The sequence below is a fragment of the Rhineura floridana genome, chromosome 1 (assembly GCF_030035675.1).
Source record: "Rhineura floridana isolate rRhiFlo1 chromosome 1, rRhiFlo1.hap2, whole genome shotgun sequence".
NCBI lineage: Eukaryota > Metazoa > Chordata > Lepidosauria > Squamata > Rhineuridae > Rhineura > Rhineura floridana.
In genome coordinates, this window is record NC_084480.1 from 298,965,401 (window position 1) to 299,037,489 (window position 72,089).

Below are 72,089 nucleotides of genomic sequence, written 5' to 3' on the forward strand. Positions count from 1 at the left end.
AATGATTTTTCTACCTGTTGTAGCCATTCTAATGCACTAGATGTGCTAGATGCTGTATGATTTTTAATTGTATTTGTATTACTTCTTTTATTTCTTATATTGTATTTTATTGTATTACAATTTGCATTTCACAGAATTCAAAAGAAGCAATAAAATACAAATAAAATCAGTATGAATATTTAATACAGACATGCTGTGGACCTCCTGAATGAATCTCGAGGACTACTAGTGGTCCACAGCAGAGGTGTAGTTATTCAGGATCTCGGGGGATCTTAGACCCTTTACTTTTTTGGGAGCCAGGTCCCAGCAGGATCCCTATGTCTCCAGCATCCTGTGAGCCAATCAGCATGAAAGAATGTGTTAGCCACTGAGAAGAGTCTTCTAGCATGCTTCCTTGTCCATCCTGATGATTGAAGCTAATCAGAGTGAAAGGAAGTGAGTCAGCCACTGAGAAGACTCTTCTTAATAGTTAACACACTCCCCTTTCATGCCTATTGGCTCCTAGAGACGTCTGTTGTGAGAGAAGGCATTAATGAGGATAGAGGAGCAGAAAGCAGTATTCAAACCTGGCATTAGGTTGCATAATCTTAGAAGGGGTGTGAATGTGATGGGTGTAGCTGTGTTTATCATGAAGGGACCTTGTACTTCTGAATTTGCCACTACACTACTGGTCCACACACCATAGTTTGGGAACCCCTGATGTTGGACCATCAGCATGCATGGTGCTTTAGAGTGCAATAACGAGAAGACAGGCCCTCGTCCTGAAGATCTTACAATATAAAATTCAGCACAAGCGAGACAGTCGGAAGGAAAGAGGAAGATGGGCAGCGACGGCAAGCAGGGGATTTGATTACACCGACAGTTTCTTAAGAACCTGTGGTGTTGCACAAAGAAAAAGGAATGTATATTCTATGTCTTTGTAAAGCGCTTGGAGGCTTTATTTACAGTTAAGTGGCATTCAGATCTTATTAAATCTAAATTAAAGTTAAGGAAGCCCCTGCCTGCAGAGCCAATATCTAGGACATCTAATAACAAACATGCGTCTGAGCACGTCCAGAATAAATCTCCCTTCCCTTATTCGCTGAAATTAAACGAAAGGCTTTCAACCATAGCTTTCAATAAAGCAGGAAGCCTAGACATATTAATATTCACATTTCTTATCACTCCCCCCACACTTCAAACACCAAATAACCCTGAGGGAAACTACCGTTGTTTCCGTTTCCGGGAGGGACAGCCTATAGGGGGAGAAAAAACAATGTCCCTCCCGGAAACGGAAACAACGTCACGTCAACGGGAGCCTTTGTTTCCTTTCAGTTGCAGCGGGCGGGAGCAGAGAGAGTCGATTATTTAAAGTAACGGAGGAGAAGACTGAGACTCCCCCCACCCCTTAATATTGGGTAAAGCAGGGAAGAGGATACTAGTCTGGAAAGCGCTGGGCTGGCTGGAGGTACTGGGCGGGCTGGTATGAAAGCGGACAGCTGGCCGGGGGTGGAAAGGGTGCCTGGGTGCATCAGTCTGGGTGCATGGCTTGTATACTTATGAATATGGATTGGCTGTTTTTGCTTAATGCCAGAAGTCCAAAAGCTACAGTCGGGCAATGCCTTTATTAGGACTAATCAAAAAGTCACAAAATTGTGGCAGACTTGCATGGGGGACATGAGTTTAGTTAAACATAACGTTGGTGCCTGTACCTAACACGTGCATGCAAGAGTTGAGGCTCTCCTTCTCTATCCAGCTTGATTCCAGGTGACAGCAAAATGTCCACCCCTCCTCTGGCTGGAGCAGGAATGGCCCCTGGTCCATTTTCAGGACCCCAAGCTCAAGCTGCACGGGAAGTCAACACGGCTTCTCTGTGTCGCATTGGTCAAGAGACAGTGCAGGATATTGTGTTCCGTACCATGGAAATCTTCCAGCTACTGAGAAATATGCAGGTGAGCGCAGTAGCAATGTTACCTTTTCCTTTAATACTGTTCTTTTTTGTCTCTTGTGCAATTCTTCAATTGGCTAAAAAAAAAATACAGTAGGAAACACAGAATAGATTAAAGCAGTGGTGGTTAGTGGCGCTGTGTCAGTGGGGCAGTGGAATCCACTCCAGGTTTTAGTCTGAACTTTCAAGGAGATGGCTGAAGTGTTTCAGCACCTTGGACAGCTTCTTGAAAGTTTGTACTAAAACCCAGAGTGGATTCTACTGACGTGGAGCCACCAACTGCCCCTGGAGTCAAGCTGACATGGAAAGAGTTTGACATGTGAAAGGAAGAATTCAACTTTATTGACCAAGATCTTTTTTCATAAAAATTAAAATAGTTTACCATAATTTGTTTTAAAATATATATTAAAATGGTTCAGATGTGTACAAATGAAAACTAAACAAGATAGGCAGATATAAAATTAGTTCACACTAACTGACCAATGACATTGATGGTAGCTCTCTCAAGTTCTGCCTAGGAATTTTTATGTCCCCAGTGCTCCCTAAATAAGGTAATTGTTCCTTCTTAGCTTTCTGTGCCTTGCGGATAGCAGGTATTGTTCATAATTAATTTATATTAATCCACAGTGGATGGTGTCATTTGACTTTTCTATAATCGCTTCTGTTCCCACCAGCAGATTCTCCAGCAACACTTTATTTTGTATTTTTTAAAATAATGGTCTGCACTTTTATTGGTTGATCGTAGACTTGAGTTTTTGTTCCACTTTGGCCTCTGTGAACTTTTTAAACAATCCAGTCTTTACACTAAATGTGCTGATTTCTAATAAATTGGGGGGAGGGTGATTACCTAATTTTTTTACTTATTCTTTTAGAAATGCAAAGCATTTCCCCTTGAATGTATCGCTGCCTTAAGACATTGCTTGTACACCATCATTGGAAACATTTTGTCAGAAGATTATATACTTGCAAAATATTACTCTTTCCTTATAAATAATTTAAAAACCCCCAAAGGAAATGGTCTTTTAAAGGCCTCAGTCCTTGGCATACTAAGATGGAGGTAAGTTCCATTCATCTCAGTGTGATGTAGTGATTAGAGTGTTGGGAGACCAGGGTTCAAATCCCGTCTTGGCCATGAAGCTCACTGGGTGATCATGGGCCAGTCACTGTGTCTCAGCCTAATCTGTCTCGCAGGGTTGTGAGGATAAAATCGGGAGGGGAGAATCTTGTTTGTATACCAGCTTGAGCTCCTTGGAGGAAATGTGGGATATACATGTAATAATAAAATAAATAAATGTAATAAGCTTAGGAACATAACTCATACACTTTTTTGTTGACTGAAAATATGAGATAGAATGAATTATCTGTTTTGTTTTGTTTTTTCTAGAAATCTCATGAAATTCATGTAGACAGTAGATGATTCCAAAACATGGGTGCTTGGAAATAGGAACTCACTGAGTTCAGTGGGGCTTACTTTACAAATAGGTTTTCTAGTCCGTTTTCAGTAAAGATCCAAGCACAAGCAATCCTGAAATGTTCTGGCTGAGCACAAGAGTAGCTGGGAGTGCATATTGCAACTGTAATCACATTGGGCCTAGCATGTGTCAGAGGGTTCCTCTCTCTACAAGCCTGGCTTGGCCTCTTCAGTGTTTTACATGGACCCTGCTCCAGGCTTCTATTACCTGCTGAATAATACCTCCAGGGTGGTAGGATCATGGCTTTCTCAGGGGCAACTCTGACTTTGTACCAAAAGAAGCCTATCAATGTGTTCACCCCTTTTAGGTTTCTGGAAGCAAAGCAAAAACTATTTTATATGTAAACAAGCTTTCTGGATAAATTTGTATCCTTTTAAAAAGTTCTGTCCTTACGGAGCAATCCAAATGTTGGAGGGCTGGCAGAGAAGGAGCTGGAAGAAAGCCCTGCAGGATCCTCCTCCCACTCGGGAGCCACTGGCTTGGCTGAATGCCGCCTCCATTGGGAGCCAGCCAGGAAGCACCAGCTCCCACGAACAGGCCTACCGGGGAGTAAGCCCTCCCCTTAGGCCACCATGAAAATGTTTTTACTGCGCTGGCCTTTTGGCCAGCAGAGTTTCCAGGTGGATTGGGATCAGGGGGAGGGCTCCAAACATGAGGAGGACCTCGCACAAGTCCCCAACCTGCACCTCTGCCTCTGCCACGTTCCTGGAATGCCCCATTTTTGGGGCTTCCACTGGCCCTCTATTCGCCAGGCTGGCCGTCCCTGGCGGACTCCCCGGCGGTACCGGCAGGCTCCTGGCAGCAGTGCAGCTCAGCTGCGGCAGAGGGCTGCCGCTAGTGGAAGCTATCAGAGCCCAGCAGTGCCAGCAGAGCCGGGAGTCAGTGGCATCCAACTCCCCCCCCAGTCTGGTGGAAAGGTGAGTTTGATTGCGCCCTTAGTCTTTCTAAGGGTAACATTTTTATTTAGCTTTTACCTTTGATGCATTTTTAGTTCACAGAGAAGATAAAATTGAATAAACAAGAACAGTATTGAATGTCAGCAGCTCTGCAGTTAGCATTAATGGCTGTGTTTATTTGCCATAAATCTGTGTCTATAATTAATATGGATGAATTGTGACCATGGATTTTATTCATTTCTTTTTCAGCTTCCAAATGGTGTCACTTATCATACCGGCACACATCAAGACAGATTAGGAAAGCTGCAAGAACATCTGCGCCAACTTGCAATACTTTTTAGGAAACTGAGATTAGTATATGACAAATGCAATGAAAACTGTACAGGACTTGATCCTATTCCAATAGAGGTAAGTGGAGGGGAAGTGGGGGCAGACACAAATATCTGAATTGGGCTGATATTTCAGTAATTCTAAAACCTAGTGTGAGATTCAGTTGTTGCAGACTGCTTGCCAGTTGTGTAACGGCAATTCCAGTTCCTCTTCTTCCCTCTCCAGTCCCCCTCCCCTGCATTTCCGCAGTCTGTTCCAGAGGGTCCTCCAACCCTCCAGAGCAGATTTTTGGAGGAGTAGGGGGAATGAGAGGAAGCCCTATAGCGCAAACAGATGCCTGCTGATATGACATTGGATTGTGCCCATTCTGTAAACTACTTTCTCTGGTTACTTGCTCTAACCAGGGCATTTAAAAATCCAACATCTTTTTCGTTTATGCCCCGTGACTGTCGTCACAATGGCTTAAGGAACATATTAAGTATTGGTGCAAGAGTAACCATCTTAACATTTCTATCGTATTTGTCTTGTCTTTGAACATCTTTTGTTGAAAAGCTACTGTTCTTGTAAATTCTTACCTCACTGTTGTGTTTAAGGCGTAGTTTTTCATTCTTAATCCTACAAGAAGCTCTTGGTATGTTTCATACAGCAACTTTATTAATGTTTGCAGCAACTGATTCCTTATGTTGAAGAGGATGGTTCTAAGCATGATGATCGAGGAGCAGCCAGCCAGCTTCTCTTTGCTAGTGAAGAGAGAAGGGAAATAATGGAAGTGAACAAGGTAACAGTTTATATGATTTGCATGCAGCAGTTTTGCTATCAAAACATTTCTGTACTAGTTCATTCGTACAGCCTAGAATATACTTCTATATTTTTCTTTGCAGCGAATCAGAACAATTATAGAATCCAATCTTCAGTTTACACTATTTGCTGTTCATTATTATTTCTTTGCTCCAGATTTTTTACTTGTTTAGAGAAATTGCATTGACCCTGATTTTCTGGCAATATAGCCTGGTTCGATAGGAACTTTGAAGCTGAATGTTTGCCTGTGGGACAGCAGCTGAGCTGTCATCAGCAGCTCTAATTGTGTCCCTTGCCTAACCTGCATTGCTACTTTCTGAAGGAGAGATTCCCATTCCTATATATAGTTCTTCCATTTAGTGTCTAGACGCTAAAAAACAGCTACAGCAGAAAGGACTCATGCGCCGCTTAAAATGGTGAATAACAGTATTTACAGCTGGGACTTATGGAAAGTCTAGAATTGATGGTTGCTGAGTTTGTTCCTGGAACACTGAGCCCCTTCGTGCAACCCAAAGGCTGTGTCCAGGCTGCAGGCAGCCATACACAGATTTTGTATGATCTTTATCCCAGGTTTCCTGAGGTCTGCTACTGAACCTGGAAGCAAGAGCCTCACATGCAGCAGGGAGATGGTACTGCTCTGTTGACCGTGCGAAGGCCAGGTTTCTTGAATGTGTAGCGGGCCTGGCCAATCCACAGGCTTCACAGTGCTTGCCTTTCACAGGGGCTATTGATCCATAGAAGGCTCTGGAAATTAATGACACTGAGTTACTGAACTGTGAGAACAAACTTTTATTTATTTAATTTATTTATTTATAGGCCACCCTTCCTCCCTGAAGGAGCCCAGGGCGCCAAACAGAAACACTAAAAGCACTTTAAAACATCTTATGCATGAGGAGAATGGGAATTCAGAGCTGGCTGCTTGCAGCACGCTCTACTGCAGGGATGGGGAACCTCAGGCCAGATGCGGTCCTCCAGGCCTCTCTGTGCGGCCCTCAGGACCTTCTCAAGAACAAACCTCTGGCAATGCCCCTTCACACACCTTAGGAATGTATTGAACTCTGATAATGCCTCTTCCTTGCCTGGATGAAGGACAGAGTGGGGTGTGTGGGTCTTTGTAGAAATTGGTCTACTGGGTGAAGGTAACATTTCCACCTGCTTCTCTGTCCACCTTTGCCTCTGGCCCTGCCTGCCACTAGTGTGTGGCCCCTGGATGGTTGCTCTGAAGGGATTGTGGCCCTCAGGCTGGAAAAGGGTCCTCACACCTTTTAGTGTTTTGCACAGTGCGATCTGGTTCTAATTTATCTGCCTGTCTGTTTGAGGCCTGAGCATATACAGTCCCACATAGCCCATTCAGCTGGGTTCCGGGCATAGGCCATAATGTCCCTCTAGCTAGGTGGAGTCTAGGGAGGCTGCGAGCCTGTGTTTCATGAGCAGTCTTGGGGTGGAACAGGCTGTCGCTTTCAAAGGTGGTCCCCTCTCCAGGCCAGCAACAGTGCTGTGTGGTAGGCTGTGGGTTAACTGAAAGACTGCGTAAAATGGCAATAAACCCAACACCTTCCTTGAACATTAATTTTTTCTTGCAGAATGAAGTTAAGTGTGCAGTTAGGATGACTGTGTAAGCCACGGGTGGGGAACCTGTGGCTCTCCCAGTCTGTTGGTCTACAGCTCCAATCATCCCTGACCATTGGCCATTCTGGCTGGAGCTGATTGGAGTTGAAGTCCAGCAACATCTGGATGGCCACTGGCTCCATATCCCTCGTGTGAGCCTTTGACATAATTTCTGGGAGTATAGTGGGGATGTGCTTTTAAGGCTAAAAGCTGGAGTTTGGGAAAAATCCACTTCAGTGTAAATGTACAGCTGCAAACTAATACCCAAGTTAATTCAGCAGTCAAATGAGCAATTATTACTTGAGAAGTGCAGCATCTTTTGAGTTCTTTGTGTTGACAACTTAACCTTCAGCCTACAAAGGTAAATGCAAAAATAAGATGGGGCAAAATATCCTTATGATAAGAAAGCTGCTGATGAAGTTGAAGAAATGTGACATAAAAGGGCTACAGACACAATCAATTAAGGGTGCCCATTCTACAAGCACAGCTTATATGAAGGAGTTGCAACACAAAAGAATTTCATTAAGGCTGTGCCAGAGACATTCCAAAGAGATTTTGCCCTACATCTATTAAAGAAGACATTTGCTTGTCATTTTTTAACAGCACAAACAAAAGTGATGTGCCACCTTAGAAACTAACATTTATTATTCTTGCCATTGGATACATGAATTGTTCTTTTCATTTGGAAGGCACGAGCACATTTGTGTGCATACATACAAGTATTGAGAAAATGAAGCTCTTGGGCTAAAAGGCCATGTTCTTCAAGAGGTGCATGCTGTGATATTCCTATGAAAGATAACACAAACATATGTGTGTGCTCAAATTATCTGTCCACTGAGGATAGCAGGTCATGCCTCACAACAGGTGAGGGGAACTCCAGATGATGTTGAACTACAGTTCCCATCATCCCTTGCCATTGGCCATGCTTGCTAGGGCTGATGGGAGTTGTAGTTCAGCAACATCTGGAGGGCCAAAGGTTCCCCACCCCTGCACTAGATAAAGAGGGCATTAGCCCATGAATTTTTTGGCCACAATAAACCTGTTAGTTTTTCAAGGTACCGCAAGACCTTCTGTTTTTAATATCTGTTCAGGCGGTCAAGAGCAGCTTGGAAAAGTGAAGATTCACTGGCTTTGATCCAGAGAAACGCTGGTGGGATGGTGTGGGTGGAAGGTGTCCTCTGCCCGTATTTTGGTGATTCCCCTTAACCTTCTGAACTATAGCCCACCTCATGCAGAAAAGTTCCCCAACTCTCAAGAGAAGTTTTGTTGTTGTTGTTTTTTGAGGGACTGCCAGAGGTTGGAAGTGATGGGGAAGCCAACTTCTGCCAATTCTTTTCACTCGGCATTTATCTGGATCTGAGTACTAAAAAAACCAACAGTTTGACATTTCAGCTTCTGCGTTAACAATTAGTAAGGAAATCGAAGTTTACGAAGCCAGGTATTTCTGCAAAGGAAATGCCTACTCACACACAAACTGAAAGGACCCACTATATGAGTTTAAAGAAAAGCAGTTGTCATTTGATTTAATATAACATGCACAGTTATTAAAAGTTAAACAGTGCATATATATATACACACTTCACTGTCTTCCATGGCGTGTATTGATTAATTTTATGGCATGTTTATGCCCTTGTTGTACTCCAATGCTAATGTGTTTATCATCCTCCTTGGTGTGATCTTGTACAAGGAATTTCATAAATGTTTATGGTGGAGCCTAACCTCTCCCTTAAGAAGATGGAGTATACCAGTAACGGTGCATTGAGATTTATGCCCTGAAGCCTTACTACAAACTATTTCATCCCACTTCTAAAGACTGAGTTACACGCCCCAGATTTTAAAAACAATTTTTAAAGACAGCTTGAATTTTCAAAACAAAAAACCTAAAAAAAAAAAAGAACAATAGCTGGGGATAAATATTTATGAACTTTTGCAGTGGAAGCCTTTTAACGGTTCTCACTTGCAGGAATTTACCCTGGCTTATGTAAGAAGCATAAGTGGAAATTCTTACTGAAGACTCCGAAGCTAATAAATATGTATTCTCTTCTTATGACTTAGACATAGAATAGTTTTATGCTTTATCTATGAGATAACTTCCTGCTTTTGCAATATTTTCGTGCTAGAAAAGATAATTTAGCTAGTGTAAATGCAGCTGCTATAAGGCATTCTAGGGGATGCAAATTGTAACACAGCAAAACACAATATAAGAAATAAAAGCAGCAGTAAGAATGCAATGAAAAATCATACAGCACCTAGCACAGTGCATTATATTTGCTACAAGAGGCAGAAAAATCATTAAGGGGTTCACCAAGACCATCAGCAGTTTTCAAGTGGTCCGTGGGTAAACAAAAGTTTGGGAACCACTGCATTATAGGCATTTGTATTTACCATTTCTGAGTCAATATTTAATTTTACTCTTTTCTGTCAATGAAGGGGCCCAATCCAGTGACACACTGAAGTGCACTAACTTAGCTGGGAGTCATAACTGCCTTTTGCCAGAGCCCCATCAGTGTCTTCCCAGCAGTTTAGTGCTTGTGCTATATTTTAAAGCCAGAACAGCTAGACAGTAGATGGCATGGAAGCAACGGATGGGTTTTCCTCCCAAGGCCCAGACTTTAGTGCAGGGGTAGAGAACCTTTTCCGCCTCAGGGCTGTGTTTCCTTCTTGGCAACCTTCCAAGGGCCACATGGTGATGGTGGGGCAAGGCCAGAGGCAAAAGTGGCTGAAGCAACACATGAAAATATTACCTTTGCACCACAGGCTAATTTCTACATGCACACACAACCCCCCTACCTCTCTCTATCCTCCAACCAGAGATAAGCAAGAGGCATTATCAGTTGAGGGACGCACTCCAGTCAGGCAAAACACTCTGGTGCGAAGCAGGGTCAGTGTGCAGGGCGGCTCGGGGAAAGTTCCAACAGCCAGATAGAGAAGCCTGGAGGGTCACATTTGGCCCCTAGGCCTGAGGTTCCTAACCTTTGCCTTAGGATATGCATTTTCCATCACCTTTTCTTTTTTTAAAACACTGGCCTAAGACAGGTGGCATCATATCTAAGAGCATAATGAATCTGTTTTGGTTCATTCGCCCAGCCTTGCGTTTGACACGAACAGAAATATTTCTGGCTTTTTTTACCACCCCCACCCCCAGACAGCAGGCTTGGTTTGCAGTGCATGTAGCTGCAAGCACATCTCCTCTCTCTCTCTCCCTCTCTTGTAATCTGAAAATAAATCTGGAAACCCACTGAGACATTCCCACCATCTTCTAAATAATTTAAAATGTGTCAGTTTCTTTTGCTAAAAGATGCTTTCTTTTTAAATTTAGAGGAGTGCGCGGGGTAGGAGGGAGGGCTCCAGCTTGCATGAGCTATGCTCTGGAAACTTCTATCCCTTCATTAGTCATCTGGGAGGCAACTCCCCAAGTGGCAGTTGGTGGTTTTATTATTTAATAAAAGCATATCCCCCCTCTGCACGGAGGGTTGGCTGTTAATATCTCATGCCGCTTCTCTTCCACCGGCTGGTATACAAATCCTCAGGGAATTCAAGGTGAATAAGGTTATCGGTGGCGACTAGCCACAACGGCTGTGTTCTGCCTCCACTGCCAGAGGCAGCATGCCTTTGAATACCAGTTGCTGGGAATCACAGGTGAGGAGAGGGCTGCTGCACTCGGGTCCTGCTTGCGGGCTTCCCGTAGGCCCCAGGCTGGCCACTGTGGGAACAGGATGCCGGACCAGATGGGCCTTTGGGCCGTTCTGATGTTCTGTATCTGTCATTCCCATGGTACACGTTCGAGAAAGAGCCTTTAAAGACCCTGTTTGAGGGGGTTCTAAGAACTTAGAAGTCGACTGGAACGTTCTTAACAGCCCGCTTCTACTGTTGGGTGGTGACTGGTGAAATTGAGTTCCTTCCAGGTGCTTGCTCAGGACTGTCCTGTTAGCTGTAAATGCTCTGAGGTGCAGCAGGTGGATCTTGTCTGTTCCTTGCTTGTCATCCTCCTTCCCTGCCTGCCTGGGTCAAAAAATAAATGGTTTTTCAGGCCAGAGCAGGAGAGAAAGAAGGTTGGACAAGGAGGGAGTGGGAAGGGAATTGGAGCAGCACTCTCCACACTCTCAATGGTGTGCAGGTTTTAAAATTATAAGCACAGTCTCTGGGTGGGTAAATGGGATCCCTGTAGGTGGCCATTCTTCCTCCCATAGATGGAATACAAGACCAGTGGTATCTGTTCATATGGTGCTGATTGCTTGCCACCAGTGACAACTGTTCAGTGTGTTACAGGTTAGACCAGTGGTTCTCAAACTTTTTTCGTTCGCGGCGCACTGTAAAACATATAAAAATTTTCTGGCGCACTTCGTGTACAAAATTTAAAATATTTTAATATATTTTAAACTATGAATAAAAATAAACTATAGAAAACTACTACTTACCCTATACAAATGGGTTTCTTTTCATTTTTAAAATATACTTTCATAATATTTGAGGCACACCTAGCCACCTCTTAGTGCCTGGGCACACCGTTTGAGAATCACTGGGTTAGACCATTTAAGCCATAATTCTTATGTCCTTTCTTCCCAATTCCAATGCCCTGCCCCCCCTTCAGACTCTCTCTGTTATCAAAACTGTTATCTTCTCAAGGCCACACTGGGGCCAATGTAAAGTAGGTGTCTAAACATCCGTTGGCTTCCACAGCTCATGCAAGCTGATCGGTTGCAATACAATTTCCACATAATGTTAATTCCAGGCGATATAGCTGTATTCGACCTGCTTCTGCATAGTATGAGCAAATAAAAGCTATCCCATCTTGAGCCATTTCATCTCAGGCCTGCAATGCAGGCACCACTACGGTGGTAGTAGTCGCTGTTGTTAACATTTTATGTGTTGCCTAATGCAATATGCTTGTAGGTGACTCTCAGTCAAAATAAAAATTTGCAATGCCACAAATACCATTTCAAAAATACAGTAAAGCATCATGACACACATTCCCGTGATCTATCGACTCGAGGCTCCTTTTCTGAATACCAAGTTTTAATGTGATTGTTTTATAGCATATTTTAATTATGGATGATTATGTTTTAATGCTTGTGTCATTTGTTTTTATGTTTGTAAACTACTTAGAAGCATATTTTGACATTAAGTGATACATAAATTAGTAAGTAAATAATAAAACAAGCATCAATAACAAAACCTCAGTTTAAATGAAGTCTAAAATAAGACACAAAGTCTTCCTTCAGGAAATAACAACCCCAATAAATCATAGTAACTGGCTGAGAAAGATGTTAAACTCTAAAAGCACTACAACTGTTAACTACTGTGGATACAAAACTATTAAACTGCTGAAAAAACCTGGGGGGAAAGAGAAGCATTTGTATGGTGTCGAAAAGATTGTGTTGTGGGTGCCAGGAGAGTTTCTCCAGAGCAAACATTCCAAAGGTGAGGGGTGTCACCACTGAGAAGACCCCCTCTCAATTTGCTGCTCCCTTGAGTATCAGCAGTAGGAGGCCTGTCTAGATGGCCTTACGGTCCAGGTTGGCTTGCATGGGAAAAGGCATTTTTTCCTTCAGGTTCTGGATTCCCAAGCTCTGTAAGGCTTTATAGGTTGAAACCAGCACCGTGAATTGGAACCAGAAAATGCACTGTTATAAGTGCACTTCAACACCCAATAATAATTGCAGTGGTTGCTTGTGCATGCACACTTGCTGGCCATTAACAAGGCTGGTATTAACAACAACAATAATAAAACAATTTGTTTTATTTATTGTTACATTTATATCCTGCCCTTCTTCCCAAAGGGAGCCCAGGGTGGCAAACAAGAAGTGATAAAACTCCAAAAATGTCTTTTAAAAAATTCTTAAACGAAGCACCTTAAAGACAAATGTCATGGGACATGAAGGCAAGTGGTTGCATAAAAGCCTTCAGTTTTGATGTGCTCTAAGACCAAAAAAAAAGGGGGGGAAGAATGGAAAACCGCAAGGGCAAAAACGTTTGCTTGCCCTCTATGAGGAGAGAAAATGTATATATACAGTATACACACACACACATCAAAATTATAAAATTGGTTTACTTAGAACCATACTCCTTTTCTCCAGTTGGAGTCCTGAAATCATACAATATTGGGTAGCCCTATTATGTAACTGGGCTCCTAATTGGTATGGGACTTTTAGATTGCCTCCATAAGTCATTACGTTCTTCAAAAGCTTTTTGCCATTAGCTGATGCTCTTCTGTATCTTTGAAAGGCGCTTCTCCAGCATGTTCTGTGTATAGCAAAATGCTGGCAGAAGAAAAGGTGGAAACCTTTATAGGGTTCCAACTCTCAATGGCACCTTAAAAAAAGAAAGTAATATTGACCAGACAACTCTCATTTATTGCCTCCCGTAGCGCACATTATCTCCCCTCCCAACATGCGTTTGCTCTAAAATTGGAAAAAATAAGTATTTCATTGCAACTGTGCTGCATGGGCTTTATTCCAAGGTGCAATAGCTGAAATGTAACTAAGCTTAGTGGTTAGAAAAACCATTTCTAACGGTTATCAAGGCACCTAACTAAGTTGAACATTTGGCGCCAAGTAAGGACAAACTGGGTGTGGCAGCCTCTGCGAGTAGCTATTCTGTGCAGCATCTTGCCTGTTTACTCAACTTATACAGCTGCATTTTAAGGTATGAAAAACTGATATGGTGGAGCGAGAGAGAGAAATTTGTAGAAGAGTGGATGTAAGCTTGCAGCGTTCCAGTGAGATGGAGAGCTAGTACTTAAATGCACCATTGGAAATTGGAAATAGGAGTAAGTAAGTAAAATTTATTGCAGACTTAGCCATAGGCCATGTGCAAACACAGTGAATACAAACATCCATAGCGTATAACATTAAAATTCATTTAAAAACCATAACTCAAATTTAAGGCTCTACTAAGATATTTCAATGGAAAATTTCGCTCTCAGTTTTTGTGCCGCTAAGGCAAAGTTAGCCACCGCTAGGGTTACCTCTTTATAATTATCGGCCAGGAGTACGAGAACCAATTCCTCTGTGGAGTAAGATACAAAAGGGGCAAGGACAGGAAGTAAAAATTTGCGTCTTGGATCCTCATATAATTGGAAATAGGAACCACAAAGATTAAAAGCTCAATTAAAAACATCTGACAACTTCTATTTACCAAATGCTGTCATTGTTGCGCAGAGGGATGAGGGATAACTTTCTTGCAGCAACAACACTGGAAAAAGATTTAAGGGTGATGGTGAGTAACAAACTGCACACAAGTCAACAGAATGACACTGGCTCGAAAGGTCAGTGCCAACAAACAGAAAAAGGATACAAAGCAGAGCTGCACAAACAGCAAAGGGACTTGAATGCAAACTAGTTAAGGACAGGCTGAAGGAAGTGAGGCACGATGCACCCATCCTGCTGGTGCTAAGCAAGTCTGGATGTTGCCAGTGCCTTGGAACTCCACATGTGCAGCCTTCAGGTTTGTGATGGAAGAAAGGCAGACTATTATAACTGTGCTATATTCAGCCCATTAAAAACCAGCTTGGGTGCTAGTCATGATGGCTGTATTCTACCTCCACAGTCAGAGGGAGTGTGCCTCCAAATACCAGTTGCTGGGAATCATACTGTGAGAGAGAGTGCTGCTGAGCTCAGGTTCTGCTTGTCAGTTTCCCATAAGCATCTGGTTGGCCTTTGGTCAAATCCAGCAGGCTCTTCTTAGGTTCATAAATTAAAAGTGATACGTCAAAGACTTACAGTTACAGGAAAGGGGAAACATTTGTTCATCTTTTTGGAGAGAAGTTTTGAAATGAAGCTTGCCAGGGATTCTTTGGAAGTGTGTAATTGCTTGGATCCATTGGGTTCTTTCCAGCCTTCCAAATCTACAATTTCCTAGTGGTAGGTTTCCTGTTTTCTTTGTGAAGACCCCTACATAGATCAGCATGAAGGGTGGCAGCCTCCCAGGCAGCTTGCCTCTTGGCGTGCTAATTTTGTATTCCTTTGCCCTTGATGCCCACTTCCCAAACATCTCCTGAGGCTCCATGGAGACAGCCACCTACTACCTGATTCTTCCCTTCTAGCTGCTCCCTCCTTCTAGAACCCAGTGCCAAGCATAAGCTGGACTCCAAGCCATATACTCCTTAAAAGGGTGAATCAGCCTTGAAACGCCACTAAAGTTTGAGTTATTTGTGCAACTCACTTGAACAGTTGGTCCTCATTGTAGCATCTGTTTCATTTAATTACAGCTAGGGTTGGACAAATTAGCCCATTTCTGTCCCATGAATGGTTTCACATACATGCAGTGATGGGTCTGTGTCATTCCATTTGTGTGTGGATTTTTAAAAAAGAAGTCCTAAAAAATATATACATATCTGCAAAATTAAAAATAATGTTATTGTAAGGTAATCCAAGGGATGGGGAACTGTGTTCACTTAAATATCTCCTCAGTCATTTATTTATTATTACACAGCGACGAGATTGGCTATATACTATAGCCAGCATAGATTTTTCACATTCTGCAATGTTAAATTGAAAATACCCCCATGCTATTCTGATGCTTCCCATAAGATCATTTCAAAACAAAACCTTACAAAACTTATAGTCCTGAACTCAGAAACACTTGCTTAACAACCCTTTAAGTTTCCATGGCGATACACAAAACAGTCAGAGAGAATTGAGAGTTCAAAGTCTAGAGAGAGAGAGAAAAAAAACAGACCCTTTTGGACTTTTCTGTCAGAGTTCTCATAATTTGTTGAAGTTAATTAAAAATCAGCCATGGTCACAGAGTGCCTGTAATCCATTTACTGACCTTGCCCCATATTCATTCATCTTCTGCAGTTTAAAAGTTAAAAAAAATGCCTACCTGATTTTTAATTAATTTAAGAAATTTAGCATTGAAGTCTATGATAAGCTGGGGCATGCTCAGTAAGAACCAACTGTCAGTGTTCTAAAAGCCAGACCCACAGCTGCTTGGCTTGGCTAGGCTAATCAGGGGACCACACCCACGCCAGACCTTTATTTCACTTTAGACAGTCATGGCTTCCCTCAAAGAATCCTGGGCAGTGTAGTTCGTGAAGGATGCTGAGAGGAGACTCCTATTCCACTGACAGAGCTCCAGTGGCCAGAGTGGTTTAACAGGCAGCCACTCTGATTGAAATTCTGTGAGGGGAACAGGGCATCTCCTAGCAACGCTCAGCACCCTTTACTAACTACACTTCCCAGGATTCTTTGGGGGAAGCCATGACTGTCTAAAGTGGAATAAAGGTCTGGTGTGGATGTGGCCAGGGACAGCTTTGGTTTAAATTTGAGTGGGAGACCACATGTGCCTACTGTAGAATAAAAAGGTGAAGGAAATGCTGAAAAAGAATGATATTGTTCATAACGCTTTCCTTTTCGAAAGGAAAGGGGTTTCCCCTCTGCCCAGTGCCCACCCACTCAATGTCTTGTTTCTGTTATTTGGGCTGATTGCACGTGTTGCCAACACTCACCATAAGCTCAGAGGCACGTTACCAAATTCTTCCAAGCTACACAGCAAGTGGATTGGACTGTGAAAGACCAATCCAAATTGTGTTTGCATTTTTACAAATTTGTAGGGCAGTACAGTATCTCAGAGAGGAGGTCAGGTCTCTTGCTCCCTTGGTGCATTCACTATAGCTGCCCAATTTCCCTGCTTTTTAAAGTTTGATAGAAATCCTGTTGGCTACAGGTATGTTCTTAAACCTCAAGGTATTTTGCCTATTAGTGAATTATTAATTAAATTTATATCCCACCCTTCCTTCCAGAAGGTGCCCAGGGCAGCAAGCAAATACACTAAAACCATGTTAAAATATCTTAAAAACAAAGGACTTTAAAACATATTAAAACGAAACATCTTTACAAATATCTTAAAAAGCAATTCCAGCACAGGCTCAGAGTGGGATAAGGTAAAAGGCGAAGGTGGAAGATCTTCAGTAGGCACTGGAAAGATAACAGGTAATATTTAAGTGGAGGGAATTCCAAAGTGTCAGTGCCGCAACACTAAAGGTCTGCTTCCTATGTTGTGCGGAATGGACCCCCTGACAAGATGGTATCTGTAGGAGGCCCTCACCTGCAGAGCACAGTGGGTATATAAGGGGTAAGACAATCCTTTAGGTATCCTGGTCCCAAGCTGCATAAGCTTTGTACATGGAAACCAGAACCCTAAACATGGCCCAGTAGCTAATGGGCAGCCAGTTGCTCCTCTCATTGCTCCTCTCATGTTTTTGACCATTATAATCCAGGTAGTGCTCACCTCCTGAATGGAAAGAGGAACTGCTACACACCTACCAATCCTTGGCAGCTGCAGCACCACCTTGCCCTTGAATGGAAAGATTGCTTAATCTAGTAATGGCTCTTCTTCCTCTGAGCTTATCAGGGCAAGGCAAGGTAGTAGTTCCTCTGTGGTTCTCCTGCCGCTGCCCCCCGTATTGGCCACAAAAGTGCACCTTTTTCAAGTACTGTAAAACTGGAGTTCTGATTATTTTAACTAATCATCAGACTACCCAGCAAAATAGTTTAGTTAGCTCAGGAAGCTGGATGAGGAGCTGGAAACATTGTGCCCTGTGAATGTTCACTTGCAATTTATGAAGCTAAGCCTGTTTACTTGACCCTAGTGCTGCCTGTTGAGGATTTGTCAAACTGAAATTCTAGTTACTTTAACTAATAGTCAGGATATCCAGCAAAATAGTTTAGTTAGACTCGATGGGTATAGTCAATGCCTTGATAGACTGGAGTAACTTCAGTGTGAGCCTTAAGAGCTCCCCTCAAACCCAGCAAATGTGCCAAACTTGTAGTGGTTCTCCAGGTTGTTGAACAGGGGACATTCCAAGCCCTACCTGAAGATGTTGCAGATTGACCCTGGGACCTCTTGCGTGCAAGGCAGATGCTCTACCTCTGAGCTATGGCCCTTTAACACTGATTGGACCAATAACCAAAATGCAGTCCTCCTGGTGGAGGATGAAGGCATTCAACTCTTTCCTGGTAGGCTGAGAATCTCAGTCCCTGGATGCTTAAGTAGTAGAAAGGCTTTTACGCTACCCCACTGATGTTCTATTTGAGTGGTCACATAGGTGGCATTTTCCTTTGTGTGCCTTCTGTATATTGTTTGGCAAAGCAGAGGCAGCTGTGGGATTTCTTTTAATTTTTATTTGGCGGGTGCAGCCAATTCTGTACCAAGAGTTTGACGCTTCTGTTCCCTTTTTTTCTTTTTTTAAGCATGTGGCATTGGGTGTAACCTATAATATGGACTATGATTGAAATACATCCAGTGTAGTTTTGCCAGCGTCGGTAGTAGCTGTGGAGTATACTGCAGTGCTCAGAAGTATTTTCATCAGTGTTCCAAAAAGTAAAAAGTGCTGGAAGTTTAAAAGTCACAGCAGGGTGCAGAATTCTTTTCAGAGATAATCCCAAAGGGGCATTTCAGAGGCAAAGCCACACAGTGTGTAGCACTCAGATTGGAAGAGTTGCACCCCAGGAAGTACATTCACCATGCCTAATGCGCCTGAATTGGCATGGCTCCTATCTTCTACAGCAAATCCACATTGAGCTTGCTAACCTAGGAGGCAAAATGCTATCCAGCCAAAACTAGTTGAACATGATTAGATTTTGGCTGAATGTAAAATGGCTTGGGGGGAAAAAAGGGAGGATTAAATTCTTTCTGTCGAAAGACCTAAGTGACATCACACTGTGAAACAGAAATTGCAAACGCCTCTGTACATACACGGCATTCAATCACAATGAATGTATGGACTAGGCAATAATTCCTGGTCTTGGCAAAACTGAAAGCTCTTTGATAACCATTTCACAGTCCTGTAAACTACAGCTTTGTGGAACCATTTTCATTCATGGCAGCATCAATTACTGATGTGCTAGGTTTGCACATGATGGTGGTCATCGGCTGAGACAATGGGCAAATGCAGATACAAGTTGCTTGCATGATCCGTGGGAAGAATCTGGGTGCGTTAACTTTCTAGTACTATCCCAGTTCCAAAGATTTATTTGTGGACCTCTTAAAGCTTAATGGAATTCAGCTCAATTAGAAATTTTCGCTCAAGGGGATTAATTTCAGATGTAAATACAGCTCGAGGTGTATTGGCAAAGCTATTTGGGAAGCTGGCATTGCTCTTTTTCCATGGCTTCACCTACTGCTAGTAATCTTTCTAATTCCTAAGCATCATCCTTACCCAAAGTACATCAGCTTCCTAGCAGTATCCCTATTCCTTTAGAATGCATGTTAACATGGAAATACAATACAGGAATGAGATTTGTTGTCCTATTCCAGTGACTATCCATGGAAATTACATAGTCTGCAGTTGGAAAAATGTGCCAAGAATTTTCTTACAGTAAAATCTTCTCCAACTTAGTGTCCTCTAGGCCGTCGTTTCCCAGCCTGCGGGTTGTGACCTGTAAGTGGGTCGTGAAGTCCATGCAAGTGGCTTGCAGACTTTAGAAGTAAACCCAAAATAAAGACTGCTTTTAATCAACTGGTATGGTAAATAACTCTTACACTTGTGTCTTGTTGCCATATTATACTAGGAGTTGTTTTGAGTGACTGTTACAACTCACTTCTTACATGCAACAAATCCCATGTTAATAGGGGCATTAAGTACATTTTTGCTGAATGTCTCAAATAACATTATAAAATAGGCAAACTTGCAATTAAAATGCATGAAAACAATGGCTATCAAAGACCTAAGGTTTCAAATTCATGTGACAATAAACCAGTGGGTCACCATACCAACTAAATATGGGTTTGTGAGCCACAGTAGCAAAAAGGTAGGGAACCACTGCTCTAGATCTTCTGGCCTGGAACACCTGTTAGCACCAGCTAGTACAGGCGATGGTCAGGGATGATGGATGCTGTAGTTTAAAACATCTGGATGGCATCAGGTTGGGGAAGACTGCTATAGGATTTCTTAACATTGCTAACATCCACCATTAATCTGGGGTCTTCTACCTTGATGGGCTTCTTAGGCACAAAATACTAGACCTTTGTGCTGCCCTGTGTGTTGCCATTTTCTTTCTGAATTAAAAATCAAAATACGCAGCCTGAACAAATGCCAGTGTTGACAAACTTTTTCTTTCCACAGAAACTGAAACAGAAGAATCAACAGCTGAAGCAAATTATGGATCAATTACGGAATCTCATTTGGGACATAAATGCCATGTTGGCAATGAGAAACTGAAATATGTTTTCTCTCTTCCTCATTATGGCAGCTGATATTATTTGTTTGTGCGGGGAGGGGGAATCAGTATTTTCTACAAACATGATCCTTTTTTCCCTCTGCTCTCTTTTTCCCTGTTGTATGCAGTTTCTTTAAAATATCCAAACGTATGTACAGTCAATATGTACAAAAAAGAATGTTGTATACAATGTTTGCAGCTCGTTTGTTACATTTTTATTGTGAACGTTGAAGGGGTTCCCAAACTGTAGTCTGTGGACCGCCAGTGGTCTGCAAGCTTCATTCACGTGGTCCATGGCGTGTTCATATTAAATATTCATAGTGACTTTTAATTGTATTTTTATTGCTTCTTTTTATTTCTTACATTGTATTTTAGCAGGGAAGGACCATAGCCCAGTGGTAGGGCATCTGCCTTGCACACAGAAGGTCTCAAGTTCAACCCCCAGCATGTTCAGGTAGAGCTGGGAGAGATTCCTGTCTGAAGCCCTGGAGGGGTGCTGCCAGTCAGTGTGGACAGTACTGAGCTGGATGGACCAGCGGTCTGGCTCAGTTTAAGGCAGCTTCCTCTGTTTGTATTGTCTTACAGTTTGAATTCTATGGAATGCAAGTTGTAATAAATCAAAATGCAATATAAGAAGTAAAGGAAGCAATGCAAACACAATTAAAAATGATACAGCATCTAGCACAGTGCATTACAATTGCTACAACAGGCAGAAAAATCATTAAGTGGGTCGCCAAGACCATCAGCAAGTTTCAAGTGGTCTGTGGGGGAACAGGTTTGGGAAGCACTTAGACAGTTTTGTTTGATGAATTAATGAATTTAAGCTTTATTTTTCAGACTGGGATGGACAGTTTGTACTGATTCTTTGGCGGCATGCTCTTTTACATTAACTGGTTGTGGCTATATTTCAAGGTAAAAACCAAAGAACAGCTGCGTAGGAAGAATATATCCTTTGTTCTCAACTAGAGTTGAGCTGAAACCACCCATGCAATTTTAGTTTTGTTGTCAAGCAAATACCATCACCGCATCTTTATTAATTGCACTCTTTTCTTAGAAATTAAAACAAGGCAGCTGGTATCTGTTCATCTGCAATACTAACTCAGTGCTGATGGCTGAAAAGGCCTAAGACTAACGGACATGAGAGGAAAATACCAAAAGGTGATTTAGGAAACTGCTTTTATTTTCAGAAATGGCTCAGTAGGTTTTGAACTCTACCATTCTTCCCCCCCCCCTCTTCAAAGGGGCTTTCCTTTTTCCAGTTTCTGAAAGTACCAAATTCCACCTGGGTGGCCAGGTCGGTCTTTTGCAACAAAAACACTAGGGACCTGTCGCATGTTAAGTCTGAACAATATTTATTGCTGCTTAAACGTTTTGTAGGCCAGACTCCACTTTTATTAGATGACATACGCAAAATCATGAGCCGCAGTAGATCTGTACGTTTTGAGGTAGTATCGTGCTCTTGGTGGTTTCTGACTTACTTTCTGAAAAATACCTTTGAGGAAACAGCTCTAATATTTATAATGCATTGTGGCTTTTTTTCCCTCTCTCAAGAAAATATGCCACCAGCAAATCTTCTACACTCCTCTTGCTGTATTTGTTCTTGCTTCTCTTGTAAATTGATGCAGCTGTCTTGTCTTTGGATTAGCAACATAAAGCTTCCTTTTTCAGTATAGTTAAATCAATACCGCCCTGGGCTCCTGCTGGGAGGAAGGGCGGGATATAAATCAAATAATACATACATACATACAGTTGGAATCTGTTCAAAGCTGCTTCAAAGTGATGATATGTAGGGCTCAGGACCCATTTGGCCAGTGCAAGCATGGAATAAGGGCTCTCACCTTCCTCACTCTTGTTTCTCCACTTCCAGTAATGAGTACTTACAGTAGCCTTCTCCACTCTTGCATGCCCAGATGCTGTTGGACTGTAACCCTTCCTCTGTGACCATTGGCCATGCTGACTGAGGGTGACAGAGTTCTGGTTCAACGAGGCTGAGGGAGGCTGGCTTAGTGGCACACATGCTTTGACCGTGGAGATCACATGAAGGTGTCATGTCTTTGAGAGACCAGGTCAGGTCATGGATTAGGCATGTTTATTTCTTGATTTATTTAGTAAATATTTATGAAAAACTACAAGGTAGTGTATGACACAGAAAAAATGCAACAATAACATACCAGAAAAAAAGTCCACAAAATTCTAGTTGATGAAACTCACATTGCAAAGGCCTGTCTAAATAACACTATTTTTAGGCAATGTCTAAGACAGCCTTTCCCAACTAGTGGGCCACCAGATGTTGTTGGACCACAATTCCCATCTTTCCTGACCATTGGCAATGCTGGCTGAGGCTGATGGGAGTTGTGGTCCAACAACATCTGGTGGCCCACTAGTTGGGAAAGGCTGGTCTAAGAGAAAGCAGGGATTGAATCCTTTCAAACCTCTAGTGGCAGAGAGTTCCACCCTAAAGACTTGGTCCCTAGTGGAGGCTGAGTGAACCTCGGGCATAGGGAACCAGAAGAGGTGCCCCATCAGAGAATCTTAAGGTGGAGCATAAGGAATCAGATGGTCCTTACGGTGCTTTGGGCCCAAGTTGCTGAAGGCTCTGTGAATTAACACCAGAACTTTGAACTTGGCCAGGTAGTAAATTGGCAACCAAGCAGAGGTGGAATATGTTGCCAGTGGCCTGCTCCTGTCATGAGTCTGGCTGCTGCTTTCTGCATCTTCCAGACCAGATACAAGGGTAGCCCAACATGAAGTGTGTGACAGTAGTCAAGTCTTGAGGTTGCCAATGCATGAACGACTGTGGTCAGGTTGTTGCAGTCCAGGAACGATCACAGCTGGTGTTAATAGCCAGAGTTGGTAGAAAACACTCCCAGCCACAAAGGCTACTTGGGCTCCTAGTGACAAAGATGGATCAAGGGCTACACCTTGAGCGAAAAATCATGAAGTGGCTCACCAAGACCCTCAGCCATTTTCAAATGCTCTCTCTCTCTCTCTCTCTCTCTCTCTCTCTCTCTCTCTCTCTCTCTCTCTCTCTCTCTGTGTGTGTGTGTGAGTGAGTGAGTGAGTGAGTGAGTGAGTGGAAACCCCTATTGTAGAGGATCGGTCTATCTATGTACATAAGAAGCCCGTGGATTTTTGCTGGTACAATCACAATCTAATAAATAAAACAGTTAATGGATTGAGGCAAACTTTTCTTGTGGCTGGGGAGAACGAGCAGCTCAAGGTATTTCTTGCAGCATTAAAAAAAGAAAAGAAAATGTGTTAGAAAATTTCCCCTCTTCTGTTTGCAACTAAAGTATATACAAATCAAACTGTCTGTCTGGTATGCCTCAGGAGTGTTGTGGGAATTTGTAAACCAACCCACTGATAGCTAATTTTATGCAATCCCAAACGATGAGGGGAGTCATGGAATCACAGGGGGAAATGAATGCCTCATTTTAAAATTACCATTAGATAACTTACTTACAGCTTGATCCTGTGCATGCCGATTTAGAAATAAGTCCCACTGAGTTCAGTGGGATTTACTCCCAAGTAAGCCTGCATAGGACGGATGTGTCTTTAATATAAAACAAAAAATGGGATGTAAAAAAGAGAATCTCATAAGGCATATTTCTGGACTTAGTTCCACTGCAGTCAACTGCGATTTTTTTAATTTATAGTGACAACTGGGCACAGAATTTGATTTTTATTTGTTTATTCATAAGGAACAGATCTTACCAAACAAAGGGAAATGACCAGTGAATTTCCTCAAAGTCATTTTGTATTTTAAATGTTAACACAATAACTGCACCAAGGGCCCTTTGTATGTACCTCTTTGACCTGTAGAAGAAATAACTGCTATATAATAATAAAAAATGTAAATGTACTGCCTTCAAGTCGATTCCGACTTATGGTGACCCTACGAATAGGGTTTTCAAGATAAGCGATATTCAGAGGGGGTTTACCATTGCCTCCCTCTGAGGCTGAGAGGCAGTGACTGGCCCATGGTCACATGGCTGTGTGGGGATTCAAACCCTGGTCTCCCAGGTCGTAGTCCAACACCTTAACCACTACACCACACTGGCTCTCATATAATAATAATAAACATATACTCACACACTGATCTAGAGCTCTACTTATTTTATTTATTTATTTATTTTATTTAATTTAATTTATATACCGCCCTAAGCCCGGAGGCTCTCTGGGCGGTGTACAAAAAGATAAAAACCAGCACAATATATAAATACAATAAATACAATAAATCAAGAAACAAAACAAACAAGCAACAAAAGAACCAAACAACGTCCAAAATACAGAAATGCTGTTAAAATACACTTTAAAATGCCTGGGAGTATAAAAAGGTTTTCACCGGGCGCCGGAAAGATAGTAGCGTCGGCGCCAGGCGCACCTCATCAGGAAAGCTGTTCCACAGTTCGGGGGCCACCACTGAAAAGGCCCTAGCTCTAGTCACCACCCTCCGAGCTTCTCGATGGGATGGTACTTATATGCTGATGTGTAGTATTCATAAGTTTAGCACTGGATTCTAGGCCTCATGAACAATGTCAATATATTGCCATCTTTAGCATGGTTTATTGACATTGATTTTTCACAGAAGAAATGAGTATCTTCATGTGGTATAAACTGAGGATTTTTTAAAGCTACTTTAAGAAAGACGGGGGGATGTGCTGCTATATTGCTTTAGCTATGCCCTCTGAGAAGATGTGTTTTTAAATTTGTATATTTGTTTTAACGTTTTTAGTTACTGTAAACTGCCCAGAGAGCTTTGGCTATGGGGCAGTATATAAGTACAATAAATAAATAATAAGGGTCTCGGTAGTATACCCTGAATCAATACAGTATCTGTCAATCTCTGTATGTATTTCTTATGTGCCTTCAAGTTGATTATCACTTATGGCGACCTTATGAATCAGTGACCTGCAAGAGCATCTAACAGCTGTTAAAAAGTGTCTTTTTGTGGAAAGAATTTCAAACCCTTAAATTGTGAAGGTTGCAACTTTATTATAAAGCAACAGAAGAAAAGAAATGCAAAGTTGTGCAAGATAATCTTCAGAGCACCCTCCTGTCCTGAATTTGCAATGTATGCAAGCTTCCTTAATCTCCCATTCTGATTTTAGGCTAAATGTGATCTTGTGAACTGAGCACTCAAACTGGGGGTGGGGACTGCCTTTAAATGTTCCTTGAGCCTTAAAGTTGACTGGTTGAGTGTCAGTGGTGAACATGCCAGTGCCAAACTGAAGTGGATGGACAGCTACACTTGCAAGCCCCGCCCCCATTGTCATAATGCATACCCCCCCCCTAGTATGGATATCACCACCATTATCTTTTGTCATTTGGAAACATAGGAAGCTGCCTTATGCTTAGTCAGACAATTGGGCCATCTAGCTCAGTACTGTCTACACTGACTGGCAGCAGCTCACCAGGTTTTCAGACAGGGAGCCTTTCCTAGCCCTACATGGAGATGCCAGGGATTGAACCTGGCACCCTCTGCATGCAAAGCAGATATTCTGCCACTGAGCTACAGGCCTTCCCAATACAGAAACAGGGAGAGGTTGTTTGCAGTGTTGCAATGTTCAGTGTTCTTTTTAGAGTGAAGGGGAAAGGGTGGGCATGAAGCAGAAAGATTGGACAGAGTCACATCATTGGCCCATCTCCTTCCAACTGCCATTGGCTCTACAGGGTTTTGGGCAGAGGTCTTTCTTCTCATTGACTACACGATTCCTTTAGCTGGCGATGCCAGGGCTTAGACCTGGCACCTGCTGTATGCAAAGCATGCTGTCTACCATTGGGCTGTGATGGTTTCCCCTAAAGAGAGAATGAGAAGTAAAAAGACAGGACATATATAATAAATAGATAAGAAGTGAGTTCCATGTAGCAGGCACCGGTTCAAAGGTAGCCGAGAGCTGACAAGGTCAAAGACTACTGTCTTAAATTGTTGGCTTTGAGGAGAAATGAATAACAAATCAAAGTAATTAACAGCATTTCCAGAGTGTTTTGTAATGTGCATCATTGTCTGGTCAGATCTACAAAGTCATTACAAGATAAAAAAATAGCTGCAGTAATGGCCACTAGGATGCTGTCAATGTTGCGCAGTTTCCTTTTGAAATCTAAAATGGATTTTTCTGCTTGTCTCTTGTGTTATTAACTTCACTGTCTTCACAACAAAGCCATCAGTCTCAATATGCCCCAATTCATTTCTTCTTTACAGCCAGCCTTTAGCATTTAGTGCATCCAGATTTTGAAATTACTTTCTTTTTAGACTAAATAATAATACAGTGGGAGACTTGACAGACAGTAATTTCCCAGACATCCAAGCTAACATTCATACAGTGGCTTGTTGCCACTTTTTTGATTTGCATCGTGCAAACCTGCGTATTATTAGCCTAACAATGCACTAGGTGCTTTGTAATGTTACAAATTATTCCATTTTAAGTAGTCATGGCTTACCCCAAAGAATCTTGGGAAGTGTTGCTTGTGAAGGTTGCTGAGAGTTGTTAGGAGATTCCTATTCTCTGGCATATGCTGGGGGGTAAAGAAAGGCCGGGGAAGGAACTGGCAATCCCACCCCATATAAACGGTCTGCCTAGTAAACGTCACAAGATGTCACACTACAGTCGGAAACGACTCGCGCTATTAGTGCGGGGACACCTTTACCTTTACCTTTATTTTCTTCACAGAGCTCCAATTCCCAGAGTTCTCTAGGAAGAGGGATTGACAAAACTACTCTGTGAATTGTAGGTCTGTGAGGAGAATAGGTGTCTCTTAACAATTCTCACCACCTTTCACTAACTACCCTTCCCAGAATTTTTGGGGGAAGTCGCAACTGTTTAAAGTGGAGCAAAAGTGGAATAACTATGGCGTGAATATGGGCTATATCTAACTGCAGGAGAAGACATTCTCCCTGGGCCTTGGCTTCCTGTCATTTCTGTCATTATTTCCATATTGCCCAAGTTCTGGTACCAGCCTTGTATTCATCTTTTAGTAGCTACGCTTGCAGAGCCATGCATTTTATTAGCACACCTGGGATGTTCTGAGCTTTTGCTCTGAAAATCAGGAATGTATATAGCTGAGTCAAGTGTGTTGACAAATTCCTCACTCAGTCAATGGATCTCTATCAACTTCTGCCCAGACATAGGCCTGAAAGGCTGTACCAGAATTGAACAGGAGCATGACCTGGGACCAACAGGGGGCTCAGCTGTTCTCCTCAGTGTGGAGTTTCCAAGGCCATGCTACGTTGAGATATTACAAGCAAGCATCTCACAAGAACTAGAAAGTTACACTGAAGAAGGGCTGGCTACCCCAGAGCCTCTGAGACATGTGCATGCTAAACAAGGGAGCGAGGTAGCCAAAAACAGCCCAGTTCACTAAAAGCAAATAAGGTCTCTGATTTAGCAACAGCAGCAAAAGAGAACAGAACACCTTTTTGTATTGATATATGCGCATGGGTATTAAAGAATTGGCTAACCTTGCTAATGCTGGCAGGCATAGGGCACACCCCTGACACTGAACCCATTGACTTTGTGACATTGAAGGCTGTGTCCAGCAGCAAAATGAAGTAAGTTTCAACTAATTAAGGCACAAGGGCCTGAAGTTAAAGGAGTGGTGTTAGTTGAGAACTGCTAGAGATTTGGCCTCGAAACTTCATTTTAATAATGCCTTGCAGCATTCTTGCAGTAGAAAACAGATCTTTCCCTCTCTGTGTGTCAGTGCAGACTCATTCTCAAATGTACATGGCTATAAGCAATTGCTGTCTCACACACACGTTCATGAGTGGGAAGGCAAAGGCGCATTATGAATTTCAAAAATAATAAATGTACATAAAGGTGCTCACTTATGTAGCTAACCACAGTATGCCTCTATCACATTCCAGCACCATGCTTATGTTTGGTTTGGGGTTTGGGATGGCTGAAGTTGCCCCAAAATTCTGCACATCCTTCCATAAGTATTGCCTTGTGATGAGTTCCTTATTTATTTCTACATGAAACCACTGAGTAGGCTCATCCAGAGTTTTGGAGTATGTAGTCAGCAATATGCTGATGACATACAACTCTGCTTCTTTACATCTGCAAGTGTGGCAGTGGATGTGCTAGATCAGTGTCTTGCCTCAGTAATGGACTGGATGAGAGCCAGTGAACTGAAGCTTAACCCAGAGAAGTCTGAAGCATTGTTAGTGGATGATTTCCTAGACTGGATGGATGGGATGTGGCTGTCTCTACCCTCCCTCTGAAGGAGCAGGTACGTAGCTTAGGGGTATTACTGGGTCCATTACTTGAGGCTCAAGTGGCCTCTGTGATGTGGAGTGCCATCAGCTTCAACTGGTGGCCCAGGTGCGCCTCAATCTGGACAGGAACAGCCTAACATCTCTACTCGTCGGTGACCTCTAGGGTAGACTACTGCAATGTGTTATACTTGGGGTTGCCTTTGAAAATAGTTCAGAAACTGCAGCTGGTGCAGAATTCAGGATCCAGATTGTTGACCAGGGCAAGTTGACCTGAGCATACAACACCAATTCTGGCCTGATTGCACTGGCTACCGATTAGTTTCTGGGCTCAATTCAAAGTGCTGTTTTTGACCTATAATGCCTTATGTGGCTCAAGATCCCAGTACCTCAAGACTGCCTCTTCCTGCATGAACCGACCTGGACCCCGCAACTGCAATCTGAGGCCCCTGTTTGTATGCTTCCTCCATAGGAGGTCCGGAAGGTGGCAACACAAGAACAAACCTTTTCAGTGATGGCCCCCTGCTTGTGAAATGTGCTCCCCAGGAAGGCACACCTGGTGCCATCTCTATTTTTAACTTCCTCTGTACACAGGCTTTTTGACCCTTAATGGGTTTCAGGTATTAGTGGCCTCTTTTAGTGGGCAGGATCTGTAGATCAATCCCTTATCTATATAGATGTGCTTTTAGATTTTTATTGGTTGTGTTTGTTTTAACTGGTTTTAACGTAAGTCGCTTTGGGCCACTTTAGTGTGGAAAAGCAAATAAATATAAAAAATAAAATGCAGTTGGCTGGTTGATCGGCAGTAGTCAATCTGATGCTAAATGCCCCAAACCAAGAGCAGAACTTCACACACAGGTGCTGATTAGATTTAGAAAAGAGCTGTAGCTTGGGGAAGGACTGTGGCTCAGTGGTAGAGCATCTGCTTTGCATGTAAAAGGACTCAGATTCAATCCAGGAAGGGCTGGGGGAAAGACTCCTGTCTGAAATGCTGGAGAGCCTCTGCCAGTCAGTGTTGATAATACTGAGCTAGATGGACCCGTGGACACCCCATTTCCTTTAATAGAATATATAAAGGACAATCATGGAGGAAGAGACTGTGCTGGTGGGTGATGAACGTGAATAATCTGAACCTATCTGTGCATTGTGATGGTGTATGTCATATATATGCACCATGGTGTATGTCATATCTATCTATCTATCTATCTATCTATCTATCTATCTATCTATCTATCTATCTATCTATCTATCTATCTATCTATCTATCTATCTATCTATCTATCTATCTATCTATCTATCTATCTATTGCCAACCTGGGCTGCTGCTGGGAGGAAGGGTGGGATATAAATCAAATAATATCTATCTATCTATCTATCTATCTATCTATCTATCTATCTATCTATCTATCTATGCCATGGAGTATGTCTTTTTTATTTGGCAGACACTGCACAGATAGGTTGAAATTATTCATGTTCAGCACCCACCAGCACAGTCTCTTCCTCCATGATTGTCCTTTATATATTCTATTAAAGGAAATGGGGTGTTTTCTCCTCCCCCCCCTTCTCAGATGTCAAGGCAATGTGGGATTGTCAGGGCTGTCAGTCACAGGTGGAGATAGTTTGGCATTCTGCATTGTGCTATTTGCATAAAATCAAAAAAATAGCACCGCAGCTTTTCAATCTGTGTCAGCCTGCCAAACCCCTCCAACAGAAGAAAAGCCATGTTTTGTTACTTCTTTTTGCTTAACATACTGTGGGAGTAATGTTTGGCAGCCTGGTGGCATTGTAGGTGCGGAACTGGGATTTCCATTTCAGACTATCATGTTCTTTTCAAGCACACAACGGCACACAGGTTTGTATGTTCACCTCAGCCACAAAATCGGGGGCGGGGGAGAGAGTGATGTACTTTGGTGTTTAAGCTGTTACAGATAATCAGACTGTAGTGGAGTTTGAAAAAAATCCATTGAACTTTGTCATTAAATAAAAAGTGGGCCGCAGCATTTTAGTTGAACTAATCAGTTGATTGGTTGCAACATTTTGGTTGACAGATGTTCTGAATTTATTTATGTCTCAAATTTATATGCCAACCTTCCTCCCAGAAGGAGCCCAGGGTGGCAAACAAATGCCAAACACTAAAAAAATCTTAAAAACAAAACAACTTTAAAATGAAACATATTTTAAAAAATCTATTTTTTTAAAAAAATCTTTAAACACATCTTAAAAAATAATTCCAGCACAGATACAGACTGGGATAAGGTTTCTACTGAAACGGTTTACTGAAAGAGGAAGGTCTTAAATCGGCACTGAAAAGACAACAGAGATGGAGCCTGTCTAATATTTAAGGGGAGGAAATTCCAAAGGGTAGATACCATGACACTAAAGATCTGCTTCCCGTGTTGTGCGGAATGGACCTCCTCATGAGATGTTATCTACAGGAGGCTCTCACCTGCAGAGCGCAGTGATTGACTGGGTATATAAGAGATAAGATGGTCTTTCAGGTATCCTGGTCCCACTGTATAGGACTTTGTACACCAAAACCAGAAACTTGAACTTAGTCCAGTAGCTAATAGGCAGCCAGTGCAATTCTTTCAGCAGCAGAGTAACATGTTGGTGATGTCCTGCCCCAGTGAACAGTCGCACTACTGCATTTTACACCAGCTACAGCAGCCTTTCCCAACCAGTGTGCCTCCAGGTGTTGTTGGACCACAACTCGCATCAGCCTCAGCCAGCATTGCCAATGGTCAGGAAGATGGGAGTTGTGGTCCAACAACATCTGGAGGCACACTGGTTGGGAAAGGCTGAGCTACAGCCTCTAGACCAGTGATTCTCAAATGGTGCGCTGGGGCACACTGGTGCGCCGCAAGAGGTGGCTAGGTGTGCCGCGAATATTATGAAAGTATATTATTAAGTTATTTTTATTCATAGTTTAAAATATATTAATATATTTTTAATTTTGTACACCAAGTGCGCCAGAAAATGTTTATATGTTTTACAGTGCACCGCGAACCAAAAAAGTTTGAGAACCACTGCTCTAGACCAACCTCCAAGGCAGCCCCATGTAGAACACACTACAGTAATCCAACCTGGAGGTTACCAGTGCATGGACAACAGTGGTCAGGCTAACCCAGTCCAGAAAGCAATGCAGCTGTCTTACCAGCTGGTAAAAGCCACTCCTAGCCACTGAGGTTATCTGGTCCTCTAGGGACAAAGACGGATCCAGGATCACAAGACTATGAACCTGCTCTTTCAGAGGGAATACCGCCCATCCAAAACAGGCATTTGACCAACTATCCAAACTCGGGAACCACCTACCCACAGCGCCTCCATCTTGCTAGGATTCAGAGTCAGTTTATTGGCCCTCATCTAGCCCACCACCAAGTCCAGGCACTGGTTCAGGGCTTGCACAGCCTCTCCCAGTTCAGATGTTACCAAAAAATAGAGGTAGATATCATCAGTGTATTGCTGACACCTCGCCCCAAATCTCCTGATGACTGTGCCCAACAGCTTCATATAAATGCTATTCCCTGGATATAGGATTGGAGCCACTGTAAAACAGTGGCTCTGATATTCATCTCACCAAGTTGGCTCAGAAGGATACCATGGTTAGTGGTATCAAAAGCTTCTGAGAGATCAAGTAAGGATAAAATAGTTGCATTCCCCTGTCCTCCCAATAAAGATTGTCCATCAGGCCAACCAAGGCTGATTCAGCCCCATAATCAGACCTGAAGCTAGAATGGGTCAAGATAATCTGTTTCATCCAAGAGTACTTGCAATTGCTGCACCACAACCCTCTCAATCACCTTCCCTAAAAAGGGGGTATTTACAACTGAATGGCAGTTGTCACAAACCTATGGGTCCAGGGGTGGGCTTTTTCAGTAGTGGTTGGATCATCACCTTTTTTAAAAAAAATGTTTTAATTTCATGCAGGTGCTTCTGAAAACTGCAGATGTCAAGTGCTATCTTAGAAGAGGCATTCCGTCTTGTCGTGCCCAAACAATCACAGCATTGTGCAGGAGAGACTGTCCTGCAGATATCACCCTAACAGGCCTTTAGTGTCTAGCTGCATATCTGACAGGCACCTTCTCCATTTTCTTTTCAGCACCTGCTAAAGATGTTCCTCTTTCAACAAGCCTTCTAAATTCTAAAATCTTCATCCCAGTTGGTATCCGTCTTGGTTTTTAATTGATTTCATGTATGTGCTGCTTGTTTGCTGGCTTTTCAAAAAAATTTATTTAATAAAGAATAAACAAATAAAACAAAGTACATGTGTGGTTTAACACACCAATGCATTTCTCGGTACATGCAGTAAGGAATAATTGTAACAATCCACCTATGACAGCATAACCCAATATGTTTCTACTCTCCCTGCCCCACTCCAAGTCATATCTCCCAAGTTTCAAAGGAAATGATATCCCTCCCTCCGGATCTCATACAGCGGTCTCATAACATCAGTCAAGTAGTCAGCCAGAATCACCTCTGTACCACTGAAGGAGCATGATTTTGTTCCAGGTAGTCAAAGGACTCCATAAATCTGTGCCATATTGCATCAAATTTGTCTGGTTCTTTACCTCTCTGGGCCCTTAGGTCAACCTTTCAGCCACTGCTATAGTCCATGCATTGTGGTATCACAGATCTAGTTCCAGTCCCTCAAGTGTCTTCTGCGCAAATGGGCAGAAGTTCTGTCGTTGTTTTCAACTGTTTTTATAACTTTTTAAAAAATTGTTTTTATATACACAATTATTTTAACTTTTTTATATATTTAACGTATATATCTCCCTCTAGGATGCACAACGTGGTGAGGGGGTTTGAGAGCGTTGAAGAAGCTGAGAGCAATGCCGTCAGGAGTCTAGACGAAAAGGCTAGACTTTTAGCAGGGTCACCCAAGGCGGAATGGTCAAAGCTGAGACACCAGACTAAGATGCATCCAAACTCAGAGGAAGACAATAGTAAACCACCTCTGAATATCTCTTACCATGAAAACCCTGTGAACAGGGTATCCAAAATGCAACCCAAGATAGTGCTGGAAGATGAGACCCCCAGGTCAGAAGGCACTCACCAAGCTACTGGGGAAGAACAAAGGACAAGGACAAGTAGTGCTGTGACTAATGACGCAGCTGGGTCAAAGCCGAAAGGAAGCCCAGAGGCTGATGCACACAGATGCGAAAGGAGAGTCGGAGTTGTACGACTCACACAATAGTTGTACGACTCACACAATAGGAACATGGAATGTGAGATGGATGATTCCATAAAGGAAGCCACAGACCTGAACTTAGAAGATTTGGGTGGTTCATGACAGATGCTATTGGAGGTCACTGATTCATAGGGTCGCCATAAGTCATAATCAACTTATGAACTTGAAGGCACATAATAACAACAACAAACGTATATATGCTATTATATTGTAAATTGCTTCAGGATGCCTAATAGGATTCATAAATGAACTAATAATACTAATAGAATAGCCCTAATAAGGGCCAAATGAAACATCACATTAAATCTGCTTTTGCGTTTAACATGCATATTTTTAAAATATAAAAAGCAGCTGCTGGAAGGGGGAAGTTAGGGTAGCCAAGTGTCCAGTTTTCACCTGGAGACTAGTCCTCTCCAGGTTTCCGGGTGAGTCACCTTAATCTCCAGACTCTTAGCTTTCATTTTTTTAAAAATTAAGTTTGTAGGTGCTTTGGTTCAAAAGATATAAACCAAAATGTAAGCTGCCCAATATGAAGCTTTTCTGGGAGTAAAGCTGCAGTGCTAATTCCACATACCTGGGACTTAACTCCATTGAATTCAGTAGGACTTACTTTTGAGTAGGCATGGTTACGTTTGTGCTGAAAATCAGTGGGACTTCTGGGTGAACATAGAAAAGGATTGTGTTGTAAATCTTTCCCTCCCCCTCAGATCCTTAAAAAAAAACACTTGGGCAGGGCTTTGTTAGGTGCCACTGCTTTTATTTGGCAGGAAACTAATGCTTTTAAAAAAAAAGTTCTGCAATGGCCAACTGGTTTTGACAATTACTTATTATTATATGGGGTGTATGTATGTTTACATAGAATCATAGAGTTGGAAGGGGCCTTGTAGGCCATCGAGTCCAACCCCCTGCTCACAGCAGGAAATCCACAGCTAGAGCATCTCCCACAGATAGCTGTCCAGCCTCTGCTTGAAGACATCCAGTGAAGGGGATCCTACCACCTCCCTAGGCAGTCGGTTCCATTGCCGAACCGCCCTTACTGTCAAGAAGTTCCTTCTAATTTCCAATCTGAATCTACGCTCCTGCAACTTAAAACCATTAGACCTAGTCCTACCCTCTGGGGCAGCAGAGAACAAATCTGTACCCTCCTCTATGTGACAGCCCTTCAGGTACTTAAAGAGTGCAATCATGTCACCCCTCAGCCTTCTCTTCACCAGACTGAACATGCCAAGTTCCTTCAACTTTTCCTCATAAGACTTGTTCTCCATACCGGCTATCATCCTCGTCGCCCTCTCCTGAACCTGCTCCAACTTGTCTATATCTTTCTTAAAATGAGGCGCCCAGAACTGAACATAAGAACATAAGAAGAGCCTGCTGGATCAGGCCAGTGGCCCATCCAGTCCAGCATCCTGTTCTCACAGTGGCCAACCAGGTGCCTGGGGGAAGCCCGCAAGCAGGACCCGAGTGCAAGAACACTCTCCCCTCCTGAGGCTTCTGGCAACTGGTTTTCAGAAGCATGCTGCCTCTGACTAGGGTGGCAGAGCACAGCCATCATGGCTAGTAGCCATTGATAGCCCCATCCTCCATGAATTTGTCTAATCTTCTTTTAAAGCCATCCAAGCTGGCGGCTATTACTGCATCTTGTGGGAGCAAATTCCATAGTTTAACTATGCATTGAGTAAAGAAGTACTTCCTTTTTTCTGTCCTGAATCTTCCAACATTCAGCTTCTTTGAATGTCCCCGAGTTCTTGTATTATGAGAGAGGGAGAAGAACTTTTCTCTATCCACTTTCTCAATGCCATGCATAATTTTATACACTTCTATCATGTCTCCTCTGACCCGCCTTTTCTCTAAACTAAAAAGCCCCAAATTCTGCAACCTTTCCTCGTAAGGGAGTCGCTCCATCCCCTTGATCATTCTGGTTGCCCTCTTCTGAACCTTTTCCAACTCTATAATATCCTTTTTGAGATGAGGCGACCAGAACTGTACACAGTATTCCAAATGTGGCCGCACCATAGATTTATACAATGGCATTATGATATCGGCTGTTTTATTTTCAATACCTTTCCTAATTATCGCTAGCATGGAATTTGCCTTTTTCACAGCTGCCGCACACTGGGTTGACATTTTCATCGTGCTGTCCACTACAACCCCGAGGTCTCTCTCCTGGTCGGTCACTGCCAGTTCAGACCCCATGAGCGTATATGTGAAATTCAGATTTTTTGCTCCAATATGCATAATTTTACACTTGTTTATATTGAATTGCATTTGCCATTTTTCCACCCATTCACTCAGTTTGGAGAGGTCTTTTTGGAGCTCTTCGCAATCCCTTTTTGTTTTAACAACCCTGAACAATTTAGTGTCGTCAGCAAACTTGGCCACTTCACTGCTCACTCCTAATTCTAGGTCATTAATGAACAAGTTGAAAAGTACAGGTCCCAATACCGATCCTTGAGGGACTCCACTTTCTACAGTCCTCCATTGGGAGAACTGTCCATTTATTCCTACTCTCTGCTTTCTGCTTCTTAACCAATCCTTATCCACAAGAGGACCTCTCCTCTTATTCCATGACTGCTAAGCTTCCTCAGAAGTCTTTGGTGAGGTACCTTGTCAAACACTTTTTGAAAGTCTAAGTACACTATGTCCACTGGATCACCTCTATCTATATGCTTGTTGACACTCTCAAAGAATTCTAGTAGGTTACTGAGACAGGACTTTCCCTTGCAGAAGCCATGCTGGCTCTGCTTCAGCAAGGCTTGTTCTTCTATGTGCTTAGTTAATCTAGCTTTAATAATACTTTCTACCAGTTTCCCAGGGACAGAAGTTAAGCTAACTGGCCTGTAATTTCCGGGATCCCCTCTGGATCCCTTTTTGAAGATTGGCGTTACATTTGCCACTTTCCAGTCCTCAGGCATAGAGGAGGACCCGAGGGACAAGTTACATATTTTAGTTAGCAGATCAGCAATTTCACATTTGAGTTCTTTGAGAACTCTTGGGTGGATGCCATCCGGGCCTGGTGATTTGTCAGTTTTTATATTGTCCATTAAGCCTAGAACTTCCTCTCTCGTTACCACTATTTGTCTCAGTTCCTCAGAATCCCTTCCTGCAAAGGTTAGTTCAGGTTCAGGGATCTGCCCTATATCTTCCACTGTGAAGACAGATGCAAAGAATTCATTTAGCTTCTCTGCAATCTCCTTATTGTTCTTTAGTACGCCTTTGACTCCCTTATCATCCAAGGGTCCAATCGCCTCCCTAGATGGTCTCCTGCTTTGAATGTATTTATAGAATTTTTTGTTGTTGGTTTTTATGCTGTTAGCAATGTGCTTCTCAAATTCTTTTTTAGCATCCCTTATTGTCTTCTTGCATTTCTTTTGCCAGAGTTTGTGTCCTTTTTTATTTTCAGTATTCCAGATGAGGCCTGACTAATGCAGAATATAGTGGGACTATTACTTCCCTCGACCTGGAAACTATAGCTCTGTTTATGCAGCCCAAAACCGTGTTTGCCTTTTTTGCCACAGCATCACACTGCTGGGTCATGTTCAACTTGCGATCCACTACAATTCCAAGGTCCTTCTCACACGCACTACTGCTAAGCCGGGTATTTCCCATCCTGTACCCATGCATTTTGTTTTTGTGGCCTAAATGCAGAATCCTGCATTTGTCTTTATTGAATGTCATTTTATTAATTTCAGCCCAATTTTCTAGTCTATACAGGTCCCTTTGGATTTTATTCCTGTCTTCCATTGTGTTAGCTATCCCTTCCAGTTTCGTATCATCCGCAAACTTCATAAGGCTTCCCTCCACCCCATCATCTAAGTCATTGATAAAAATGTTGAAGAGTATTGGCCCCAGGACAGAACCCTGTGGCACTCCACTCGAAACCTCCTTCCAGTCCGAAGCAGAGCCACTGATGACCGCTGTTTTCCAACCAGTTGTGAATCCACCTGACAGTATTTCCATCTAGTCCGCATTTGACCAGTTTGCTAATCAAAAGGTCGTGGGGGACTTTGTCAAACACTTTGCTGAAATCTAGATAGATGACATCTACAGCATTTCCACCATCTATTAAGCTAGTGACCCAATCAAAAAAAGAGATGAGATTAGTTTGACAGGATTTTTTCTTGACAAACCCATGCTGGCTCCTACTAATCACAGCATTGTCATCTAGATAGTTGCCAATGGACTCTTTTATTATCCGTTCTATTATCTTTCCCGGTATTGAAGTCAGACTGACTGGCCTGTAATTCCCTGGATCTTCTTTTTTACCCTTTTTAAAGAGCGGGACGACGTTTGCCCATCTCCAATCCTCCGGCACCTCTCCCGTTCTCCAGGATTTCTCAAAGATGATGGCAAGAGGTTCCGAGAGTACATCTGCAAGTTCCTTCAATACTCGGGGATGCAGTTCATCAGGCCCTGGAGATTTGAACTCATTTAGGTTAACTAGGTATTTCCTGACTATCTCCTTATCAATCTTGAACTGCAATCCTGACCCCTTACTGAGATTGCTACCGATGCAAGGTTGTACACTGTTCCCTTTTTGGGAGAAAACGGAGGCAAAATATGCGTTGAGCAGTTCTGCCTTTTCCTTGTTGTCTGTCAACATTTTGCCATCCTCATTGAGCAGCAGTCCCACCATTTTCTTGGTCTTTCTCTTGCTTCGAACATATCTGAAAAACCCCTTTTTGTTGTTCCTCGCTTCCCTCGCCAGCCTCAGCTCATTCTGGGTTTTAGCTTTCCTTACGCTATTCCTGCAAGCCTGAGCCACTCGTCAGTACTCTTCCTTGGTGATGCGTCCTTCCTTCCATTCTTTATACATGCTCTTTTTTACTTTTACCTCCTAGTCTATCTAGCCACGGGATCCTATCCATCCTTTCCCTGAGCTTGCTAAAATCGGCTTTCCTGAAATCCAAGGTCCATGTTTGACTATATTCTTCTTTGGCTTTCCAAAGTGTGTGTATATGGAATATTTCCAACAACCCTATAAGGTAGGGTTGGAAACCAAGGCAGCTCACAACAAGAAATAAAGCCATTTAAAATCCAATAACCATAAAACAAGTATAAAACAGTTGCAAAACAGATTATCATTGAATTGCAGTCCTGTGCATGCTTCAGTAAGCCCCATTGAATACATTGGGACTTGCTTCTGAGTAAACATGCATAGGATTGCACTATAAATATCTTTACAGGTTGTGTAAATAATAAACATCTTTGATGTTCATGCTTATATAAATATTTCTTCATACTATGTCTTGATATGTATCTGATTTCACACTATGGTTGTGAATTATTATTTACACATTATTATTTCCTCCACATTTTGAGTGTGCCCTTCTTCCTTGGGGTGGTCATGGTCCCCTCTGTTGTTTTCACCCTCAGGAGCAGATTAGGCTGAGAGATGGTGCGTAGCCCATGGTCACCCAGTAAACATCGTAGCTTATTTCCATTTTAAAATTTAAGTAAAATTATTTATGGGCAGGCAAAGTTTCTGAAGTAATACAGATCCACATAATACATTTAAAGCACATTCAACTCACATTTAAAGCGCATGACTTCCCCCAAAGAATCCTAGGAAGTGTAGTTTTCCCCTCACAGTTATAGTTCCCACCTCCCTTAACAAACTACAGTTCCCATGATTCTGTGGTGGGATTCATATGCTTCAAATGTATGTTGCATGTGCTTTAAATGCATGGTGTGGATCTCCCCTAGTATGCTGTGCATTCATTAGTGAATTGAAAAGAACAGTTTTAAAAGATACATTTTTAAAGAGGACTGTAGCTCAGTGGTAGGGTACATGCTTTGCATGCAAAGGTCCAAAATTCAATCTCTGGAAAAGACTGTTGCCTGGAATCCTGGAGAACCAATGCTAGTCCATGTCATCAGTATTGAGCTAGATGGTATCAAATGGCATGACTTGATATAAGGCAGATTCCTTTCTGCCTAGAAGTGGAAAGAGACCCAAGGGCCACAGTGACTCTGAAATTTAATTATGTATTTCATTTACAACATTTATATACTGCTTTATTGTAAAAAAAACTCAAAGAGGTTTATAGAAGGAATTAAAACAAGAAAATTATTGGCAAAAACAGTTAAAGACAGGTATTTAAAAACATCCAAAATAATAAAACCAACGAGTTAAAAACAGACGAAAAAACAATAGTTTCTATATGCCTGAGTAGGCTTGCCTAAACAAAAATGTTTTTAGCAGGTGCCAAAATGAGTACAATGAAGCACCTACCTAATGTAAATAGGCAGGGAGTTCCAAAGCGTAGGTACTGCCACACTGCCCATAACACAGAAAGCACACCTTTAACTTGGCCTGGTGGCAAATTGGCAACCAGTGCCCCATGACATCACTATGGCCTGCCCCTGAAATCTTAGGGTTTGGGATGCTTCTGACCTGGCAACCCTAGAAAGGATGGAGTTTAATGTTTAGACTAAGGACTACATGTGATTGCAGCAGGCAGGGGATGGGTGAAGCCTTTGCTGCAGTCCTGCCTAAAATCAATCCTCTGAAGCTGCTATGCATTGGAAGAATGTTCCCACTATGGCCAATGGATCTTGGATTCAGGATAATGTTGCTTTAGATCAGGGGTGGGGACATTTTTTCAGCCTGAGAGCCACGTTCTTTTCTGGGAAGCCTTCTGAGGACCACATACCAGTGGTTGGGCAGAGCCAGAGAAAAAAGCAGGCTGACCAGTGACTGCAAATTTTACCTTGATACCTTGATGTACATGCTCACATGTCCCATCTCTGTCCTCCATCCATGCAAGCAAGAGGCATGATTAGAGTTCAAGGGCACATTCCAGCCACGAAAAAGCATTCCAAGGCGCGAAGCAGCATCAATGAGAGGTGTGGCCTGAGGAGAGTTCTAAAGGCCAAATTGAGAAGACTGGAGGGCCACATTTGGCCCCAAGGCCTGAGGTTCCCCACCTGTGCTTTAGATAGTGGGTGGCAACGTGTGGCCCTCAGCCTAATTTCATGTGGCCCTCAGCCGAATTCAGGTGGCTGGCAAGGAGGCAAAAAGGAGGGTAGCTGAGAGAGAGAGAAGGGATGGCCTTACCCATCTTTGACTCTGACATCATCCGCTATCACCTCTGGCCCCCAACAGAGGGAATGTGGCCGTTGATGGGAAAAGGCTGCTCATTCCTGCTTTAGATGAGTAGCCTCTGGATATTGTGTTGCAACTGAGAAGTTACTGCTCGCAGCCTGCCTGAAACCACAGACAGACAAAAGCAGATTCAAGTTGTCAGAACGGTTTGGTCTCAACACCCAGACTATTAGGGATGTATTTTGACACACAGATAGAAAATTCAGCTTATTGTTACCTACTAATAGTTCCTCATCCACAGGCTGAATGGTATTAGCTTATTCCTGTGAAAAGCTCATGCATTCTAAAAACAAAACATGGTTTTGGATTTCTGTGGAAAGCAAAACTGTGATACCCTCTATTAGTCAGTAGATGTCGTATAAGACCAATTTTCCATGTTCTCTGTTGGAATGGAAAATACCCTTCAAATAGCAACATTGATCTCTTAACGATTTTTCTTAGGGGCACAAATGTGTTGGGGGAAAGGAAGGGGGTGTAAAGGGTCCATCTGTCAATGTATAATGCAAGAGTTATATTAACTCTAATGTATACTCAAATGGCTTCTAATAATGTTTCAAAACGTTTCTGATTCTATCTGCCTTTCAGTCCTGCTTTGCCAGAGTGAGTGGGAGAGGTACTCTTGGAAACCTGGGAGGAAAATGAAAGTAACAGACTCTGTTTTGGGGAGCTGTCAACCTTTCACTTAGGTGAGAGCCCTCAAATGCCCAATCCCTCAGAAACAGCAGAGGAGACTATCACAGCTTTCCTCTGCTTTGGTGAGCCAAAACGGTCTTTGTGATATCAGCAGCGGCTGCACTTATCCCCACCCTCCTCTCAGGCCTATTTGCATGCTTAGCAACCATTACATCTTGCACTAAGGAAAATGGTATGTAATCCTCTGATCCAGGAAGAAATTGCAATGAGGTTTTGAGCGATACAGCAAAACATGTGTCTGACTGACTAAGGAAAGACTTAATAGGCCTGGAGACACAGGGACAAAAATGAATGTAGGGATACAGAAATGTGCAACAATCAGTAGAATATCAGACATTTGAAATCCACAACACAGAATAAAAGTGTTCAGCCATCAACAAGTATAATAATCAAAAGGTGAACACCAAACCCAGGCTAGAATCACACCACATTATAATTAAATTAAGACCCAACAGCCTGGGTAAACAGGAATGTTTTTGCCTGGCGCCTAAAAGCTAGCAATGTTGGTCCCAGGCGAGTTTCCCTGGGGGAATTGTTCCACTGTCAGGGAGCCACCACTGAAAAAGCCCATTCTCTCACTGGCATTGTTTGCACATCCTTCAGAGGCACACGAAGAGAGGCCTCTGACAGATGAACATAGAATTTTGGATAGGTTATGCGTGGAGGTATTTGTCGGTGCCATCCTGATGGTGCTTGGAACCAGGCACAGTATTCCTCCACTAGTAGGAACTAGATTGCTTCATGAGGGGTTCTGATACCAGCAAAGCCCACGAAACATTATCGTCCTTCCATGCAGTGGATGCCTCTTCTTTCTTTTTCACAGTGCAAGCAGCTCCAAGCTGTTTCCTGGCAATCAAGCAGGTCATCTGAGTCATTCCCTATGGACAGAATGTGGAATTTTGCACATCATTACGCAAACTTCATTGGTTCATGACATGCAAAATTTCAGATAATGCTCCTGTGTACTGAGCCTGCCAATAGGCACGGAGCTGCAAAAAAAAAGAAAAGAAAACACTCCCTCCAAATTAAATGGGATTAAATAGCCTACCAGAGGCAGGAAGTAAAAGTAACCATCACACATCAGGGCTTATGCCATTGGGGAAGGGCCATAGCTTAGCGGTAGAGCATCTCCTTTGCATGCAGAAGGTCCCAGGTTCAATCCCCGGTATCTCCAGGTACAGCTGGGAGAGATTCCTACCTGAAACCCTGGACAGCTGCTGCCAGTCAGAGCAGACAATACTCATCTAGACGGACCAATGATCTGGCTCCGTATAAGGCAGCTTCCTATATTCCTAGTGCGGTGTATTGGTTAGAGTGTCAACAGGATGATGATGAATGACAATTTTTAGTTGCTTTATATAAAAAAAGTGATTTTAACAGGATAAAATACAAACAGGTAAAAACAAATATAAACCGCAAATAATTAGAACAATGTTTTAATGTTTCCTCCCAAAGTTGTCCAGGGCGACTAGGAGTGGGAAGACCCCACTCATGTCCCCACTCAGCCAAGAAGCTCACTCGGTGATCTTGGGCCAGTAACTCGGTCTCAACCTAACCTACCTCATAGGATTGTTGTGAGAATAAAAGGGAAAAGGGAAGGAGACCGTGTATAGTACAGCATCCCGAACTACTCAGAGAAAAAGTGGAATATAAATGTGCTCGCATATTGCTACCTTTTCTCCTGTATGAGACAACCCACTTACTGAAATTACCATCTGAAGCCCTGCTTTGGATGCCCTTGCTGTCAGAGGTGTGGCTAGCAGCAATGGGGCCTGCTCAGTGGTGGCACCTAGGCTGTGGAATGGCCTCCCTTGAGCCATTCCTGTGGCAAGCATGTTCATTTTGGTGCCATTTGTTCAAAACCTCATTTCATTATGGGTCCTTCTGCTGCTGTTGAGGTTTGTTAGCAGTTGCTGCTGTTTTTATTTGAATTTAATGGTTTTAATGTGTGCTCTGTGCTGTTGTTTTTAACACACACCTTCCCTAACAACACTAACAGTTGGGTCATTTGTTCCTCAGGCTGCCAATTCCAAACCCAGACTCCAAGATGCGCAGTTCACCTCTCTTTTACCTTCTCCCCCAATAATCCAATAGAAAAAAAAGTGTATTTGGCTCTTGTCAAAGGTACAAACACAACTCAATAATGCCCTTGTACGAATCAGCCCACTCATTTCCCCCTCTAATCCAATCAATAAAATGGCCACGCTGAGCCCCATGCGCCAATTTCAAAACCAGAGCAGCGCCTGCAAGAAGTAAATCTGCCACTGATCAGACCTTGGGGGTTCATTTTAGTTTAGCTGCTGTTTTTTGCAGTCTGTTTATGTGCACACCAAGCCAACAGATGTACGAGCATTGTTTAGGAGCCGAAGAAGAGAGGCAGAGAACTCTATATTTTTGCTCGTGAAAGAAACCGATCATGAACTGCCATAAAAACCCAACGATTTCAGTCAAGGTATTTCTAAAAGTGAGAGCCAGTGTGGTGTAGTGGTTAGAGTGTTGGACTACGACCTGGGAGACCAGGGTTCAAATCCCCACATAGCCATGAAGCTCAGTGGGTGACCTTGGGCCAGTCACTGCCTCTCAGCCTCAGAGAAAGGTGATGATAAACTCCCTCTGAATACTGCTTACCATGAAAACCCTATTCATAGGGTCACCATAAGTCGGAATCGACTTGGAGGCAGTACATATTTCTAAAAGTAAGCCAGATTGAGGGATTTCCCTAATGTTATGGGATTGGCTTCTACTTCAAACATTATCATTCTCTAAACATAATGGAGAGCCTTTATTTCAGACATAACAGCTCTGGGATTTCTGTGTGTGTGTGTTTTCCTTTTCATTTGAAGCTGGCACCCCTAACTGTTTGGTATTTTCATCCAGAAGAGTCTACCTTGTTCCTTTTATGGACCTATATGAAAATGATAAATGAGTCATGTGTCAATTGCAGTCTGCAAATGAATTAGATATAGCCAGACCACGGTGTGCTTTTTAAAAAAGATTTAATTACAATTCTGCAATAATAAAGGCTGAATTCGGCATGTGCACACATGTACAACAAATTTGCATCATTTACTCTCCTTTTTTTATTATCAGGGGAGATGCAAGAGCACAGGAAATTTGTCCTCGGCCACTTAAACTCCCATTCCGCCACTTCTCTGGTTTCTGGGATTTCAGTAGGCATTGCACATATTTTTACAACATATCTTCCCGACTATAAGGCCTAGAAACTTGGTGGTGGTTCTTTAAAGAAATAAAAAGAAAGCTGAGATTCTCAGAAACCTGCACCCACTGCTCCATTCCAGACTTCTTGAATTCTTGTGGAATTGTGACATGCATACCACTCTAGATATGTCACTGGGTGTAACATTAAGCTAAATGATAATTTGGGAAAGTCATGACTCCACATCATGTCTAATTTAACATGTTTTCCCTCCCTCTAAACCATTTCTTCCTTAGCCATGGGAACAAGCCACACAGCTCATATATATGTATAACTGATCCATCCCCCTCCCCCATACGCCAGGGGAGTAGGGAGAAAAATTAAGTTTGACACAGAGTGAGAGAGATAATGCCTTGCAAAAGCTAAGAGTGTTTGGGGTGCTCTGGGTAAAATTGGTTTTCATTTGCCAGTGCTATGAGTTGTTGCAGGAATTTTTTTAACACTGATAACAGTCTGCAGTGAGCATCACACACAGGTAAGGAGGTCAGCACTGCTGACATGCTCATTTCTGTCTTAGCTATGTTCTGGAAAGAACCATCAATCAATGGTTCTGTTTAGAATCATTCGGCTGTAAGAGGCCTCTGGGGTCATTATGACTACACTGTAATTTCCAGGACCGTTCATACTATGCATTGCAAAATGAGCACACATCCAGTTCTTCAGAGAAAACTGAAATTATGCACTTAAGATGCTCAAATTATTTTTTGCAGACATCACTCCATTTGCATGCTTATATAAGGAGATGTCTTAAATTTGAGTCTGACCAACAATGCAGAATGCCAACCTGGCATAACGAGGACAGAGCTGGATGGATTGCAGTGATTTAGACTCAAATCCTGGTCAGCCAGGAAGCAAACCAAGTGACCTTGACTGTGTCACTCTCAGCCTAACTTAAAGCAAAGATGGAGAACCTGCAGCCCTCCAGATCTTGCTGGACTCTTAACTCCCAACTGCCCCGGCCAACATAGCCAGTGATTGGGGATGATGAGAGGTTTGGACCAGCAACTTCTGGAGAACCACAGGTCCCCCATCCCTACTTTAAGGGATTGTTGAAAACATAATAAAAATCTTTTGGGGAAGGACCCATAGTTCATGTGTCCTGCACAGAGAAGGTCCCAAGTTCAATACTCCCATTTAAAATGATTGAGTAGTGAGTGGTGGAAGCATCTGCCTGAGTCCCTAGAGCAGCCTTTCCCAACCAGCGTGCCTCCAGATGTTGTTGGACCACAACTCCCATCAGCCTCAGCCAGCGTTGCAAATGGTCAGGAAAGATGGGAGTTGTGGTCCAACAACATCTGGAGGCACACTGGTTGGGAAAGGCTGCCCTAGACAGCCTGCATGAGTCAGAGCAGATGATTGTAGGCTAGACAAGCAAATAATCTGGCCAAGTATGAGGCAGTTTCCTATGTTCCTATCAAATCAGAGATGTCAACCTGTGGCATTGTGATTGCATGAGTAATTTCATGTGGTGGTTGGGATTATGAAAGGGTGTGGCAGGAAGAGAGAGAGAAAGGAAATGCCCTATCCACTTCTGGCTTTGACCCCACCCACTTCTGGATATGGTACTCCCCACCATTGGCTCTGTTCCACCCACCACTGGTGTGACGCCCCTGACAGATTACCCCCCAAGCAAAGCTTTCAACAGAGAAAAGGTTCCCCACTCCCAACTATAAAATGAGGCCCATAGCCCTAACCAGGCATTTACTGTATGTTACCTGTATTTTATATTGTAAGTCGCAATTTTATTGTTATTATTCCCTATTGTCAGGGTGGGCACTACCTTGAACTTTATGTACCTTGATGGGGGAGGAGGGAGAAGGGCAATTTGGAAATCACTCATTCCCGCTTCCCACCCCATCCAGGATGGATCATGTTGAGTAAAGTCAAGGGAGGCTATGCCACATTTGGGACAGAGAAAGCTACGTTATACCAGGTTGAACTGCTGGTTCACACAACTACTTGTTGATAGATCTGGCTAGCCACAATGGACAAGGAGATGCTGGACCATATAGGTCTTCACTCTGATTCAGCAGAGCTCTTCCTAAGGTCTCATCCCAGGGTCAGTTCTCCACATCGCCACTTAGAGGGCTCTCTAAAGGACTAAATGGGCTGCGGATGCGGAGGAGAGAGCTGTTGCCCACGTCGAGTGGGCTACCTGGACCAGCGGTCAAACTCTGTATAAGGCAGCTTCATATGTTCATTATAAAGATAGACTGTATTTTATATTGTATTTTATATTGTAAGTCGCCCAGAGTGTCCGTTCAGTCGGACAGATGGGCGTCTGCTAAATAAAATTTTATTATTATTATTATTATTATTATTATTATTACCTGGGTTAAAATCCATGCATGAGCAGGGGTTTCACACAAAGTTTTTGCATCTATCCAACAGCAAGTCCAGCTTTCAGCAGGAATCAGCTTCACTTGGTACCAAATTTCAAAGGTGCAAGCCCTGCTTGCTAAGAAACAACTGGGACCAGTGGAGACTGGTGGCTCTGATGCAGCAGTGAATCCACTCCGGGTTTTAGTCTCAAGGAGCTGTCCAAGTGCACTTGGACAACTCCTTGAAAGTTCAGACTAAAACCCAGACCGGATTCACTGCTCCACTGACATTGGATCCGCCACTCTCCACTGATTGTGACTGCACTTTAACACACATAATTTTCTTTCCCACACTAGATGTCATATCATATGGGGCCAGGGTCCATGGCTTGGGGCAAATGGACTTGCAGTCCAAATTAGGACCCCCACCAGGCTTCATGTGGCCTGTGGGCCAGAGGTTCCCCATGCCTGCCCTAGACTGGTTTCACTCCAGTGACACTGGAATGAATGAAGCCTTATTAAAGTCCTGTGAATCAGGTAACCCTCATTTCAATCAACAATTTACATTGTTGGGCATACAGCCTGCTGTTACCAAAATGTCAGATGTGTGGATAGTTTGTTTGGTATTGTGCTGTACGGGCATGGAAAGGGCAAGGAGAAGCACCCTCACTGAGTGTTTGCATCCCTCATTTATTACACTAAGTGCGTTGTCTTATCCGACCAGTAGCTGCTTTTTACTTACACAGACACAAATCCTATGTTTTGTAACTGTAAAAAGCCAGACACTGCATCCGATATGGGAAGGAGGTACGTTCACGTCTGTTTTCTAATCTCTTGCTCTCTCCACCCACCCACCCCCATTGCAATTTTAAGGAAAGTGGATTGGAATAGAGAATTGGGACTCACCAGAGCGGCAAACAGGGTTGCAGTGATGGTGGTGATGGGGAAGAAAGGAGAAGAATTTGGGGCGAAGTCCTGAATGTTCCTCTACATCTTCTCAGATTTCTATCATTAGATCAAGGTTGGGGAATCTCTGGCCTGCAGACCAAATATGGCCTTCAGGCCTCTCTGTCCCCTCCCCATGGAATACTCCCCAGGCCCCCTCCCTCCCCAGTCAAAGCTCCACACCATCCTCAAGTGTTTTTGGCTGGCTGAAATGTGCCCTTGAGCTGTGATAATGCCTTTTGCTTGCCTGGATGGTAAAAGATAGGTAGAGGGCAGGGGGGATGCATCTGAGCATGTGTAAACCTCTGGCGTTTGTGTGGCTGGAATGCAGTCTACCATACAAAGATAAGAGTCACGTTTTTATTCATTTTATTTTATTTATTATTGCATTTGTATCCCACCTTTCCTCCATGGTGGCGTTCAAACAGGGTTCCCCCCTTCCCCTCTATCCTCACAACAACTCTGGTGTTCTGTCTTCACAACAACTCTGTGGGGTAGGTCAGGCTGAGAGACAGTGACTTGCCCAAGTCACTTGAAGCGAGCTTCAAGGCTGAATGGGGATTTGAATCCTCGTCTCCCAGGCCCTGCTCTGCCTGCTTTTGCCCCACCTTCATCCGTGTGGCCTCCAGGAAGATGACACGTTTCTCCACTACTGCTTTCACTGGTTTCTTGAGGAAGCTGTGTATTCATGCTGCAAAGTCTGTGGGACGTTTTTCCATAACAGGTTAACTTAAGAAGCATCACACAGGAACATAAGAAGCGGTCTTATACTGAATTAGACCATTGGCCCATCAAGCGATTGTCTACTCTGAGTAGCAGCAGCTCCCCAGGGTCTCTCTCAGCCCTACGTGCCACTGAGCTACAGTCGCTCCTGAGGCTAACATAACTGAATTCACTCGTGTTTTTCATTTTGTGGTTATTGTCAACAGTCCTGTGCATTAGGTCCTTTGATGCGATTACAAAAGATGTCTGTCCCAATTGTCTATCTCACAGTGTGATCCAATATAGAAGTCCTCCTGAGGCTGTGGGCACGCTAGTCACTTCAAAGGCAGCCAGACACTGCCCTCTGCTGGCCACACCTCCTTTCCCCACTGCTGCCTGCAGACCTTTCAGGATCGCCCAAAGCGAAGCCCTGGGCTCCTTCTGGGAGGAAGGGTGTGCTGTAAATAAAATAAATAAATAAATGTGTTGGATCAGTCGCTGTCTCTGCCTGAGCCTGCAGCAAAGCGTTTCCATTGGCCATACCTGGAAGATAAAGGTGTTGATCTGCCTGTCAGTTGCAAAACCACCCTGAAACTGAGAGTACAAACACATTAACTGTTCTGATGGTTCCATTGCGTCTGTACCTCTCTCTTCTGAAAACGGGGGCACATGACGCTAGTCAAATCCTGTCCCTTTTTACTGTAAAACCTGGTGGGGGCAGCTTATGCGTGTGTGTTTTTAATTCTGCTTCAAACAGATTTTGCAACTGATCAGCAGATCAACCTGTTCCCTCTCCAGGTGTGGCTAATGGAAACGCTTTGATCTGGCAACTAGTGTGTTTACATTTTCAATTTAAAGAAAAGCAGTGGAGCTGAACTGATGAAGTTTTAAGAATTAAAAGGGGTGGAGTTTGACTAGTGTCATGTGCCCCCATTTTGAGAAAAGAGAGGTAGAGACGCATTGGAACGGGCCCAACAGTAAGTGTGTCTCCACCCTGAGTTTAACAGAGTTTACTCCCAGGTAGAGATGGGATCTGTCGGTTGGTGCTGGTTCGAAAGCATTCCATTGGCCTAACAGGCTGGTATCAGTTCGAGTTCATTCTTTGTCCACTAGCAGCTGCTTTAATGATGTGCTCTTCTTTTTTCCCTTCACAAAAAAATTGTGATATTAATACTGATAATTTAAAAGGAAGTATCGAAGTTTTGAAAGAAAATATTGATAAATTAAGGAAGTATCAATGAAATTATTGCTCTTAATAGTGATATTTTAGAGGCAGTTTTTTTTAAAAAAAAAGTATTTTCAAAGTATTTGTAAAAAAGTATTTTATGTAGCAGAAAATCACTACATAAAAATCCGATCTGCAACGGTAAAGAAAAAGGAAATTAATGGAACATTTGGTAGAAATCTGAATGGGGGGAATTCTAGCAAATCCCTATTCCCAGGTAAACAGATTATTGTCTCTTTTCTTCTTTGGGGGTTTCAGCTTTACATTCTGCAGCCACATGCATCATTTCACAGCTTCTCTGCACCATTATAAGTTATAACAAAATGGTTTTTTAAAAAAAAACAAAACAGAAATTTTGTACATTTTGTACAAGCTACCAGATACCACATTTAAATGCAGAGGCCAGTGATGTATGCGAGACAACTGACGGCATATCAACAGTTAGCGTTGGGAGCAAACACCACGTTATAATAAACACGCTTTTTAAAAGTGTGTGTAAGCTGGCCACTTTTTAATCTATGGAAAGAGCAGCCAGACCCCTGATTGAGAATGTGCTCCAGATGTGGACCACAGTGGGGGTGTCTATGCAAGTTTCCTGCCAAGAATCACACACACACACACACACACACACACACCCCGCCTGGCTATTTATTCCCTGATGTGCTGTTTAGGGAGAATATAGCACTGGGGTGATAACCTCCTGGATCAGAGCCTGAAGGCTGCTTTTTATCCAGTGTAGTGTACGTAGAACATCGAAAACTGCCTTACATTGAGTCAGACCATTAGTCCCTCTAGCTCAGTATTGTCCACACTGACAGGCAGCAGCTCTCCAGGATTTGAGACAGGGTTCTCTCCATGCCCTACCTGGAAATGCCAGGGATTGAGCCCGGGACCTTCTGCATGCAAAGCAGGTAAGTAGTGGTTAGAGTGTTGGGACCAAGACCTGGGAGATCAGGGTTCATATGCCCATTTAGCCATGAAGCTCATTTGGATGGTCTTGGGCCAGTCACTGCCTCTTAGCCTAACCTACCTCACAGGGTTGTTGTGAGGATAAAGGGGGAAGGGGGAAAACCATCTATGCCACCTTGAGTTCCTTGGAGGGAAGATGGGATATAAAGGTAACAATAAGTCAATAAATAAAAGTGGCCAGTTTAAACTTCCTTTTTTAAAAAGCTGTATTTACTGTGATATGTATTTTTGTCCTTCTTTTGTTCCTTATATACCGTAAGAATGTTGTTTCTGCCTAAGATCTCTCAGTTTGAATGGTGTTGATCCACGGTGGGAAACCCAGCTTATATGTCACCCTCCAGCAATCGTGTCCTCTCATGACTCACATTTGCTAGACCCAGAATAGGAAAATATCTTATTCTTCCAAGTAGACATTTATCAATAGTTGCCTGCTTGTCTTACAAATTCCTGTTGTTTTTCCTCCAATTTCTTTCATCTGGGCCATAGTCTTCCCCTATCAAGATAAGCTGGACTCATTTGGGACTCCTGATCTACAATTTGATTATTAGCTATTGAAGGAAGGCAATAATGCCTACACTGACTGGCAGCAGCTCTCTAGGATTTTGTACAGGGGCCTTTCCCAGCCCTTAGTGGAGATCCTAGGGATCAAACAGGGACCTTTTGCATGCAAAACCAGTGCTCTGCCACTGAGCCATGGCGCTTCTGTCTCAAGACACCCAGTTTACCACCACAACATCTCACTTATTTTTGGTCATTTCTTTTCTTTAAAACATTTCTTAACTGCTCTTGATCAGAAGATTCCAGGGCAGTGCACAAAAGCATGGAAGCAAGTTACATGGCAGATAAATATGCTGTATCGAAGCAACCAAAGAAGCACTGCACAGGAAAGAGCAGGCAAAAGGCCCTAAACCTAATGAACAAAGAGAGGTTGGGCAAAAATGTAGCCTAAAATTCCTGTGCAGATGAGGAAGTCTTATCCCGGTGCTGGGAAAACATGGCCATGTCAACTTTCTGGTGCCTTGTAGGTCTGCATCCTTTCACCTCCCTTCCCGCGATTGCTTGTGTACAGATTTGGTGGGGTGGGAGGAAAGATGACCTCATGTCTCCACTCCGGGAAGAATGCAAATGGAATGTGAGACTTCTTGGCATGTCATGCATATTTGGGATGTTTGCCCTAATATGTAAGTGAGGAGGAGAGCTCTGCTCCAATGCTGTCTGTAGGTATTGACATCTGGCACATTTCAACGTTTCTCTTTTATGTTTTCATCTTCCATGTAATTCTCTCTCACTCACTCCCTCCAGCATGGAACATCTCTCTGAGCCAGGGATGGATTGACCACACGCTTGAGGATGGGAGGGTGGGTGGCCTGGAGACTGAAGCTGCAAATTATTCCTTGGAATTGTCAGTGTTCAGATCAACATTTGCTGCCGCATGCAAAAACAACAAGCCACAGTGTGTGGCAGGACGAGGCCTAGATGATGGCTGATAGCTCGTTCATTCCCCTTGGGCTGCAATCGTGCTTTCTCGCTGGATCTCGGGTACTCCCCTGCCCAAGAGTTGGGCCCTCGGCTGTCAGTGAACACATCCTTCATTCCACAAGGGAGTCAGGGAGGGAAGATAAAGAGGTTACCATGTTGTGAGCAAAAATGCCTAGGAGAGGCCAAAGACTATCGCAGCCCTGAAGGCATTGTGGTGGTGGTGATGGAGGAGGAGGAGAGTAATATTTCTGAAAATATGCATTACATGACCTTTATTTATTTATTTACTTATTGCATGAGAAGCCAATGTAGTGCCCTCCACATTTGGGGCTGCAGCTCAGAGGGAGAGCATCTGCTCTGAAGAAAGATGGTCCAAGATTCAGTCACAGGTATCTCCAGGTAGGGCACCCACCTTTCTAACTTGGTTAGCTTTAAAAGGGGATTAGGCAAACGGAGGCTGTCAGTGGCTACTAGACATGCATATAACCTCCAGCAGTGGAGCCTTTGAATACCAATTGCTGTGGGACATGAATGAGAGCACTATTGCACCCATGTCTGCGTATGGGCTTCCCATAGGCATCTATCTGATTGGCCACTTTGAGAGCAGAGGGTGATATTCACCACTAATTCTACTCAGTAGTCCCATTGAAGTTAATGGGCATGGGTAATTTAGGTTTATTCATTTCAGTGGGTCTGCTCTGAGCAGGACTTTATTTATTTATTTATTTATTTATAGAAATATAATATATATAAATATATATCTATGTCCCTCCCAGTTAGAGCCCAGTAGGAGCCCAGGACTCAGCTGAATTCAACCCAGAATGCGGAATTAGATAGGACTTTGACAATACACAATGCGCAACATATGTTTTTTAAACCCTAGATAGTGCACTTTGTATTCTTTACGGTCATGTCCTTCATATTAGTTAATTTGTCGAAGTCTGATATGCTGGTTCCAGCCCAGTCCAAATCAGTACATCACCCCCAAAGGAGGTACATGATGCTGGATGATAGTTTGATCTACTCCTTTCTTTCTTGCTGCTCCACAAGCTAGAGGGAGCCCCAGCTGACGAAGCGTCAAGGCCCCAGCTGACGATGCGTCAAGGCGAGTTAAGCAGCAGAGCGAGTTCGGCAGCAGGGCGAGGAGGCCAGGGCCCCCCACTCTGCCCGTCTGTTCCCTGACCTCAACTAAACCGCAGTCTCCAACCCATTGACGTAATAAACCTTAAACAAAACTATGCAGGTAAGAAGCCAGCAGGGGTGTGGGGGCTTTCCAGTGTTTTGCACCGCCTGCAGCATGTACGACTATCTGCCTGTTGGACAGAAGTCGTGGGTATGCTCTCAGTGCAATGAGCTCCTGGCTCTCCGGGAACGACTTCATTTCCTTGAGGCCAAGGTGGCAGACCTGGAAAAGCTGAGAGAGGCAGAGAGGTGTGTGGAGGAGGCCTTCAGGGACGTTATAGCTGTGTCCCACTCCAACGATGATAGCTCTCCTGCTATCATGGAGAACGATGGTCTCGGGGAAGGAGAGCATCCAGCTGAGGAAGAGGGAAACGATCCCTTAGAAGGGACCCATTCCTTGGGGGATGAGCAGCTATCCTCTCGTGCCAAGGATATATCTCCAGGGGGTGGAGGGATCCTTGTAGTGGGTGATTCGATCATTAGGAACATAGACAGTGGGGTGTGTGATGGGCGTGTAGACTGCAAGGTGTTTTGCCTGCCTGGTGCGAAGGTTGCGGATATCGCCCGTCGTTTAGATAGTTTGGTAGACAGTGCTGGGAAGGAGTCAGTGGTCGTGGTGCACGTTGGCACCAACGACATGGGGAAATGCAGCCGTGAGGTCCTGGAAGCAAAATTTAGGTTGCTAGGTAGGATGCTGAAAGCCAGGACCTCCAAGGTGGCTTTCTCTGAAATGCTACCGGTTCCACGCGCAGGACCAGCCAGACAGGCCCAGCTTCGCAGTCTCAATGCGTGGATGAGACGATGGTGTCGGGTGGAAGGGTTTGGATTTGTTAGGCACTGGGGAACATTTTGGGACAAGCCGGCCTGTACAAAAGGGACGGGCTCCACTTGAACCAGAATGGAACCAGACTGCTGGCACTTAAAATTAAAAAGGTAGCAGAGCAGCTTTTAAACTGACTGAGGGGGGAAACCCGACAGGAGCTGAGAAAGGTCCGGTTCGGAATAAACCTCCCCCCTGGGATAAAAACCAAAGAAATGATGAAATTTTAAAAGGGGTAGGCCTAGAAGTAGGCATTGTGAGAGCAGGGGCACAGGATATAAATTCAGAAGAGCAAAATTACCACAGGCCTAACCACAAGTGCCAAAGACACTTGAAGAGAGACACTGCTTACAAGTGCCTGTACGCTAATGCTAGGAGCCTACAAACCAAGATGGGAGAACTGGAGTGCTTGGTCTTAGAGGAGAGCATTGATATAGTGAGCATAACGGAGACCTGGTGGAATGGAGAAAACCAGTGGGATACGGTTATCCCTGGATATAAACTATATCGGAAGGACAGGGAAGGACGTATTGGTGGCGGAGTCGCTCTATACTTGAAAGAAGGCATTGAATCCAGCAAGCTCGAAACCCCAAAAGAGGCAGACTCCTCCACAGAATCGTTGTGGGTGGTGATACCATGCCCCAGGAGGGACTTAATATGGGAACGATCTATCGTCCCCCTGATCAAAATGCTCAGGGAGACCTTGAGATGAGATATGAAATTGAGGAAGCATCCAAACTAGGAAATGTGGTAGTAATGGGTGACTTCAACTACCCGGACATAGACTGGCTGCATATGTGTTCCAGTCATGACAAAGAAGCAAAGTTTCTAGATATTCTAAATGACTATTCCCTAGACCAGTTGGTCATGGAACCGACCAGAGGGACGGCAACCCTGGACTTAATCCTCAGTGGGGACCGGGACCTGGTGCGAGATGTAAGTGTTGTTGAACCAATTGGGAGCAGTGACCACAGTGCTATTAAATTAAACATACATGTAACTGGCCAATTGCCAAGAAAATCCAACACGGTCACATTTGACTTCAAAAGAGGAAACTTCACAAAAATGAGGGGATTGGTAAAAAGAAAGCTGAAAAACAAAGTCCAGAGGGTCACATCACTCGAAAATGCTTGGAAGTTGTTTAAAAACACTATATTAGAAGCTCAACTGGAGTGCATACCGCAGATCAGAAAAGGTACCGCCAGGGCCAAGAAGATGCCAGCATGGTTAACGAGCAAAGTCAAGGCAGCTCTTAGAGGCAAAAAGTCTTCCTTCAAAAAATGGAAGTCTTGTCCAAATGAAGAAAATAAAAAAGAACACAAACTCTGGCAAAAGAAATGCAAGAAGACAATAAGGGATGCTAAAAAAGAATTTGAGGAGCACATTGCTAAGAACATAAAAACCAACAACAAAAAATTCTATAAATACATTCAAAGCAGGAGACCATCTAGGGAGACAATTGGACCCTTGGATGATATGGGAGTCAAAGGTATACTAAAGAACGATAAGGAGATTGCAGAGAAGCTAAATGAATTCTTTGCATCTGTCTTCACAGTGGAAGATATAGGGCAGATCGCTGAACCTGAACTAACATTTGCAGGAAGGGATTCTGAGGAACTAAGACAAATAGTGGTAACGAGAGAGGAAATTCTAAGCTTAATGGACAATATAAAAACTGACAAATCACCGGGCCCGGATGGCATCCACCCGAGAGTTCTCAAAGAACTCAAAGGTGAAATTGCTGATCTGCTAACTAAAATATGTAACTTGTCCCTCGGGTCCTCCTCCGTGCCTGAGGACTAGAAAGTGGCAAATGTAACGCCAATCTTCAAAAAGGGATCCAGAGGGGATCCCGGAAATTACAGGCCAGTCAGCTTAACTTCTGTCCCTGGAAAACTGGTAGAAAGTATTATTAAAGCTAGATTAACTAAGCACATAGAAGAAGAAGCCTTGCTGAAACAGAGCCAGCATGGCTTCTGCAAGGGAAAGTCCTGTCTCAGTAACCTATTAGAATTCTTTGAGAGTGTCAACAAGCATATAGATCGAGGTGATCCAGTGGACATAGTGTACTTAGACTTTCAAAAAGCGTTTGACAAGGTACCTCACCAAAGACTTCTGAGGAAGCTTAGCAGTCATGGAATAAGAGGAGAGGTCCTCTTGTGGATAAGAAATTGGTTAAGAAGCAGAAAGCAGAGAGTAGGAATAAACGGACAGTTCTCCCAATGGAGGGCTGTAGAAAATGGAGTCCCTCAAGGATCGGTATTGGGACCTGTACTTTTCAACTTGTTCATTAATGACCTAGAATTAGGAGTGAGCAGTGAAGTGGCCAAGTTTGCTGATGACACTAAATTGTTCAGGGTTGTTAAAACAAAAAGGGATTGCGAAGAGCTCCAAAAAGACCTCTCCAAACTGAGTGAATGGGCAGAAAAATGGCAAATGCAATTCAATATAAACAAGTGTAAAATTATGCATATTGGAGCAAAAAATCTGAATTTCACATATACGCTCATGGGGTCTGAACTGACAGTGACCGACCAGGAGAGAGACCTCGGGGTTGTAGTGGACAGCACGATGAAAATGTCGACCCAGTGTGCGGCAGCTGTGAAAAAGTCAAATTCCATGCTAGCGATAATTAAGAAAGGTATTGAAAATAAAACAGCCGATATCATAATGCCATTGTATAAATCTATGGTGCGGCCGCATTTGGAATACTGTGTACAGTTCTGGTCGCCTCATCTCAGAAAGGATATTATAGAGTTGGAAAAGGTTCAGAAGAGGGCAACCAGAATGATCAAGGGGATGGAGCGACTCCCTTACGAGGAAAGGTTGCAGCATTTGGGGCTTTTTAGTTTAGAGAAAAGGCGGGTCAGAGGAGACACGATAGAAGTGTATAAAATTATGCATGGCCTTGAGAAAGTGGATAGAGAAAAGTTCTTCTCCCTCTCTCATAATACTAGAACTCATGGACATTCAAAGAAGCTGAATGTTGGAAGATTCAGGACAGACAAAAGGAAGTACTTCTTTACTCAGTGCATAGTTAAACTATGGAATTTGCTCCCACAAGATGCAGTAATGGCCACCAGCTTGGACGGCTTTAAAAGAAGATTAGACAAATTCATGGAGGACAGGGCTATCAATGGCTACTAGCCATGATGGCTGTGCTCTGCCACCCTAGTCAGAGGCAGCATGCTTCTGAAAACCAGTTGCCGGAAGCCTCAGGAGGGGAGAGTGTTCTTGCACTCGGGTCCTGCTTGCGGGCTTCCCCCAGGCACCTGGTTGGCCACTGTGAGAACAGGATGCTGGACTAGATGGGCCACTGGCCTGATCCAGCAGGATCTTCTTATGTTCTTATGATACGTATACCCCATTTAAAACCACCTGGATTCTCAAATCATTAATAAACAACACACAAATACAACAAAAGCAACCATAAAATATCAGAGAATGTACATCAGTTAATATGAACAACCAATAGTTACCAGTCAGCCTGTGAAGTTAATAACCAATCTAATTCTAAGGTCCCCAGCACCAATTTAACCAGCAAAAGCCAGTTTAAAGAGTCAGATTTTAATTGGTTTTCTAAAGCCCAGCAAGGATGGGACTTGTCATGTTTTTTCAGGGATCTGATTTTACAAGCAAGGAGCAAGTTGAAAGCCTTCTTCATTGTAGCCACGTACCTTACTTAAACAAGGCCTCTCTTATTTATCTCAGAGAGGACTTGTGAGAGAAATCAATCTTTTAGATACCTTGGTTTCCATAGGAGTACTAACAGCCAGTGAATATTGGAGCTAAGAGTTTCAAACTAGGACCAGGGAGACCCAGGTTCTAATCCGTGTTCAGCCTTGAAACTCACTTGGTGACCTTGGGTCAATCACTTTCTCTCAGCTTAAACATTCTGACTCACAGAGTTGCTGTGGGGATAAAACAGGAGGTGGGAGTTGCAATGTGTGCTTCCTTGAGCTCTTTTTTGGGGAAGAAGGGAATATAAATACAATAAATAAATATTAGCACTCTGTAGCAGGAAGTGGACAAAATGGAGGGTGCATAATCAAGTGAACATGTTGATCAGGCAGTTTGTCCCTCTCCCCAAATGTGCCCACTCCTTAGGTCAGCCTTTCCCAACCAGTTGCCCTTCAAATGTCTTGGACTACAATTGAGAGCCAGCGTGGCAAAGTGGTTTGAGTGTCGGACTGGGACCTGGGAGACCAGAGTTCAAATCCCCACTTGGCCATGAAGCCCACTGGGTGACCTTGGGCCAGTCACTATCTCTCAGCTTAACCTACCTCACAGGGTTGTTGTGAGGATAAAATGGGGGCGTGGAAGAAGTCCAGAGCTTGGAAAAGTTACTTTTTTGAACTACAACTCCCATCAGCCCAATCCAGTGGCCATGGTGGCTGAGGCTGATGGGAGCTGTAGTTCAAAAAAGTAACTTTTCCAAGCTCTGGAAGAACCATGAAGTCTTGTAAGAAAGATGGGATATAAATGTAAAAATAAATAAATAGATCACACTGTTTAATGTGGTTAACATGTATAGTGCTTAACATGTATAGAGCAGATGGGACCCAACACTCTAACCACCAAGACATCACATTGACCGCATTCTTTTTCCAAAGTAGTTTGCCATGTCATGTGGCATAGCAGAGGCATAGTCACCCTGGTAGAGGCACACTCACAAGAGTGTTGGCCTAGGACCTGGAAGACTAAGGTTTGAATCTGCACTCAGCCAAGAAACCCACTAGGTGACTTTGGATCAATCACTGTCTCTCAGTCTAACCTACCTCATAGGGTTGTTGTGAGAATAAAACTGGGAGGGGAGAGCCATGTTTGTATGCCACCTTGAACTCCTTGGAGGAAAAGTGGTAGACTAGATAGATAGATAGATAGATAGATAGATAGATAGATAGATAGATAGATAGATAGATAGATAGATAGATAGATAGATAGATAGATAGATAGATAGATAGATAGATAGAATTCCCATGATTAAGGAACGCTGCCTTCAGGGCGGAAAGGATGTGGCCAGCACAGCTTTTATTCTTTGGTGGAAAGACTGGACCTTGTTTCAGCCAGCTGTGCCTCACAGCAGATCCTTGTTTAAGAAGTGGGCCCAACCTTCTCACAGAGGGTATCATGGGGTTTCCCTTCCTTTCTCTCAATCTGCTGCCCCTCCCAGTTTGCCATGGAGGTGGGGGCTTCCCCTTGCATTCATGATACAGCCAGGTCTGGTTAGTAAAAGGAAAGGCTTAGGATAAAAATAAATACAATCAAAAGAAACGGCTGGCTGCCATTTAGCTCCACTTCTGATTCTGCCCTGGCCATTGGGAACCCAACCACAATGGAGGTTAGTTTTGAAAAGGGGGCAAAAGCCAGCCCATAATTTGTATTTCAATAGACTGTGATACTGAAACGCTTGAGAAATGGTTGCTTTGTCTCCTCTTAAGAATTAACTTTCCGTTCCTAATCTTCCTAAGGGGTGAAAGTCTTTCCCTTTTGTTTTGCTTGACTTTAGTTATTTAAGCTGTAAAATATGATTACTAATATGCTGACAACATCTTCCGTGTGCTGTGTAAACTATGCAGCTGGGGTTTATATATTTTTGCTAATGTGACAGATTTTGTTTATTATTAATCAGTCTGTACTTGCAAGACGCTTTGGGGATTTTTGTCCGGTCACTCAGTAGAAGCAGAAAGGAATTTAACCAGTTACTGTTTATTTTCCCATCGTAAAGGAGCAAAGACTCCCCTCCCCACTTTGTTCACCCTGCGAAGCCCGTCTGCCCCCTGCTCCCTGCCCTCCTCTGATCCATCATGTAGGAAAAGCAAAATGATCTGCAAACAGATTATCTCATTCGAAAAGCATGTTATACATTGGGCAGCTCCACGTCTTTAGGGCTCTTCCCACCATCCCTGCCAAAGTGAGCCTTCAACTTCATTCGATTTTACTATTCTTCAAACACAAAATCTCTGCCAGATATTGAGCCCCTGAAGGAAAATAGAGTGCGGAGGTCAAATGGCCAGGAATAAAGTTGGAATTGGAGCAGTCTCTGTGTTTTTGTAGGGCTTTGGCCAAGAGGGCCACAGTACCCCCTGTTAGCCCATTTTTGTCCTCAGAACATATGAATGACGAAGAATGCTGCATTATGAATGTAGAAAGGATTTTTTTATTATTACTGTACATCACAGCTGGCATACAAACTCATGAGATTTGCAGGACGCTTTTATGGGACAAAGGCTGTTCCTTCCAAGCAAATATATATAGCACAAGAAGCTGCCTTATGTTGAGTCGGAGAGCCAGTGTGGCATAGTGGTTAGAGTGTTGGACTACGACCCGGGAGACCAGGGTTCGAATCCCCACACAGCCATGAAGCTCACTGGGTGACCTTGGGCTGGTCACTGCCTCTCAGCCTCAGAGGAAGGCAATGGTAAACCACTTCTGAATACCGTTTACCATGAAAACCCTATTCATAGGGTTGCCATAAGTCGGAATCAACTTGAAGGCAGTCCATTTCCATTTTTATGTTGAGTCAGACCATTGACCTGTCTAGCTCAGTATTATTCACACTGACTGACAGCAGCTCTCCAGGGCTTCAGAAAAAGGTTGTTCATGGCCTTATCTGGAGATGCCCAGAACAGAACCTGAGACCTTTTGCAAGCAGAGTGTGTGCTATACCACTGAGTTATGGCCCTTCCCTGTCATCTCCTATGGCAAGGGAACACCCCTGTCTAAAACCCTGGAGAACACCTGCCACCAGCATGGACAACACTGAGCTAGATAGGCCCCAGCACCTCTTTAAGATCTTTAAGTGTGGTTGACCACTTGCACACTGTCAGAAAAAAAGAAGGCACAGATTTGCATATGCTAATTTAAATGCATAGATATAAATTTAGAAATACCTACTATAACTCAATTAGAAATTAACACATCTAACCATAATCGGGACATGTGTGCCTACTCAGTCTGTTGTTCAGGAGCTAACTGTTGACATGTAACTTCAAGGCCCCTGTTCTCCTTTCCTGTCTTAAAACTAGACTTGGACTGGACAGCATTTCAAATCCTGTCTGACAGATGGCATTGAGAGAATGGTTGCCCTTTAATTACAGAAGTAGTCTCATTCAATGTGACTCTCCACTTCAGAGATAATTTTAAACACTGGTGGGGAGGGGGGCAACAACAACCTGTAAAATCTCTGATGTAACCCAGGAATGGTGAACCTGTGACCTTCCAGATGTTGGCCTGGTTCACATATGGCTCAGTGTGGATGTCCAAACATACAGACTCCTGAAAAGGGACATGGGGATCCTCAGTCCTTTTTCCTGCCATACCACACTGAGCTAAGCCAAGGTTTGGCACAGCGTGTGGTCTGAACCCAGGTTTGTGATTAAGCTCTCCCCAGATTTACCACTTGCTGTAACAAAGGTTTGTTCTTGGGGACAGCTCATGGTTAGTCTGGACAGAGCTTAACCATGAACCTGGGTTCTTCAGATACATGCTAAAGTTAAACCAAACCTTAGCTGAGCTCCTCATGGTGCAGAAGGAGCCTACGTGTCCACACTAAGCCAACTTTGGATTTAGCATGATGTGTGAACCAGGCTGTTGTTAGACTCTCTCGCATCTGCCCTAAGGCAGCATAGCCAATGTCAATGGAGGTTGGTGCCTCCGATGTCAGTGGGACCAAGATGCAGCACCTTGGACAGCTCCTTGAAAGTTCAGACCAAACCCCAGAGTGGATTCACTGCCACCAGCCTCCATTGGCCAACGGTTAGGGAAGATGGGAATTGTAGTCTAACAACATGTGGAGGGGCCACAGGTTTCCCATCCTTGATTCAATGTCTGCAACTGGACCAGCTTGCAAACGTGTCTTTTTTTTCACCTTTGAGAATCTTTCATCAGATTCTTGCCCGAGGTCATACAGACAGCATGTGACAGAGCAGAAAGCTATCCTCCTGAGACCTGGCCCCAGCAAACCAGACAGTGGTGTATTTTTCTTTCTCTTGGTTTTAGAAAAATGTGGAATCCTTTATGATAATTCTGCTTCCTCTCATTTCCATAAAATCTCTGTTGAAGGAGAGAAAATTGTGAACATCTGGCTGTACACGTAGTCTGATGCAGAATTCTATTACTGTTCTGGCATGAGCTTGTGAGCAGAGAGCTGCTAAATAAATCATTAAATTTAGCAGAAGGTACATGGAGGAAGATGTGCTACTCAGCAATGATGTTATCTAGCAGAGGGGCCAGATGCGCAAGAGGAAGCTATTTAACAGTCTGATGCCATGCCTTGAACCTGTTTCTGCTCTAATGGCTTTACCATGTCATTCCAGGTGGGTTATGGAGAAGTGTACAGCTGGGGAGATCCCTGGGAGATCATCAGGCCTGTACTTAACAGTTGTCTCACAGCAGCAGTGATCAAGCATCATAAAGAGCTGTGCCAGTTCACGGTGCACAGTCATAAAAACATAAGAAGCTTCCTGCTGGTCCATCTAGTTCAACATCCTTTTCTCATCGTGGCCAACCTGAAGCCTTTGGGAAGCCTGCAAGCAGGACCTGAGTGCAATAGCACTTTCTTTGCTTGTGATTCCCAGCAATAGTATTCAGAGGAATGGGTGCCTCTGACGATGGAGGTAGAACACAGTCATTGTGGCTAGTAGCCACTGATAGCCTTATCTTCCATGAATCCTCAGATGCAGTCAGAGCCTAGACATCCCTGCTGAGATGCCCTCAGAGCCTTGCCCATCTGGTCCAGCATCCTGTTCTCACAGTGGCCAACCAGATGCCTTTGGGAAACCCACAAGCAGGGCATTAGCACTCAATAGTACACACAGAATTAGGATCAGAATAGACATGATCTGTGAATACAATTCACCCAAGTTCTTTTTAATGTAAATAGTGGCAGAGAAGTCAAAATTGCAGAACCTCAGCAGGTTGGGAGGAAGAGTTTAACCCTTTCGCCTCTTCTGTGGTCCTGATGAAAATCACTCACCAGAAACTGCCAATGGGCACTTACAGGCACTTCCCTTCTGATACAAATAGCAGCTGGAGGGATGTTCTGTAAGGACCATGCTGTGGAGAGGGTGACCCCCCCTCCTCAGTACACACTCATTCCACTGTTGGCAGGGTTTGCAGTGCCTGTTTGATCCATGACAATATGAGGTAGAAAGGCGTGAGTTGGGTTCATGACAGGCACCTTCCACTTTCTGAAATATCCTGTTTATCTCCAGCTTCAAAACAGATAGCAATGTAGGCTAGCCTTTCTCTCCATATGTTTTGGAACTACAACTCCCATCAGCCCTTGCCAGTGTTGTCAATGGTCAGGGATGATGGCAGTTGTAGTTCCAAAACACCTGGACATCATCAGTCAGGTTGGGTCAGACTAAGATAGGCAATGCATTCAGGCGCAATTTGGAGAAGAGCATTAATTAGCAGTACCCACTTTGGCTTGAACCCCATAACATGTTTTGTTATTTTCTTTTCTAGTCATAGGACCTTCATTATTTACAGAGTTTCCCTGATGAAGGGCCAGCTGGGGGCTCAAAACATGATGCATTCTGTTTTCTTTATTAAATTCTTCTCTGCACCCTTCTACAGATCGCTTTTGCATTGGGGTTTCTCAATTTAGCAAGGTGCTATCCCTAACCATTTGCAATGCAGGCTGTTTCTCCATGGGCAATTTGAAGCTGCATATCCCACCTCCTCTAAAGGGCTTAAGATGGCTTCCAGCAACTCTTTATTTATTCTGACATATTTATATCCCACTTTTCTATGAATTGCTCAAAGTGGCTCAATAATAACAAGAAAACCTTATCTGGTTGGCGCTGACAACACTATGTTTGTGAAAACTTTCTGTCTCTCCCTCTGCAACAGCCCAATTGGAATGGCTGCTGCCAAGTGAAAGTTAGAGGGAGAAGCCTGATGGAGCCTATTTTATGAGTAGTGGTGTAATTTGTTAAATAAATAAGACTTGCATGGCTGTGGGGTAAAGGCAGCTTAGATCCCCCCCCCGAGATCACAGAATGGGGAACTTGTAGTCCTCCAGATACAGTTGGACTACAGCTCCCATCATCCTTGGACAACTGAAGAGTTCTGCTGCATCTGTCTGAGGGCCCATCTAATCCAGCTTCATTTGCTCCTCCCACCATGGCCAGCTAGATGCCTTGAGGAAGCCCTTAAGCGGCAGGGCTAGAATGAGGTATCTTGGTGTCCGGGCAAACAACAAGAACCATATTTTATGATGTAATCAATTAACATGGAACCGACCAGAGGGACGGCAACCCTGGACTTAATCCTCAGTGGGGACCGGGACCTGGTGTGAGATGTAAGTGTTGTTGAACCGATTGGAAGCAGAGACCACAGTGCTATTAAATTAAACATACATGTAACTAGCCAATTGCCAAGAAAATCCAACACGGTCACATTTGACTTCAAAAGAGGAAACTTCACAAAAATGAGGGGATTGGTAAAAAGAAAGCTGAAAAACAAAGTCCAGAGGGTCACATCACTCGAAAATGCTTGGAAGTTGTTTAAAAACACTATATTAGAAGCTCAACTGGAGTGCATACCGCAGATCAGAAAAGGTACCGCCAGGGCCAAGAAGATGCCAGCATGGTTAACGAGCAAAGTCAAGGAAGCTCTTAGAGGCAAAAAGTCTTCCTTCAGAAAATGGAAGTCTTGTCCAAATGAAGAAAATAAAAAAGAACACAAACTCTGGCAAAAGAAATGCAAGAAGACAATAAGGGATGCTAAAAAAGAATTTGAGGAGCACATTGCTAAGAACATAAAAACCAACAACAAAAAATTCTATAAATACATTCAAAGCAGGAGACCATCTAGGGAGACAATTGGACCCTTGGATGATAAGGGAGTCAAAGGTGTACTAAAGAACGATAAGGAGATTGCAGAGAAGCTAAATGAATTCTTTGCATCTGTCTTCACAGTGGAAGATATAGGGCAGATCCCTGAACCTGAACTAACATTTGCAGGAAGGGATTCTGAGGAACTAAGACAAATAGTGGTAACGAGAGAGGAAGTTCTAAGCTTAATGGACAATATAAAAACTGACAAATCACCGGGCCCGGATGGCATCCACCTGAGAGTTCTCAAAGAACTCAAAGGTGAAATTGCTGATCTGCTAACTAAAATATGTAACTTGTCCCTCGGGTCCTCCTCCGTGCCTGAGGACTGGAAAGTGGCAAATGTAACGCCAATCTTCAAAAAGGGATCCAGAGGGGATCCCGGAAATTACAGGCCAGTTAGCTTAACTTCTGTCCCTGGAAAACTGGTAGAAAGTATTATTAAAGCTAGATTAACTAAGCACATAGAAGAACAAGCCTTGCTGAAGCAGAGCCAGCATGGCTTCTGCAAGGGAAAGTCCTGTCTCAGTAACCTATTAGAATTCTTTGAGAGTGTCAACAAGCATATAGATAGAGGTGATCCAGTGGACATAGTGTACTTAGACTTTCAAAAAGCGTTTGACAAGGTACCTCACCAAAGGCTTCTGAGGAAGCTTAGCAGTCATGGAATAAGAGGAGAGGTCCTCTTGTGGATAAGGAATTGGTTAAGAAGCAGAAAGCAGAGAGTAGGAATAAACGGACAGTTCTCCCAATGGAGTGCCTCAAGGATCGGTATTGGGACCTGTACTTTTCAACTTGTTCATTAATGACCTAGAATTAGGAGTGAGCAGTGAAGTGGCCAAGTTTGCTGACGACACTAAATTGTTCAGGGTTGTTAAAACAAAAAGGGATTGCGAAGAGCTCCAAAAAGATCTCTCCAAACTGAGTGAATGGGCGGAAAAATGGCAAATGCAATTCAATATAAACAAGTGTAAAATTATGCATATTGGAGCAAAAAATCTGAATTTCACATATACGCTCATGTGGTCTGAACTGGCAGTGACCGACCAGGAGAGAGACCTCGGGGTTGTGGTGGACAGCACGATGAAAATGTCGACCCAGTGTGCGGCAGCTGTGAAAAAGGCAAATTCCATGCTAGCGATAATTAGGAAAGGTATTGAAAATAAAACAGCCGATATCATAATGCCGTTGTATAAATCTATGGTGCGGCCGCATTTGGAATACTGTGTACAGTTCTGGTCGCCTCATCTCAGAAAGGATATTATAGAGTTGGAAAAGGTTCAGAAGAGGGCAACCAGAATGATCAAGGGGATGGAGCGACTCCCTTACGAGGAAAGGTTGCAGCATTTGGGGCTTTTTAGTTTAGAGAAAAGGCGGGTCAGAGGAGACACGATAGAAGTGTATAAAATTATGCATGGCCTTGAGAAAGTGGATAGAGAAAAGTTCTTCTCCCTCTCTCATAATACTAGAACTCGTGGACATTCAAAGAAGCTGAATGTTGGAAGATTCAGGACAGACAAAAGGAAGTACTTCTTTACTCAGCGCATAGTTAAACTATGGAATTTGCTCCCACAAGATGCAGTAATGGCCACCAGCTTGGATGGCTTTAAAAGAAGATTAGACAAATTCATGGAGGACAGGGCTATCAATGGCTAGTAGCCATGATGGCTGTGCTCTGCCACCCTAGTCAGAGGCAGCATGCTTCTGAAAACCAGTTGCTGGAAGCCTCAGGAGGAGAGAGTGTTCTTGCACTCGGGTCCTGCTTGCTGGCTTCCCCCAGGCACCTGGTTGGCCACTGTGAGAACAGGATGCTGGACTAGATGGGCCACTGGCCTGATCCAGCAAGCTCTTCTTATGTTCTTATGTTAACAACTGTAGCTCAGCAGTAGAGCTTCTGTTTTGCATTCAGAAGATCCCAGGTACAATTCCTGGTGTTTCCAGGTTGGGCTGGGAGTGTCCCATCTCTGAAATCCTGGAGAGCTGCTGCCAGTCAGGGTAGACAGTCTTGAGCTAGATGGACCAATGGTCTGACTCAGTATATGGAAACTTCCTATGTTCCTAATCCATCCTTGTGGTCATATCCACACCATACATTTAAAGCATATTCATACTGCTTTAATAGTCATGGCTTCTCCCCCAAAATCGGTAGTTTACCTCTCTCAGAGCTACAATTCCCAGCATCCTCAACAAACCACAGTTCCTAAGATTCTTTGGGAGAAGCCATGTGCATTGATCCACTGAGAAGGAAGGGCTGTCTGCCTGTGTTTATGTCTGCTTGTCCATGTGGTTGCTGTGTGATCTGTGCATGAGAGTATGGGGTGACCACACCCAATTTTGGCCATACCTTCCATTGGCATGCAATCCCCCTCCCCCAAAGGCCAAGGGTGAATGGGACCCCCAGGCTAAAAACAGTTAGCTGCCCCTGTTTTGGCACTTGGAGCAGATCCACACTATATACTTAAAGCACGTTCAAAGCACATGGCTTCACCCAGAGAATCCTGGGAACTGTAATTTGTTAAGGATGTTGGGAATTGCAGCTCTATGAGAGGGGAACTACAGTTCCCAGGAGTTTTTGGCTGCATACACACTTACCATTCGTAGCACAAAAGTGTAGTTTTTCTCAATACAGAATTGTCTGTGCTAATCCTCAACATGTTGCTGTCAATCTAGATTGATTGTAGATCCTGCTGTACAGATGGGTGGGTGTGGTTACTTGATAGGTGTTTGAAACCCCTCCCCTTGATGAGATTACCCATTTGGAAACCCTCCCCTTGCAAAATACCAGTTGTGGGGGAGAGACAGGGTGGACTATTGCCTGCATGCCCTGCTTGTGGGCTTTCCAAAGACATCTGATTAGTCACTGTGGGAAGCAGGATGTTGCACTAGATGGGCCTTTGACTGATCCAGCAGGGCCCTTCTGATGTTGGCCACCAAACGCATGCTCAGCAAGGCAGCCTTCAAATCCAAAGTGACTCCTCAGTGGCAAACAGTGGGGTATCTATTTTGTTTTTACGATGTTTCTAAAGATGTTTTGTCTTGACGATGTTTTCTAAATATGTGTTGTAGTGTTTTATTGCTGTTGTTGGCTGCCTTGCGCTCCCTTTGGGAGGAAGAGTGGGATATAAATGCAATAAATAAATCCAACTGAAACACAAACCCAGAGATTATGTTGCAGAGTGGCAAAATTGGGAATGGAGCATCTGAGTGAGCCTTTGTGTGTTTGAATCTTTGCTTAAGATTACACGTTCCCTGGAATTAGTCAGAGACTTTAAGCTTTAAAATAAATAACTACTTTATTCTGGAAGTACATACTTGATAGGAAAGAGTTCTACATTTAGCTAACTAGCTACATTGGAGATGCAAACACTAAGCCTAGTGTTTGCCCTAATGCTTGGAGGAGAGGGAGAGACAATGTCTGCTTTCCCTCTCAAGAGAAAGAAGAAGAAGGAAGGAGGAAGGAGATGTGGTCAGCATCCTATGCATATCAGTCTAGCAGGAAGGGAGAGACAGCAGGAGATCAAAGGATAGGTATTAGCCTAGCAATCAGGAGGTCTCCTCTCTAGCTACCCTTTTTAACCCCATGCAGCCTCAACCCACAAGTTGGAGTTGAACCACATATTCCAACAGATTACACCCTGAGCATACCCAGGTGCCAATTTTGTTACTACCATCTATTCAGGCAACATTATTACAACATCCAGCAATATCAGCCATATAAGCTCTACCCAGGCATTCTAAATCTCTCATGTCATCAGGGAGAGCAAGGACATGTGCTAGCTATGCCCCCTTTGACTTCCAGGATTCTTAATTAATTGGGAAGCTTACACAAGTAGAGCAGACTCCCTGCTATAGAGATCATCTCTCCAGCTTATGGAAGGAGGGGACAACAGTAACAAGGGAAGGGCAGAGCTAGTGTGCTTCTGTTAGGGATGGGGAAGAAATTTGATTCAGGTCACATTTAAAGCTGAATTTATCAAATTTGCACTGTCCAAAACAATATGAGAACCTAAACACAGCCATCCTACAAAATTCGCACTTATTTGAATTTTGTGATGCAGTTCTCCAAACAAATAAATGAAACTTACAGAAATAAATATATTAGGGGGAAATGTTTCTAAAATTGAATCTATTAGTGAAAATAACATACAAAAATACATTATATTAGGATAAATTGATTGCAAAACGTGTAATTAGTCAAAACTGCAGACAAAATGTGTTTATTAGGAGAAATTTGCACTAAAGTGCTGAAGAATTTTCATGTTTTTTTTAAAAAAATGCAAATTAGGGCAGAAACCTGGAGAATTGAATGTAGGATTGAAAACATGAGAAACTGAGAGACCCAAAATCGACAGATTGTTCCATCCCTATCTTGTGCACACTCTTCTGTGTGTGGAATTCAGAACACCTGAACAAAGGTGTTCTCAGATACTCAGGCCACATCTGCACCTTACATTTAAAGCAGTATTATACCACTTTAACAGTCATGGCTTCCCCAAAGAATCCTGGGAAGTGTAGTTTAAGGGTGCTGAGAGTTGTTAAGAACCCCCTATCCCACTCACAAAGCTACAATTCCCAGAGTTCCCTGGGAAGAGGGATTGATCGTTAAAGCACTCTGGGAATTGAAGCTACTGGTCAGACTCTATAGAAAAGAAGCAAATGCATATAAACATGGCAACACGCAGAAATCAGAAATAGGGAACAAGTCCATCTCACAGGACACTCTACTGCTGAGTGTATGCTATATGCAAATGCACCTTTCATCAACAAAAAGATTTCAGACGAAGTCTTCAGTATGAAAGGGCCAGACTAGAATTTATCAGCAAATTGTGTTGCATTCAATTTGGATTTAAATCAGAACTCTGGGTGGGTTTCTTTCTCAATGCAGACATTAAATTAGGATAACATCGCAGGAATGCTGAGACAATATTATCTCAGTGATTGTTGTGACTGAGTCACTCTTTTATTGTATCCATTTGGTTTCTGAATAGAAATGTCACAGGTCTGTTCTTCCCCTTGCATTTCATAGGCTTTTAGTCCCATTGTTAACAATATATAATCTGACAATTCAGACTGAAGTAGATTGTAGGCAACAAAACATTAAGCCACAATCAATCGACTATTTGGTGCCACAGCTAATTAGTTTTTTGTCTACAATTACCTCTTTGCAATTAAACAGGGACAGTAAACCTGACAACGTCACAAATAGTAGACTTTTGAACCAAGCACAGATACCTCATGAACATCCTTGCTCCCAAATTTGTAGCAAGCAACATTTGAATAGCCAGCTTTCACATTAATTCCTACAAGAGACAGACTAACCAAGTCAGATTTGTGCATGCAGCCCTCACCTAAACATCTTCAACATCTGGTCTTCATGGCCAATTAATTTCCTTGACAGGCCTTGCATTTTAAGTTGTTGTTTTATTTTTAACTAAATATTGAAAAATGACTAGTTTTGCTATGTGTGTCAACTGAGTACAAAAATAATTTACGGTATGCTGTTGATGTTTTGGAACAACTTTGCTAGCACGGGTAATCATCTTAGAGCCTGCTGCTAAATTAAATTACTGTATTTTACCATATATCAAATAATGTTAAATTGAATCTTGGGCATGTGCAGCGGCTATCATTCTGTGGGATTCTTCCCTCCCCCATGCTCCAGTGTCTTCTGTGTGTGTGTGTGTGTGTGTGTGTGTGTGTGTGTGTGTGTGTGTGTGAAAGAGAGAGAGAGAGAGAGAGAGAGAGAGAGAGAGAAGATTAACTTTCTCAATATGCATACTGTGCGGACTTCAGCCCCTCCCAAAGACCAAATATAATTCAGTGAGATGGATGCTTCCCAAATGCAGTACACGAAGAAGAGTGCAGAAACAGATTTATTATTGCAAATTTGGGGCATCTGTGATTAATGAGACTGAACAGATAACCAAAAAAATCACACTGACACCACAATTAGCAATATTGAATTTATTTCTGAATGATCATGATATTTAAAACAAGAAGTTGGTAAGTTTTTGTTGGTAGTAGAAAGGGTTATTATTGCACAATTCTAGAAAGATCATAAAGGAGCAAATATACATTCTTGGTATAAAACAGTTTGGGACATAGCTCTACGGGAAAAACTAACAGATAATTTAAAGAGCACATGAGGACAAAGTAAAGGGGCTACTTTCCTTGCAGTATGGTATATTTTATTAATTACATAAATTTACGAGAATCAAGGATCTTCCTACCAATGGCATACATGTGGATATGGTACAATTATTAAATGGACCTCCAAATGAAAGGATAAGAATGATATTCAACAATCCTGCAGGAAAGAAAAAGAAAGAGGAAAGTATTAATGTACGAATGAAAATTATGTTAATAATTTACTATGGGTAATCAAAATGTAATCTTTATAAGAAATATGATTATGATGCACATTATGTATTTTTAGGTTATTTTGTTGGTTATGTTTATTTTGAAAAGGAATAAAGATTAATTAAAATAAAAAAGAAACAGATTTATTCATTTTTTAAAAAAATTAAATCATCTCAACAAGTCAAAGGCAGCTTGGACTACAGATAGTCAATCAAGAATGGGATAGTGTTAAAACACAACTTGTAGATCAGTGTTTTTCAACCCTGTGGGCCTGTGATTAGTAAAAAATAAAGTATATTAAAATATTAAAGTATGAAATGTTATGATTGGAAGGTGGGGAAATCATACACAACCTATTGCATGTTCTGCACGTCGTTACAGTTGCACAGTAGCTCAATATCATCTCACGAGCTATCTTGTATATGCAATACAAAATCACAGTGCAAACAAGAACAAAAATAATGCTTTTTATTGCAGGGCATTGGATTATCTCAAAATGGCTACAAAGAAACAAACATGTATAAGTACTTTGATTCGTTTTTTATTATTAAGTCCAACATTTTATTTATAATAAAAGTCATGATATTCCAATCCTTTTGAAAATTCAAATAAAATGATTAGGGGAGCCAGT

General features: G+C 43.1%; 1 protein-coding gene across 2 annotated transcripts; it reads left to right on the plus strand.

Annotated features, from left to right (window-relative positions):
• The first annotated feature begins 1,253 nt into the window (after positions 1–1,253).
• MED30 (mediator complex subunit 30) lies at positions 1,254–20,525 on the plus strand. Of its 2 annotated transcripts, none has more exons than XM_061607473.1 (5): positions 1,254–1,447; positions 1,736–1,931; positions 4,545–4,703; positions 5,293–5,403; positions 20,101–20,525. In XM_061607473.1, exons 2-5 carry the CDS (start codon positions 1,758–1,760, stop codon positions 20,194–20,196), a joined length of 540 nt encoding a protein of 179 aa, XP_061463457.1. In that variant the 5' UTR covers positions 1,254–1,447; positions 1,736–1,757; the 3' UTR covers positions 20,197–20,525. The 2 variants fall into 2 exon arrangements, with proteins under 2 accessions (XP_061463457.1, XP_061463456.1); XM_061607472.1 differs by having other exon boundaries at positions 1,255–1,397.
• The last annotated feature ends 51,564 nt before the right edge of the window (positions 20,526–72,089 follow it).

Coding starts and splice junctions, on each gene's coding strand:
- MED30 (XM_061607473.1), top strand. CDS start 1,758: ATGTCCACCCCTCCTCTGGCTGGAGCAGGAATGGCCCCTGGTCCATTT. Junction 1,932..4,544: donor AGCTACTGAGAAATATGCAG/GTGAGCGCAGTA, acceptor TTTCTTTTTCAG/CTTCCAAATGGTGTCACTTA. Junction 4,704..5,292: donor TTGATCCTATTCCAATAGAG/GTAAGTGGAGGG, acceptor TAATGTTTGCAG/CAACTGATTCCTTATGTTGA.